Source organism: Erpetoichthys calabaricus, chromosome 15, assembly GCF_900747795.2.
Source record: "Erpetoichthys calabaricus chromosome 15, fErpCal1.3, whole genome shotgun sequence".
In the NCBI taxonomy this organism is placed as follows: Eukaryota; Metazoa; Chordata; class Cladistia; order Polypteriformes; family Polypteridae; genus Erpetoichthys; species Erpetoichthys calabaricus.
Window position 1 is genome coordinate 7,539,370 of NC_041408.2, and position 66,626 is coordinate 7,605,995.

Consider the following 66,626-nt stretch of genomic DNA (forward strand, 5'->3'; position numbering starts at 1 on the left):
TGGTACAATCGCACACAACCATAATGGAAGTGTTTAGGAGTCTCCCATTGAGCTAAAGAACCTCCAAGATCAGCCACCAATAATAATAATAATGGAGACAAGTAGGAGGACAGAAGGTTGTGGAGGTCTTTGTCTTACTGTGCAAGGAGAACCACCTGCAATTCAACATCAACACAACAAAAGAGATGGCGGTGGGCTTCTGGCATGCCTCAGTATTACCATCCAGGGGGAGGACGGGGAAGTGGTGCAGAGCTACAGGTACTGGGGTGGGGTCCACATAAACAGCCAACTAGACTGGTCAAACAAAACAATTGTGCCGGACTAGAAGGGTCGGATCAGACTGGACTTGCTGCACACATCAAGAGAGCCGAGTCTGCTTAGCAAGCTGCTGGAAATATTCTACCAGTCCATAGTAGCCACTGTGGCATTCTACGCGGTGGTCTCTCCTGGGAGTTCAAATGATGCACAATGCCTGAGCCAACTTATCAGTCCATCACAGGACTAACCTTGGACTCAATGGAAGCTGTTGGCGGGGGGGAATTGGAGGCCATCAAGAAAACTCCCCTCCAGGAGGCGCTGTCTCAATGCACCTTCAAGCACAGGCTCTTCCCAGCACGGTGCGCCAAGGAGAACCTCTGGCATGGGGGTCTCTTGTGTCTACTGCCATCAGGCAAGTCAACGCATCCTCCTGATTTGCCAAACTAACTGCTGAATATCGAGGATCACGTTGCAGTTTCCACATCTATTGAATGATTGATGTCCTTTGATGTCCTGCGAGTCTGGGATCTTTCTTTTAGGTTTCTTCTACTGCATTTTCCTTTGGGATTTATTCAATTTATCTAACGTAACCTAATCTAGAAGCATAATAATGCAAAGTTTTGGCCTCAGAGAGCGAAAAACGGGAATGCATCCGACAGACAAACTCTCGAAACATTGACATGCAATCTGACCAAACCTTTCATTTATGGCATTCAGAAGGTGAGATTTATGTATTTATTTTTTTTTTAATTCTAGTTAAATGTTTCATTGCTCCTCCCTGCTACACCCAAAAGATCAGTTGGCATTTGTTCCCACCTTTAATTATACGTCTGATCTCCAAAGAGGAACCCATGAAACACAACAGGATTGCAAAGGAGATATTAGTTCTGTCACGACTACCACTCCATATGCAACCTGATCACACGTAAAGGAACGCGAGAAATACGAAAAAGCAGCAGCAGCAGCAACCACCATCTGGCCAAAGGCGTTCATGAGGAGCCGTTCTTAGTGCCATTTATTTGTAAATCCCCGACTTTTAACATGTTTGAAAACAACGATAAATTAGCTGCCAAACGATAATGAGATACAAAATGAGCCAAAACATGACCTGCAAACTGTGACCATCATACAATATCTGAAAATAAGGAGTGCTGATCCGCTCAGGTCCCAAAAACTTTTGAACAGAAAAAGAGAAAAACAACAATTACGGAAATGTCTGCAATTGCACCATGAGAGCAGCAGCAAGCCATGGAATTAAAGAACGGGTTTAATGAACAACGAGATTCGGCGCCTCATTAAGCAACTGGTTGAAGTTGGAGGCCCTGACTCGGTTGCTCTTCTGTTGGCTCACTCGCTTCACACGTCATTTCTGTTTAGGTGCCCAATTAAGGAAAGAAGCAATTCAGAGGAACGGTGCAGATAAAAAGAAAAGGAAAAAGGAGTTAATTAGCAGCAAAAACAGGTCACTAATTAAGAAAAAGGTGAGAATGAAAACCTCCAGCCACCGCGGCCCTCCAGGACCAGAGTTGGGGACCCCCTGCTATAAAGTGTCAGGGCTGATGTTTGAACTTAACAAAAAGACCATCATGTACACATACACACACACACACAAATATATATATATATATATATATACACACACAATGTGGCAAGCGGCTGGGGGTGGCACCCAGCTGGGATGCCCAGAAGAGATTACACCTCCTTCAGACCACGAGGGGGCGACCGCTGTGGTGGCTTTGGGGAGCACGGGAATTGAGCTTGGAAGCTCAACCCTATAGGGCCCTGTGGTCACTGCCAGGGAGGCACCCCGATGCCTGGAGAGCCCAGGTCCTCAGCCACACCCAGAAGTGCTTTTGGGGGTGTGGGGGGGTTGGAGAGACTACCAGGGACACCCGGAGTGCTTCTGGGTGTGCAGCCGATACTTCCGATTGGCTTCCGCTGGCACTCCCCAGTGTGGCAGGAGGCACCTGGAGCACATCCGGGTGTGTATAAAAGGGGCCTCCTCCCTCCATTCGATGGCTGGAGTCGGAAGTGGAGAAGGATAGAGCTCGGAGGAGAGGAGGCGGACCCGAGAGGAAGGCATTGGAGAAAGTTCTGGACTTTGGGGGAGTTTTGGGGTTGTATGTTCACTGTAAATATGTATAATAAACGTGTGTTGGGTGAACCATCGATGTGGACACTGGACCAGAAACACAGGCGGACAACATATATACATACATACACACACACCCACCCACAATATATACACACACATACTATATATCCATCCATCCATTTTCCAACCCGCTGAATCCGAACACAGGGTCACGGGGGTCTGCTGGAGCCAATCCCAGCCAACACAGGGCACAAGGCAGGGAACCAATCCCGGGCAGGGTGCCAACCCACCGCAGCATACTATATATTTATTTATTTATTTATTTTATTTACACACACACATATACATATATATATATATTTACACACACACACACACGAACGATAGGGTGCGCGGGTATGACATTAATAGCACTTAGAGGGATGAATTTATCTTACAACTGATTCATATATATTCAAAACGAATCATAAGCACATAAAAGTACTACGTTTTATTAAGCATGAGCACTGTAAGAAACTGGAAAGTCTTAGGCCCGTTATTTTTTATGTATCTGAATAAGATCGAGACCACCATAAATAGGAGCTAAAATTAGAAAATGGGATTTATCAGAAAATGAAACATACCTTCACAAAACTGATCATGTCATTCATTTCTCATTGTGGTCTCCACCCTTCTCAATGCACTTGTGCCACCCACCTGGCAGTGCCAGCAGAATAAGAGGTTTGGTCTTGTCCTCCCCACCACTCGTGCACCGTTTTCTTCACGTTGTCTTGAATCAACGACCATCCAGGTGTTTTTTTTTTTGTTTTTTTTTTAGCAGTCCAAAAAGGTAGAAATGACCCGGTGCCAAATCTGGCGAATAAGGAGGATGTGGCGATACCTCAAACTTCAGTTTCCCCAGACAAGCCTCAGTGTTCTTAGCAGTGTGTGTGTCAGTGCCATGTCCTTGAGATGGCAGTCCCCACTGCTTGGATCGAATATCAGGCTTCACAGTGGCCTCCAGCAAGTCACAGTAATTTGCACAGGTGACTGGAGTACCCCCTCAGCATGGAGTGTTTGACAATAACTCGGGGGCAAGAGTGGTGGTGAGGACAAGACAAAACCTTTTATTCTGCTGGCACTTCTAGGCAGGGTGGCACAAATGCATTGAGAAATAATAGCTTCAGTTTAGTTAGGGTTTGTTTCATTTTCTAACTGTAGCTTGACACCTCGTATCATAGACTGAAGGTCAAGTGTGCACTGAAGGGTGTGGAGAGTGAATTCCACTACTCCAGATAAGAGATATGAACTTGAGGTTGTAAATATTGGTGGAGACATCTGGACCAGTACTAGGCCCTGTCAAGCAGATGTGACGTTCAGGAAAGATGCTATGCCCAGTGAACTGGGAAATATTGGTGGAACCAGTTGGAGGCAGGATGATGGGGAATGGAATGATAAGGAGTCGGATGACAAAGACAGATGTGTTGGGTGATAAGAAGTGTAATAAAAAAGTATGGTTTGCCCATCCTTGGGTGCTCATTTCATTCTATTTGAGTCCGTGTGCCTTCTTGAGAAAAGATGGGCTGCCAGGACCTCCGCCATGACACACTGAATGGGTTGCACTAGACAGACAGACAGAGGGTGCGACTCTCATCACTCGACTAAACCACACAACAAAACCGTCCATTTGTTTGGTTTCCACCACAGCCAAACTTCCTACTGCCAAGTTAACAGCCCAGTCTTTCTTTGTCACATATGAGAATGTGGCGGACCTCCGAGTGTAATCAGATTTTTTCACGTCACCGTATGTCCCGATGTGGCCGTAACCGCGAACAAACCAAATTAGTTTATCCCAGAAATGAAACTGAATCAAGAAAGCTGGACTGAACGGTCGATACCAGAGCTGTGGATACCTTCAGTTCTGTGCTCACGTAATCACATAATCCCTCCGCTGTCTACACTATGCATACGAGTCTGGTTTAGAACTGGCATCAGAGACCCCCCAATATCTCACTGTAAAACTCCCAGGAGATGAGCTTTTGGATTCTTGTGAACAAAAAAAAAAAAATTACAAAATTATGGACTGTGACTTGCTTACTTGGCTGACAGCTTTATCCAAAGGGACTTACAATCGGTTTCCGTTTCTTTAGTTTTTTCCAGTTGGAGAAGAGGTAGGTGAAGTGACTTGCTCAGGGTCACACTGTGTCATTAGTGGCATCTGAACCCTCAACCTCAGGGTTTGAAGTCCAAACTCTTAACCACTGCGCCACACCGAATGCCCCTTTTTGATTTAGGCGTCAGCCGAAGGGTGGACTGGTTGCTCCGAGGCTAGGGATCTGTGTCGGCAACTGGAAGGTGGCCAGTTCAAATCCCATAAACGCCAGAAGTGATTCAACCCCACTGGGCCCTTCAGCAAGGCCCTTAACCTGCATTTGGTCCATCCTGGCTAGGATGTCAACCTGACACCAGGCCTGCAAGCAGGTCCCCTAAGTTGCAGGGGGAAACTTGGGGGCCGATGGCAGGAATTGGCACCCCAGCCACTGTAATAAAAAAAGAACACACACACTATTCCTATTCCTCTCCATTTGAACTAGTGTGGTGCTGAGGGGGGTCACCCATTGCATGGCTGTGCTGGGGTCTTAATTTGGGATCCTGAGGTGGTTCATCGTGTGGTGGGTGCGGCAGACTCCCAACATCTCATCTCGAAGTCATGATGGTTAGTAAAAAATTCAGAAAGTTGCAGGCAGGCAGGCGTAAAAGTCAAGACCTTGGGCCTCAGAACCAGAGGTTGTGGGTTCCTATCTCGCTACTGACACGGTGTGACCCTGAGCGAGTCACTTCACCCGTCTGTGCACCGACTGAAACAAACGACAAAAATATCTCAAATGCTGTACGCCACCTCAGACTGAAACACCTGCCAAATAATAATAATAATAATAATATTGATAATAGAAGGTTTAAGAGCAGCACCATGTGGTGTAGTGGTTACGACTTAGAACTTCAAACCCTGACACTGAGTGATCAAAGTGTGACCACGAGCGAGTAATTCACCTGCCTGCACTTGATTTTTTGTTTTTAAAAATAGAAACAAGAATCGTAGTCAACTGTAACACAAATATTGTAAGCTGCCCTTGATAAGGGTGCCAGCCAAATAATAATATAGTCCGAAAGATTAGGCAAGCAGTGCAGTGTAATAGTTAGGGTTTGAGGTCCAAGGCCTTGAGGCTGCAGGTTCAAATGTCACCACTGGCATGATGGGACCCTGAGCGAGTCACTTCACCTGTCTGTGCTTCAACTAGAGAAAATAATAATAATAAAAAACTACAAAAATGTCACCAGGGCCAACTCAACAGCATCGTAGGCCTCCAGGGGGCAGAGTAGTGCACTGGGGTCCCTGTTTTGATAGCAAGGCAGAAACTTACTTAGGCATTAGAAACATCATGCCCCCCCCCAGCCAGGACCTTTATGTTAAGACGACCTTGAATGTCACCAACTATCTCAAATGCTGTAAGCTGCCTCAGATACACACTTTAAGCGAGTCACTTCACCTGTCTGCGCACCAACTGAAAAAAAAATGACAAAAATGTAATTGGCTGCATGTCGAATGTTGTAAGCCACCTCAAATAAAAGCATCAGCCGAATAAATAAATAATAATGATAATACTGATAATAGAAAGTTTAAGAGCGGCACAGTGGTAAAGACTTAGGACTTCAAACCATGAGACTGTGGGATCACTGTGTGTGTGTGTGTGTCCCCGAGCGAGTCACTTCACCGGCCTGCACTCGATTTTGAAAAAACACAAAGAATTGTAGCCAACTGTAACGCAAATGTTGTACGCCACCCTGGATGAAGATGTCAGCCAAATAATAAAGTTAAAAAGATTAGGAAGGCCGTGTGGCATAATAGTTAAGGCCCTGGATCTCAAACCCTGAGGCTGCAGGTTCAAATGTCACTACTGGCATGGTGGGACTCTGAGCGAGTAACTTCACCTGCCTGAGCACCAACTGAAATGAACTACAAAAAATGTCACCAACTGTATCTCAAATGCTGTAAGCCACCTCAGATAAAAGCACCAGCCAAATAAATAAATAATAATAATAATAATACTGATAATAGAAAGTTTACTGGCACAGTGTGGTATAGTGGTTACGACTTGGGAGTTGAAACCCCGGAAACTGTAGGGTCACGGTGCGACAACGAGAGAGTCCATTCACCTTGATTTAGTTAAAAATAAATAATAATAATAACCCTAGCCAACTATAACACAAATGTTTTAAGCCACCCTTGATAAACTATAATAACAAGGTTAGAAAGATTAGGCAAACAGTGCGAGGTACAAAGTTAAAGCCCTGGACCTCGAACCCTGAGGCTGCAGGTTCAAATCTCACTGCTGACACGGTGTGTTCCTGAGCGAGTCGCTTCACCTGTCTGAGCACCGACTGAAACGAACTACAAAAAATGTCACCAACTGTGTATCTCAAATGCTGTAAGCCACCTCAGATAAATAAATAATAATAATAATACTGATAATAGAAAGTTTAAGACCGGCACAGTATGGTGTAGTGGTTACAAATTAGGACTTCACCTGGACAAAAGTGTCAGCCGAATAACAAAGTTAGAAAGATTAGGCAGGCAGTGCGGCATAACAGTTAAGGCCCTGGACCTCAAACCCTGAGGCTGCAGGTTCAAATGTCACTACTGGCATAGTGGGACCCTGGGCGGATCACTTCACCTGCCTGTGCTTCAACTTGAAAAAACTAAAAGGAACGTCACCAATATCATCTCAGATGTCATACGTTGTCTTGGATAAAGGTGTCGGCCAAATAGCAAAATAGTGAGACATACAGAAAGCAGCACCTTCTAACTGACTTGCAACTGGTCTTCTGTTGGTTTTACGCATGCGCAATAAATCCGCTAACAAACTGAATTTTGTCGTCCCAAGAATGAAATTTAAATGGAACCAAGAGAAAGGTGGAGGGAACCGTCGTCACTCGAGCCTTGGCATCGCCATTATACACGATTTGCTTCCTCACTTCTGTACTTCACAGATTATGATGCATGCTTTAGTAACCCTAAATAATAAACTGAATCATTCTGTCCCAAGAATTAAAATTACAAATGACAAAGATGGAGCGAACCGAGCCTTGGCATCGCCATTATTCAGGTTTACTGCTACATTACAGGTTTGCCATTAACCGTGGCACAGGTACAAAGGTTTGTAGCCCCAACAAAAAAAACTCTTTCCAGGTTATCTTAAACTGTTAATGATGAATTTCAACTTCTGCTTACAAGTCGCAGTCCATAGCAGTTTTTATTTTTTTAAAAGCGTTACATTTCCAAGAGTTAACAGTTTTAACTTGGGGTGCGTAACTAGAAAAGTTAATACTTCTGAAACATGTTTTTTTTTTGTCATGCATGTATAAGGGTCGGGGGTCTTGAGAACAGGATTAAAAGGGTTTAATTAAAAAAAAATAAATAAATAAATTCCACACTTACTGGTTTAGGCATCTTGCTTGATTTGTTCTTTCCCTCGTCCAATAATGAAATCTCTCCAACTCCTCGTCTTAGTCCGCTTAGTTCACCTTTGCTGCCTTCTTATCAGCCCCTCTTATCCTGAATACAAAGACACAAGCGTCCGGAGATGGGAGAATTAGTCACTCGCCTCCGTCGGCAGCCCCTGAAATGAGCGCAGGGCTTGTGAAGTAACACCTTTATGAATCACCGTTGACGGCAAAGTGCAGATTACAGATTGGCCACGCCCTTCGCAGAAAAGGGTAACACGCGAAAAAAAAAAAGACCAGCGGGACCCCGCCCACTGCAGTAAACGCTAACATCGGCGGTTTTCTTTCTTTCTTTCTTTTTATTTCTGAATTCGCGACCCTTGGACTGAGCGCAACTGCTCCTGCGCTTCCGACGGAGGGGAACGCGATCTCGCCCCCACTTCTAAGAGCTGCAAAAAGTTTCTAAGAGCGGCACCTGCAACGGATAGGCAAATTAAACGTCCTAAGGAACCTTAACTTTACCTATTTTTGGAGGCGTAAACGACACCTTCTCCAGAACTGGTTTTGCTTTGGAGAACAAAATAAAGGAGGAAACTGAGAGAGGGGGGGGCGGCTTCCCCTAACACGAATACATTTATAACGCACTTGAGTCGGCCGCCCTTTTATTGAAAGGCAACTCTTTTTTAAGGATAAACTTCGAACCAGCGACCTGCTGGCAATGTGTTAGTGCGCATTTACCCAGACGGGCTGATTTTAACACACCTGCTATCTTTACACATTTACAAATGAATACCCAGAAGGAATTAAACAACGTAATATAGTCAGATCGGCAAATAACCGACCGAAACTTGAACTTGGTAGACATCTAAACAACCAGCTGCGAGCCTGGCCAAGTATCAAACATGAAAAGAAAAAAAATATATTTCGCCTTTAAATCGTTGCTCATTTACAATGGAACTGAAAATAATTTGATTGTTTTTGCTACATCATCTCGGAACTAGACATGCTTGGTTTAGGAACATCGATCACTAAATCAAGTTCGAAAACTGATCATTATTTCATCAATTTGACTTCACTTACTGGAAACTAATGCGCCATGCTTGCCAACAGCTAATAAAAATCGGTTTAGCTAACCCTCCCAAGTCCCAGCCCTCAATAATCCCCGCAACACCTGTTGAGCGATTTGCTTCTCCGATCTGTCTAACAAGTGCAAGACAAAGTGATCATTGTCAGTCACACTCGTGCTTTAACTCATTCAAAGTGCTATCATTTCTGCGATCTTTGTTAAAGCCAAAAATGAATCTTACCACCGTACCGTGATTTACGAGCGTCAGCGCAGCTCCGCGTCCCCGTTTCCCCACCCTCAGCAGTGTGTGGCGCCGCAATATGGCTGACCCTCTAACTCCCCGGCAAAGCTCTATTCATTTTTTTTTTCTCTGCTTTATCTCTATTAGTTCCCCTTGTTCCTGTTTGTCACCGCCAACAATGTGACTGCGAGATTCCCACAGCGACTCCTACCTCCTGTCCTAACTTAGCGCAGCAGACGAGAGAAAGAGAGAGAGAGGAGCGCTCGGAATCCGCTGCGGCTGAGCGCAAAGAAAAGCACAAGAAAGACCCAAAGTGTAACGCGTGGCTGCAGCCGAACAAAACCTGAGATTCAATTTGACAATTTTTTGTTTTTTTTACTCTTATTTCCTAATTTCCGATGCATTATATATATATATATATATATATATATATATATATATATATAGGCTATAAATGACAAATTGATGATGGTATAACTAGCAAGCCAGCTAATTATATCCATATTCTTTTCCAGCCTCATTGTCTTTTAATTTCAATGGAATAAATACAATGCCTGAATGCTAAAAAAAGTGCATGGCTGGTTAATTCAAACTGGCCGAGACTAAGTGTGTGCCACACTGTGCCCTGCAATGGGCAGGCATCCCTCCTTAGGCATACTTTCAGTTTTAGATTGGACACCACACTCTTAAAGTAAAGGATCCAAAGTGGTTCTTAAAAGTGATGCCATGAGGGAATCGTTTTTGGTAGCCAAAATAACCACCCACATGGAGGTTCCAGAATCATCTTTAATTTGTTTTGCTCTGCAACATACTCCATAAATGACCATGATGAGACGATAACAGTTTTGTGACATATAAATGGGATCATGATTTGAAACGGAATTTTGCTGCAAGCAGTTACTCGGGCTAAGTTTAAATTTTCTTGATCGGCAGTATCCTGCTAGCTACTCTACACCATTGAATCATTTTACTTCATCCTCGTACTAAGAACTTTTTCCAAAGCCAAAGAACCAATTTCATTTGCAAGGAACCCTTCCCTGAATTAAAAATTGTATTTTGTTTTGGTCAAGTAGTGGATCTATGAGGAACTGTTAAACCCAGTAAACTGCTATTGTGAAACCATTGCTGTTAAGAGTGTAGGCAAACTTAAAAAAAAAATATGGACATATAATCCCACAAAATGTCATTAGCATACTGTAACTGGGGCTATGCCTGCAGTTTCAGGACGGAAGTGACGTCACCTCACGTCTATCATAAACGCCAGCCACACTATAACACCTAACCTTAAGTTACCCCTGAGCTTTAAGACACTATATAATAGATAGATATATAGATAGAACTTTATTTGTCCAGAGGAAAAAAAAAAGTCCTATCTATCTATCTATCTATCTATCTATCTATCTATCTATCTATCTATCTATCTATCTATCTATCTCCGTTTTTGATCCTGCTTACTATACCAAATTAAAAACTATCTATCTATCTATCTATCTATCTATCTATCTATCTATCTATCTATCTATCTATCTATCTATCTATCTATCTATCTATCTATATCCATTTTGATCCTGCTTACTATACCAAATTAAAATCTATCTATCTATCTATCTATCTATCTATCTATCTATCTATCTATCTATCTATCTCCGTTTTTGATCCTGCTTACTATACCAAATTAAAAACTATCTATCTATCTATCTATCTATCTATCTATCTATCTATCTATCTATCTATCTATCTATATCCATTTTGATCCTGCTTACTATACCAAATTAAAATCTATCTATCTATCTATCTATCTATCTATCTATCTATCTATCTATCTATCTATCTATCTATCTATCTATCTCCGTTTTGATCCTGCTTACTATACCAAATTAAAAACTATCTATCTATCTATCTATCTATCTATCTATCTATCTATCTATCTATCTATCTATCTATCTATCTATCTATATCCATTTTGATCCTGCTTACTATACCAAATTAAAATCTATCTATCTATCTATCTATCTATCTATCTATCTATCTATCTATCTATCTATCTATCTATATCCATTTTGATCCTGCTTACTATACCAAATTAAAATCTATCTATCTATCTATCTATCTATCTATCTATCTATCTATCTATCTATCTATCTATCTATCTATCTATCTATCTCCGTTTTGATCCTGCTTACTATACCAAATTAAAATCTATCTATCTATCTATCTATCTATCTATCTATCTATCTATCTATCTATCTATCTATCTATCTATCTATCTCCATTTTGATCCTGCTTACTATACCAAATTAAAATCTATCTATCTATCTATCTATCTATCTATCTATCTATCTATCTATCTATCTATCTATCTATCTATCTATCTATCTATCTATCTATCTATCTCCTGAGTGTCTGACCTTGAAGAAGACGTTGCTCCAGTCACAGGTGAAGTTACTCCTGCACTGCATCTCATAATTGTATCTGAAGTGGAGGAATTTCTTATGAGAACGCCACCGTGTATTGTGTTGATAAGTCTCATGCCATGGTTAGTGCCATGCTGCCCTGTCTACGGCCCAAAACCCCCACAATGACATTTGTTTTTTTTGCTTCCAGTCGGATACCCTAATGGGATAACACTTGGCAGTGCAGCCAAAATGGCATTTGAAAAGGTTACACTTGTCATCATATCAGTTTCTTTCCATCTTATTGGATATCCTTGAGAAGACGACAGTAGCAGTGAGCAGTATGAGATGCCATGTGATACACCTTGATTTTACATACTGAATGGTTTTTAAGGTCTGTACAGTATGGTAATTAAATAATTAAATCATTCATTCAATATAAGAGAAAGCTGAGTGTACTGTTTGCATGTATTTGCTCAACTATTGTATCTCTCCTAACTCATTAGTGTAAAACAATTCATATACAAGTTAACACAAGATTACAATTAACAATTAAAAATGAACAGTCTTTATTTGTTTTCATTTATATTTTTCCCCAACATTTTCTGCTGTGAGTGTTTGCCTTTGTCCGTGGATTCTCCCTGCCTTTGCCTGATGGCATCCCCACTTTTCACATCTCTGGGCTGTGTCATTCCCCCACTAGACGACATATTATTATTAATATTTATAACAGAAAGAGATAACAACAATAAAGAGTTGGGGTGCCAAGCCAACCACCCCATTATAACTGCTTGCAGCAAGATTCAAAACAACAGGCAATTATTGCGGACTTGCCTCTGTGGACTCGCATTCAAAACAGAAGTGTGCCAAGATGGCGGAGCTTCCAGTTTTGCACCCTTCTGACCTTCGTTCTTTTGCTGATATCAGGAGCGCCACACACCCTTTTCCAGAGACCTCATGATCCTCCATGCTCTCCCAATCCGTCTACTGACTTCATAGGAAGAGTCACTAGAGATATGAATGTCACTGCCAAGGTAAGTAAACCTCTTGACGAGGTCGACACTCTCTCCACAGATGGACACACTGCTGATGGCCGTGCCCAAGAGGTCATTACAGGCCTGGCTGTTGGTTTTTATTAGGACACTCGCAAGCCCAGACCCTCAGACTCCTCGCTCAGTCTCTCTACAGCCTTGACTCCACGAAGATCATGGCATCGTCTGCAAAGTCAAGATCTGTGAATCTTTCTTCGCCAACAGATGCCCCACAGCCGCTGGACCCCATGACCCTGCCCAACACCAAGTCCATAAGCAATGTCTGAGTTCGTATTTGAACTCTCCTTTTATCTCTGGAGATGTGACACATTGGTGCTACTACTGTGTTGCTCTGTCACTCCTGTACCCCTATAAGCGTGAAAAATAAATAAATAATTGGATATTAGTCAGACACATCACATCAGAATAAACAAACCATGAAAATGAAACACAAAAGAGGAATGCAGGACGAATGCTTCAAATAACAAAATAAGAGATGAGGGGTATTACAATAATCACAATGCCTGACTCTTATGGGTCCTACCTCACTATAATTGTGTTTACTTTGGAAGGGCCTCAGAAGGGTGGATGCCATGAAAGGTGCTCTAAAAACTAAGGAGGGAATAATTGAGAGGCTGACGGAGTGACGGGAACATAGCTGCCATTTGTTACAGTAGGTGACTAACTTGTGACCTAACATGTGCCTGCATAATACGGCGTGAACTGAACGGTGAGTCAGTCGGCACCAGATAACTTTTGTTTGCACACTTGCCTCTGTGATAAAGCAATCAATTTTCATTTTATATGCTGCTATTCCAAGTGAACACCCTGACAACACATTCCACAGAACAGTAGAAATACATTGGTTGCACCCGTTGGTTGAAGTAAACCATAAATCTGAACCTCTCGGGAAGGATAGAAAGCTGGCAAAGTAACAGAAACAGAACGTCTTATCATGTCGGCCATCTGTGGAGGTAAAAGTTGTAATGATTCGTAAGCATCGCAGTTCCCATTATATAGGAGTGTAGTTGAAAAATGGAAAGGCGACAGGATAGGATGGAATACCAGCGGAAGTGGGGAAGAGTTTAGGAGAAGAGGGAGAAGACGGTAGTTGTGGGATCTCATGAAGAACGTCAATGAACTCCAGTGGAGTGGAGGACCATTCACAACGAGAACTTTGATATTCAGGAGTGGGATAAAGCTAATGTTACACACGACGGAAATTTGGGAAAGAAGGAGAGAAGGTTTAGGGGAAGAAACCACCATAGAGGAGGAGCAGTTTGGTTTTTAAACCATGCAGAGGAGCAATCGACTCAGTCTTTGCACTGGGAGAGGTCAAAGCGAAGTTCTGAGAAAAAAAAACGGCAAGGGCTGCATATGTGGGTCATTGATTTGAAGAAGGGTTGTGATCAGTAGCTATATCAAGAAAGGTCTGGAGGTGCATGAGATAGAGAAAAATTCTAAACCTAACTCAGAGAAGTGTGTGAGGATTGTCCAGGAAATGTATGAGGGAGTGAACACTTGGGTTGGGGTAACAGATAAGATCTCAGGTTACAGGAGTTCCTTCTTGAAGTCCCTACCTCTTTGATCTGATTATGGACATGTTGAATCATTGGATAAAAGATCAATCCACCTGCTGCAGGATGACATTGTGTTGTGTAACACCAGAAAAGAAGGAGTAGAGAGGATGCTGGAGGAATGGAGAAGGGCTTTGGAAGATGGAGGATTGGAGGTGCATGAGAGGGACAAAATCCTAAACCTAATTCAGAGAAGCCTGTGAGGATTGTCCAAGAAATATATGAGGGAGTAACAGACAAGATCTCAGGTTAGAGGAGGTCCTTCTTGAAGTCCTTACCTGCTTGATCTGGTTATGGACATGTTAAATCATGGGATAAAAGATCAATCCATCTGGTGCAGGATGACATTGTGTTGTGTAGCACCAGAAAAGCAGAAGTATAGAGGAAGTTGGAGGAATGGAGAAGGGCTTTGGAAGATGGAGGTTTGGAGGAGCATGAGAGGGACAAAATCTTAACCCTAACTCAGAGAAGTGTGTGAGGATTGTCCAAGAAATGTATGAGGGAGTAACAGATAAGATCTCAAGTTAGAGGAGGTCCTTCTTGAAGTCCTTACCTGTTTGATCTGGTTATTGACATGTTGAATCATGGGATAAAAGATCAATCCATCTGGTGCAGGATGACATTGTGTTGTGTAGCACCAGAAGGGAAGAACTAGAGAGGAAGTTGGGGGAATGGAGAAGGGCTTTAGAAGATGGAGGATTGAAGACAAATAGGAAGAAGAAGAAGAAAGAATATGTGAGGTTTAATGATGATCAGGAAATTGCAGGTATCCTGCAGGGGGTGCTATTGAAAAGAGTTGATAAGTTTAAGTATCTAGGATCAGTAGTAGCCAATGATGAATCATTAGATGCAGAAATAACCCATAGAGCGTAGTGTGGATGGAACAATTGGAAGAAGGTATCAGGAGTGAATTGTGTAATCAAAGAATTAAAGGTTTAAACATAGCAGTAAGACCAGCTCAGGTTGGACGGTTGGGAGACAACGTCAGAGAGGCGAGATTGCGTTGGTTTGGACATGTGCAGAGGAGAGATGAGGGGTATATCAGGAGAAAGGTGCTAAGGATAGAGCAGCCAGGGAAGAGGAGAAGAGGAAGGCCTAAGAGAAGGTTTATGGATGTGCTGAGCGAGGACAAGCAGGTGATGGGTGTGACAGAGCAAGATGGACAGGACAGGAAGATATGGAAGATGATGTGGCAACCCCTAACAGGAGCAGCCGAAAGAAGAAGATAGTGGTTAGACCAATAATGATGTATTGAGCTGAGACACGGGCAGTAAAAAGAGCGCAGGAATAGCAGAAATCAGAATGTGGAGATGGACGTGTGGAATTACAAAGAATGACAGAATAAGAAATGAGTCAACCTGAAGTACAACAAAAGTGGGAGAGATGTCTTAGAAAGGACAGGAAAGGAGGTTGAAGTGGTATGGGCCTGTGATGAGGACAGACCATGAAGATGTGGGCAAAAGAGTGATGGAAGTGGAAGTCCAGGGGAAGAGAAAGCGAGGGAGGCTGAAGCGGAGGTGGATGGATAAAGTAACAGAAGATCTGAAGGAGAAGAGTCTGACAGGGGAGGAGGTGCAGGACCGAGCTGATCATGCACATCGACCCCCCATGTAAAAGTGGGAAAAGATGATGAGGAATATGACTACCTGTTTTACCCCATCTTTGCCTGGAAGAGTGATAAAATGCAATAAATGCTGGGTCAAAATGAAGCCGAATATGCAGATATTTAAAAAATGAACATGTGAATGTATCACCTTAACTTATGAAACTTCATTTTATCCTTCTAATGACAGCAAATAGCAATAAATCATCAACGCAGTCAGTGGTGTTAGCTATTAATAAAACTGAAGCTGATTGAAGTTAATCTTAGCTCATCACAATTTTTCTACATCCGAGTTGCTTGCCTGGTGCTTTTCCAGATTTCCACCAATAACTGATTATTAAGCACGGCAGCCTGTGTGTGTGTGCGTCTGACATTTACAAACGTGTCCTCAATACGACAACACCCAGAGCATTTCATACGTCGACTGACATTAGCAGCCTTTAACAACATGTGGGGGTCCTGAGCTCGGTATGCCGGTAATAAATAATCCACAACCACGTGTCATCCAGGTACGGTAACATAAGGTAATGTCTGTTACACACTTGATATCAAAACTATGACACATAATGCTATTGTCACTCCATTGTTACTCCAGCAAACCCGTAAAAGTTAGACAAATTTCTCACAATTTTTATATTTAAAAATCCATCGGAGTCTCGGATTGGAACTGCATTGCACTCAAGGCTGCCTGCATGACATCGGCTTGTTATGATCCTGAAAGGTTTAAGCACATTAGAAAGGAGTGGGTGGAGGGATATTCACTGTGGGGCATTTTTACTTTCTCGTATACCAAGTACAGGGAAAGAATTGGAATCGTCCAAAAATCCGATGTTCGAGATTTTGATGATTCTTGATGTTTTAGACCTCCCTGACTTTCTCGTATATATGAAGTATAGGGAAAGAATTGGAATCGTCCAAAAATCCGATGTTCGAGATTTTGATAAATCTTGACGTTTTAGACCTCCCTGACTTTCTCGTATATATGAAGTATAGGGAAAGAATTGGAATCGTCCAAAAATCAGATGTTCGAGATTTTGATGATTCTTGACGTTTTAGACCTCCCTGACTTTCTCGTATATAAGAAGTATAGGGAAAGAATTGGAATCGTCCAAAAATAAGATGTTCGAGATTTTGATGATTCTTGATGTTTTAGACCTCCCTAACTTTCTCGTATATATGAAGTATAGGGAAAGAATTGGAATCGTCCAAAAATCCGATGTTCGAGATTTTGATGAATCTTGACGTTTTAGACCTCCCTGACTTTCTCGTATATAAGACGTATAGGGAAAGAATTGGAATCGTCCAAAAATCCGATGTTCGAGATTTTGATGAATCTTGACGTTTTAGACCTCCCTGACTTTCTTGTATATAAGACGTATAGGGAAAGAATTGGAATCGTCCAAAAATCAGATGTTCGAGATTTTGATGATTCTTGATGTTTTAGACCTCCCTGACTTTCTCGTATATATGAAGTATAGGGAAAGAATTGGAATCGTCCAAAAATCCGATGTTCGAGATTTTGATGAATCTTGACGTTTTAGACCTCCCTGACTTTCTCGTATATAAGAAGTATAGGGAAAGAATTGGAATCATCCAAAAATCAGATGTTCGAGATTTTGATGATTCTTGATGTTTTAGACCTCCATGAGTTTCTCGTATATATGAAGTATAGGGAAAGAATTGGAATTGTCCAAAAATCAGATGTTCGAGATTTTGATGATTCTTGATGTTTTAGACCTCCCTAACTTTCTCGTATATATGAAGTATAGGGAAAGAATTGGAATCGTCCAAAAATCAGATGTTCGAGATTTTGATGATTCTTGATGTTTTAGACCTCCCTGACTTTCTCGTATATATGAAGTATAGGGAAAGAATTGGAATCGTCCAAAAATCAGATGTTCGAGATTTTGATGATTCTTGATGTTTTAGACCTCCCTGACTTTCTCGTATATATGAAGTATAGGGAAAGAATTGGAATCGTCCAAAAATCCGATGTTCGAGATTTTGATGATTCTTGATGTTTTAGACCTCCCTGACTTTCTCGTATATATGAAGTATAGGGAAAGAATTGGAATCGTCCAAAAATCAGATGTTCGAGATTTTGATGATTCTTGATGTTTTAGACCTCCCTGACTTTCTCGTATATATGAAGTATAGGGAAAGAATTGGAATCGTCCAAAAATCCGATGTTCGAGATTTTGATGATTCTTGATGTTTTAGACCTCCCTGACTTTCTCGTATATATGAAGTATAGGGAAAGAATTGGAATCGTCCAAAAATCCGATGTTCGAGATTTTGATGAATCTTGACGTTTTAGACATCCCTGACTTTCTCGTATATAAGAAGTATAGGGAAAGAATTGGAATCGTCCAAAAATTCGATGTCAAGATTTTGATGCATCTCGACATTTTAGACCTCCATGAGTCCGAAAATACTATTTTTGGAATTATATCTGTGTGTGTGTGTGTGTGCGTGTGTGTGTGTGTGTGTGTGTAAACACGATAACTTGAGTACGCTTCCACTTAGGTCAACCAAATTTGGCATACAAGTATTAGGTACAAAATTTCTCTCAACTTTTGGGCTCTTTCCGCTAACTGGAAGTGGTACTTTACCTTTTATTCATGCTGCTGCAGAGTCCGATTTATTCAACTTTACTATTATAATAATTGTTCAATAGATTATTCATTTGATTTGATTTGTTGTTGATGGTTCTTTAATGTATATAATATAAAAATATAATCATTGTCTTACGGTTTGCTCTTCAAATATCCATTCCCATATGTGAGTATATGAGAAAGTTGAGGGGAGAGCATTTCCGATTTTTATTACAAATGCTCATCCTAAGCGCCACGAGCATGGGAAAGGTGCTATATAAATAAAATGTATTATTATTATTATTATTAATTATTATTATTATTATTATTACATGAAGAGCTTTGTGGTTTTCAATATAGCCACCTTTACTTTCAATTACCATTAATCACCTACGTATAAAGCAGAGGTGGGCAAAGTCGTTCCTGGAGGTCCGTAGTGGCTGCAGGTTTTTGTTCCAACCCAGTTGCTTAATTAAAAACCAATCCTTGTCAATAATTCAATTCCACGGCATGTCAGTGCTGTAACTCTGCCATGTCGGCTCATTCTCATATCCTAGATTATTATATTTTTTTCCTTTGTAAGGATATCGTCCAAATAATTTCAAGTCGAAAACGCAGGAGTAATTCTCAGTCCTTCACTTTTTTCTCTTCACTTTCCTTCCAAGTATTTCATTAAACAGTGCATGATAAATACACACGGGTGTAAATTGAAGAATGGAGAAATGCTGGTTTCTTTTGCATCTTATTGCTAATAAGGAGCCATTAAAAACCAAGACTACAGCTGTTTAAGGCTGAAATAAGCAATAAGGGTTCAAAATCTTAACGAGCGAGACCACTAAAATGAAGCAGAAGTGTTACTTGAGCAATAAGTGCTTCTTATTAAGCAACTGGCTCGGCTACTGCGGCCCTCCAGGAATGACTTTGCCCACCCGTGCTATAAAGGATCCCTCTCAGAACATACAGTGCCCTCCGTACTGTCTGGATACATTTTTCCTCAATTTCCCCCAACGCTCTACATTTCAAAATTACAAATCAAACAGCTCAGACATTGTGATTAAAGTACACATTGCATACTTCCATTGAAGGGGATTTGTAGACGTTTCACTTTGTCTACATGGTTGTCCTATTTCAGGACACCATAATGTTTAGGAGAGTGGCGCGGTGACGCAGTGGGTAGAGCTGCTGCCTCGCAGTTAGGAGACTTGGATTCACTTTCCAGGTCCTCCCTGCGTGGAGTTTGCATGTTCTCCCCGTGTCTGCGTGGGTTTCCTCCCACAGTCCAAAGACATGCAGGTTAGGTGCATTGGCGATTCTAAAATTGTCCTTGGTGTGTGTGTGCGCCCTGCGGTGGGCTGGTGCCCTGCCCAGGGTTTGTTTCATGCCTTGTGTCCTGTGTTGGCTGGGATTGGCTCCGGCAGACCCCCGTGACCCTGTAGTTCGGATATAGCAGATTGTGTAATGGATAGATGGACAATGTTTAGGACAATTGGTGTCCCGGGTGTTTGTGATTCCTCAGGTGGGTTTCATGGCTTCATAAGAGACCTCGGCCTGCTTCTACCCTTTGGAGTCTGTAGCTGCCATTGTTCAACAAGAGGACAAGAGCTGTGCCAATGAAAGTCAAAGAAGCCATTAGGAGGTTGAAATATAAGAATCAAACCATTAGGGACATCGGTAACACCTTAGGAGGACCGAAATTAACTGTCTGGAATATCATGAAGAAGAAAGAACAGACTGGTGGGCTCAGTAATCACAAAGGGACTGGCAGGCCAAGGAAGACCTCCAACTGCATCCCTGTTTTTTATTGGTGCCTTGGCTTGTCAGTCATCACAATTCATTTGTTTCATAAACTGTGAGATGACTGCCTGTGTCGTGAGGAATATTTATCATATTTTCACACCATAAAAGCTCTCCATGATGCGTCAGCGGGACTGCATAAATAGAGGGCGATATATCACTCGAGTCAGGATTCACACTGGGATGAACTACTGATTTTGCTACATAGTCATCTGGTGACCCAAGGCTGGATTAACTACCCAGACCACCCCTGGGTGACTTAGCGCCTTAACAGATTGCTGATCTTACTTTAAACAATGCAGCACGCGGACAATGGGTCACTTACGGCAGCTCACTTTTGTTTTGCGGCGTGAGACTTGATGGGCCCCACCTTGATCATTTCGATTTGGTGCCATATACCACAGAAAACCATCAGAAACCTTGTGGAGTCCATGCCTTACCATATCACACAACTTTTAGGTTCTAATGTTGTGTCTGATTGGTGCCTATCAAGGAGTAAAACAACAAGAATTGTACATAATTATGAAACTATCATGTCATACCATGCTCTTGGTATGGTCTTTCACAGCTTCGCCTAGGGCAGCAAAAATGCTAGTCAGCCCTGCACAGAAATGAATATGGGAACCCTGAAATAAGGCACACCCTGCATTAGCAACTTTATACTTGTACTTGTGTGTCAGGGCATCACAGTTTGCTGCATATGGGGTTGGGTAGCCATAGACTGGCCAGAGTGCCCATGCTGAGCCCTGTCTACCAATGAAAGCGCAAGCATAAGAACTGGACCATGGAGCAATAATAGAAGGTGGCCTGGGCTGACGAATCATGCTTTCTTTTGGATCATGTGGATGTCCGGGTGCATTTGTGTCTTTTCCACTTGTAATTAAATTGACACTTGAAATGTACAAACCAACATATTGAAAGCACAAATACAGATGAAACATGTATATACTTATAGACATTTTACAATAAAGGGAACTTTCTGAAATCAGCCAGTACCTGTGTTTAGGCCTGTCTGGGACTCGGCCAAACAGGTGGGGCCCCCGTGCACAAAGAACACAATGCAAAACGAATAAAAGAGTGTGTGCCATGAAACTGGAAACATTTTTTTTATCTTGTTGCCAGCCCAGCTCGTTACGCATTTAATCATTATTCTACTGTTCTCCGGCTGGCAAGGGCGTCTCGCTAATGCACATTTAATAACTATTGCCATAACAAACACAATGCTCATGGCAACCGCGAGGTCACACGCCGCCACCGAGCATGTGATTCACTGGGGCGACCTGCTCACTCGCCTCCTTCCTGGGCCTCCTTACGATTATTCACCGGTCGCACCGCTCTAAAACACGCCCATAAATCTGGGTGTGGAGGTGGCGCAGGCGACAAGGTGCTCCAATCAGTGGGCCCGATTAAAATAGTGCCGTATATATACCCGTCAATCCGGCCGTGGGACCGCAGCCGAGCGGCGAGACAGGTGTCTGTGAGGTGGATTGAATGCGTGCTCGCGCACGTGTCGGAGGCGAGCGCGAGCGCGAGCGCGAGGATGACGTGAACTAAGCAGAACGCGCGAGCGCGAGCGCGAGGATGACGTGAACTAAGCAGAACGCGCGAGACGCTTCCGTGTTTATAATGAGCGTAGCGGGCGATGCGGCATTTAAAGACAGTTGAGAATATGTCAAACGATTATTTTAACCCCCAAACTGGCAAACTGGAAGGGGACTGATGGGTTTACAGGTATATAAAAAGCTACATTTACAGAAGTACGCGTGTGACAAAGAGATCGATTTCCGTGCAGTAAGCAGGAGATTATTCTTGTCACTTGCTCCTTATATTACGGAATCGTCCAGTATTTGAAATTGATATGTTGCGTTCCTTAACAAATCAGTACCTAACGATATTTGTTCCTTATTTTGCACATATAATACAATCAAAAACTATGTATTTTTTCCTTAAATAAACATATAAAGGTGTGTTGGCTAAATAAATAAACCAAAGAGGAATACGATCCCCTCTCCGTCTTTCAGGCCTGCGTCGTGTTTGTTGCCAGATACACAGATGCCTTTATTATTATTATTATTATTATTATTATTATTATTATTATTATTATTATTATTATTATTATTATTTTTATTTTTATTTTTATTATTACCACGCTTATTTTAACTTCACCTGTTTGTTCTCTGGTACAAATCTTGTAATCGATATTTAACCCACTTCCTATTGTCCGAATGATTTGAAATTTTGCACATTCACTCATTTCCGATGACAATACATGAGTCAATAATCAGTTTCATTAATCGATCAATTAATCCAGGTTAAGAAATTACATTTTCATATGAAGAATAGTTCAAGATTTCACCAATAGATGGTGCTAGTAACGGATAGAACTATTAAAGGAGGTGTTAGAATATTGTTTACAAAATTATACTAAAACAAACCCAAGACTAAAAAATTGAAAATAATAACCGCGCTTATATTAAGTTAAAAAGTGTACTACAAAGTAAAAACTAAGTCTCTCATACATCACTCGTAAAATAAAAGCGTGGGCGCTTTTCACCAATCAACGTTCAAAAACACTTCTTAAAATCTTAGCAAAAGGATCGCGCCCACGCTTTTATTTTACGAGTGATGTATGAGAGACTTATTTTGTACTTTTTAGTACACTTTTTAACTTAATATAAGCGTGGTTTTTAAAAAGTATTTATATATATATTATTTAAAAATAATGGTTTCGTTTTACCGCGGTGGGTTGGCACCCTGCCCGGGATTGGTTCCTGCCTTGTGCCCTGTGTTGGCCGGGATTGGCTCCAGCAGACCCCCGTGACCCTGTGTTCGGATTCAGCGGGTTGGAAAATGGATGGATGGATGGATGGATGGGTTTCGTTTTATTCACAATTATTTATGTACAAAACTACAAATGCAATAATGAAAACTAGCAACCAGTTATTGAAAATGTCTACTGAACTCAGAGTGGGGATACGTATGTATACATTAAAAGTACGTTTAAATTAATAATTAACAATGCTTTTTAGTAATGAATATGTGTTAGCAGCATCGATCGATCAGTCAACTAAGCACTGTACTGTCATTGTTTAACAACAACGCAATTACTTTTGTAACAACCCCCAAAGGTGCAATTAAAATCCGAAAGACAAAATGGTTCAAATAGATAAACGGTGTGTTACTCATTACCCGCATAGCTTATTATAAGTGTTCACTGAAAAATGATCTCAGACCGAGGAGATGTCAGAGTTCAACAGGTTTATGGCAGATGGGAAAAACGGTCTTTTTTAGTCAGATTGAACTGAAGTGCCTGCCCGGCTACAGGAGCTCAAACAAGTTCTGTCCAGGATGAGCGATGTCCTTGATGGTGTCACACACACAGAGTCTTGTCCTTCATGATGTCGCACACACACAGACTGGTCCTTAATGATGTCGCACGTTGGCGCACACACACACAGTCTTATCTTTGATGATGTCGCTCGCGCACACACACACAGTCTTGTCCTTCATGATGTCGCACACACACACAGTCTTGTGCTTAATGTTGTTGTACACATACAGTCTTGTATTGAAGTTCAAGTGATGACAGTTGAGCGCCAGCAATGTCCTGCGCTGTTTTTACTTCTCACTGCAGGGCAATTTTTGTCGGCTTTGGTGCAGCTGTTGTCCCAGGCTGTCATGCAATTTAGTCAAGATGCTCTCTATGGTGCATCTACCTACAGCTTCTGGTGGAGCTGAGCTCTCCTAGATCTTCTCAGAAAGTGGAGATGTTGTTGTGCTTTGCCTATACTGCCACTGAGGTGCTGCTGTCATCCCGGGAGAGGTCCTCTGTGATGGTGACTCCCAGAAACTTGAAGCTCTGCTGTTTTATGGTCTTGCCCTTCTTGCTATAGACATTAAGAGGGATTCTACATCACGAGAGGACAATCTAAAGTTAGGCTTTGAGTTTATGGTTCTACACAGACCCCCAATTGCGTGACCCACTTAGTTGGCGCTGGTATGGCTGCTGCTTCTTCTAATGGAGACGTTTACCGTATTATCACCTCTGATGTGAATGTCTGTCTGTGGCTTGAATCCATGACGAGAGATGCCTACACAATGTCAGGTGTGCCATGGAGTATCTTCTGTCATAAACGGTGATTCCAAGCAGTATACCCTGAGTACTGCACAATTCCTCGTGCCCCACTCGAACCAGACATGGCAACGATGCATCATTGATATTTAGAATTTAGTAATTTAATTAATAATAAATACGTAAAATTCAGGCAGAGCTACCAAAAACCATGGATAGCACATTGTGCCATGTAATAAGCATAGCTAATAGGAGAAATAGCCATTTCATGTCAAATAATTTAAAGTCGGTCAATCAGTCATTTTATGTCCCAGTCAGTTCTGAACAGGGTCATGGAGGGTGCTGGAGCCTATCCCAGCTAGCATAGGGTGCAAGGCAGGAACAAACCCTGGACAGGGCATCAGTCCATCACAGGGCAAACACACACACACCCTAACCACACACAATAGGGACAATTTAGGATCACCAATTGGGAAGGTCTACAGGATCGTAGTGAGACCAGCTATGTTATATGGGCTGGAGACGGTGGCACAGGAGACAGAGCTGGAGGTGGCAGAGTTAAAGATGCTAAGATTTGCATTGGGTGTGACGAGGATGGACAGGATTAGAAATGAGGACATTAGAGGGTCAGGTCAAGTGGGACAGTTGGGAGACAAAGTCAGAGAGGCGAGATTGTGTTGGTTTGGACATGTGCAGAGGAGAGATGAGGGGTATAATGAGTGAAGGGTGCTAAGGATAGAGCTGCCAGGGAAGAGGAGAAGAGGAAGGCCTAAGAGAAGGTTTATGGATGTGGTGAGAGAGGACATGCAGGTGATAGGGGTGACAGAGCAAGATGATGAGGACAGGAAGATATGGAAGAAGATGATCCACTGTGGTAACCCCTAACGGGAGCAGCCGAAAGAAGAAGAAGAATTCACCTAACATGTTACTACTTACGAATATCTTTATTATACAGTGTCATATAAGGCTGTGGGTCAGACCCAGCCGGGACGCCTGGAAGGACCGGGAGGTGGTCTATACATCCCCTGGACCACGAGGGGGTAACTTCCCTGGATGATGAGGGGACCACGGGGATGAAGCAAGGAGGCTCAAACCCACTGGGGCCTGTGGCCACCACCAGGGGGGCGCCCCAAGCGTTGTGGAGCCCAGGAGATCGACACTTCCGCCATACCGGGAAGTGCCACCAGAAGAACGTCATCAAGCACCTGGAGCACATCTGAGTGGAAATAAAAGGGGCCGCCTTCCTACAGTCGGGGAGCTAGAGTCGGGAGCGGGAGCAGGACGAAGCTCCAGTGAGGAGAGGAAAGGCGGCCCATGGACAGGTGAAGGCCCAAGTAAAGGTGTTTGGTACGGGAAGCACTGTGAGTGTGCGGGACTTGTGTTTGGGGACACTTGTTTAATAAAGCATGTGTTTTATGAACTGTCGGTGTCCGTTTGGTTGTGTCCGGGCTGAACATCTCACAACAGACATGGACAAATTTGTTGGTTCCCCTTACATCCATCATCCAACCCACTATATCCTAACTACAGGGTCAGGGGGGTCTGCTGGAGTCAATCCCAGCCAACATAGGGCACAAGGCAGGAAACAAACCCCAGGCAGGGTGCCAGCCCACCGCAGGACACACACACACACCAAGCACACACTAGGGACAACTTAGGAGGTTCCCCTTACAGCGCATTGAAAAAGTGCTGTATGCCTCCCGAAAAGGGACAACATGAAAAGCAATTCTCTCTTGTGTACCTGCATGCCTTTCCTATAGTGTTTGGGACAGAGTCACGATTTTCCCCCTCTGCTCCACAGTTCACAATTTCAAATCAAACAATTCGGACATCGTGATTAGAGTGCACAGTGCAGAATTTCATTGAAGGGGATTTGCGATCATTTCAGTCACACGACTCGTTTTCTATGTTGTCCTCCCTTGGAGGGCACCACAATCTTTGAGACACAAAAACACATTTTCCCTTGATTCCCCTCCCAAGAAAGTTTAAAATTACAAATCAAGCAATTCAGACGTGATTACTTGAAGGGCTTTTGCATTCATTTCAGTCATACCATGTGGAAATGACACTTTTTCTACATGACCCCCCACCCCCATTTTAGGAGAGGCAGTAGTATTAACCAGTGATAGATAGATAGATAGATAGATAGATAGATAGATAGATAGATAGATAGATAGATAGATAGATAGATAGATAGATAGATAGATAGCGTAGTTGGCAGGATTAGATAGATAGATAGATAGATAGATAGATAGATAGATAGATAGATAGATAGATAGATAGATAGATAGATAGATAGATAGATAGATAGATAGATAGATAGCGTAGTTGGCAGGATTAGATAGATAGATAGATAGATAGATAGATAGATAGATAGATAGATAGATAGATAGATAGATAGATAGATAGATAGATAGATAGATAGATAGATAGCGTAGTTGGCAGGATTAGATAGATAGATAGATAGATAGATAGATAGATAGATAGATAGATAGATAGATAGATAGATAGATAGATAGATAGATAGATAGATAGATACTTTATTAATCCCAAGGGGAAATTCCCATACTCCAGCAGCAGCATACTGATGATAACAACATTAAATTAAAGAGTGATAACAATGCAGGTATACAGACAGTAACTTTGAATAATGTTAACGTTTACCCCCCCAGGTGGAATTGAAGAGTTTCATAGTGTGATGGAGGAGCGATCTCCTCAGTCTGTCAGTGGAGCAGGATGGTGACAGCAGTCTGTCGCTGAAGCTGCTCCTCTGTCTGGAGATGATCCTGTTTAGTGGATGCATTGGATTCTCCATAATTGATAGAAGCCTTTTGAGCACCCATTGCTCTGCCACGGATGTCAAACTGTTCAGCTCCGTGCCTACAATAGAGCCTGCCTTCCTCACCAGTTTGTTCAGGCGTGAGGTGTCCATCTTCTTTATGCTGTCTCCCCAGCACACCACCGCATAAGAGGGCGCTCGCCACAACTGTCTGATAGAACATCTGCAGCATCTTATTGCAGATGTTGAAGGACGCCAGTCTTCTAAGGAAGTATAGTCGGCTCTGTCCTCTCTTACACAGAGCATCAGTATTGGCAGTCCAGTCCAATTTATCATCCTGCTGCACTCCCAGGTATTTATAGGTCTGCACCCTCTGCACACAGTCACCTCTGATGATCACGGGGTCCGTGAGGGGCCTGGGCCTCCTAAAATCCACCACCAGCTTTTTGGTTTTGCTGGTGTTCAGTTGAAGGTGGTTTGAGTCGCACCATTTAACAAAGTCCTTGATTAGGTCCCTATACTCCTCCTGATGCAGCCCACGATAGCAGTGTCGTCAGTGAACTTTTGCACATGGCAGGACTCCGAGTTGTATTGGAAGTCCGACCAGTGTGCTACCAGGTTTCCCCTTCAGAAGCTCCTGAAAAAAATTAAAAGAAAAACTGAATTAAATGTAACAGAGAAGTAAAGTCCGCTAACTGAACGTGTACAACAATCAGGAACGTGTAATCAGTAAACGTCTTCCAATTTTATGTGTAATCAGTAAAAAATTTTCCAATTTCCTAATAAAGAGAATGCACAGATCTGAGGTCAGACACGGAAACAAGTGCGACGTACAGTATACAATAAGTGAAGATTTTTATTACATTCACGGGCATGGACTCTAATTAGGAAATGGGCTGGAATTTAAACCATCAGCCTCAGTGGCTGCTAGTCGCCATAACATTAGCCCCGTGTGTGTGTGTGTGCAAACTGAACGGTCATTATTTTTGCTTGACCATTCATTTTATTTGTGCATTAGACAAGAAATGATGTTGATCACTTTGCATTTGTTCATGTAAAGCCGAATAGTCTTCTTAAAATTAAAATACTTAACAGTTAAATTACGCTGATTGCATTGTATTTATTCATGTAAAGCTGAATAGTCTTGTTGTAATTAAAATATTTCACATTTTTCTTCACATAAAGTACATTCATGAATGTTTTCTCTTGCCCCGCAGTAGTCCTTTGTGAAAGGAGTGCTCGCTTTCAAAGCATTCCTCGCGTCTGCCTGTCACAAGTAAGCGACCAGCTGTATCGTCGCCACTTCTGTCTCGTCGGCTCTCCTATTCAAACCCAAGTGTGGTGAGCCCATTGGCACAAAATGGCTGCTGTCGCATCATCCAGGTGAGAGCTGCAAATGAGTGGTGCTTGAGGTGGCTCCCCACCCATCGAAGCGCTTTGAGTCGTGAGAAAAAGTGCTACATAAATGTAATGAATTATTATTATTATTATTATTATTATTATTTGATAATCATTTGGATGGGTGTCCACATGCTTTTGGACTTACAGTGCATGTCAGTGATCACGTTTCTAAAGTGGCTTTTCCATGTGGCCTATAAATCGTGAGGTTATTTCAATGGTAAACTTTCACAATGTAAACACAGCGGCTCAGTGGGCAGCACATCGGCTCAGCCTGGAGACAATCCGTGTGGGGTCTCAGTGCTCTCTTCCTGTCCTTGTTTTGTAAAATGGGTGGATGGATGGAACAAGTACAACAGCAATAAAAGCATCAATGTACAGTGTAGCGTACGGCACTGTATAATAACACGGGGGATGTTCCAAAAGTTTCCGCACTTTTTTTTGTTAACTCTGTTTATTAAGAATTCCATAAACAAATTCCATCCCTTTTCTACACGGTCACCTACCCTTTGCGATGCAATTTTCCCAGCGTTGTACCAACTTTTTACAGATGACACTGCAGTTGTGACCTGCTGGGCTGGCTACTTTGAGCAGTTGTTTAAAGCTGATCCTCCGGCGAGGACGTTGGATATCTTGGGGTCCACGGTTATTGGGGCTGATCCTCCAATTAGCTTTGAACCCCCCAGTCTCACAGAGATGGCACAGGTGGTGAACCAGCTGAGAGTAGGGAAGGCTGCAGGGATCTGTGGTATCCAGGGTGAACTTCTCCAGGCTGGTGGTAAGGCTGTCCTACTGGCATTGCAAGCAATCTTTGCTTCCATGTGGGAGACTGGCATCATCCCAACTGACTGGAAAATGGGACTTGTCGTCCCTATCTGGAAAGGGAAGGGGGATCGCCTGGATTGCAGCAACTGCAGGGGGATAATTGCTTGGAATTGCTTTTGGCAAACTCCAGGTAGGCTGCCATGTGGCTTTTACTAAGGAGTGGCTTCCGTCTGGCCACTCTACCATTCAGGCCTGATTGGTGGATTGCTGCAGAGATGGTTGTCCTCCTGGAAGGTTCTCCTCTCTCCACAGAGGACCTCTGCAGCTCTGACAGAGTGACCATCGGGTTCTTGGTCACCTCCCTGACTAAGGCCCTTCTCCACCGATCGCTCAGTTTAGATGGCCGGCCAGCTCTAGGAAGAGTCCTGGTGGTTTCAAACATCTTCCACTTATGGATGATGGAGGCCACTGTGCTCATTGGGACCTTCAAAGCAGCAGAAATGTTTCTGTAACCTTCCCAAGATTTGTGCCTCGAGACAATCCTGTCTCAGAGGTCTACAGACAATTCCTTTGACTTCATGCTGGTTTGTGCTCCGACATGAACTGTCAACTGTGGGACCTTCTATAGACAGGTGTGTGCCTTTCCAAATCAGGTCCAGTCAACTGAATTTACCACAGGTGGACTCCAATGAAGCTGCAGAAACATCTCAAGGATGATCAGGGGAAACAGGAGGCACCTGAGCTCAATTTTGAGCTTCATGGCAAAGGCTGTGAATACTTATGTACATGGGATTTCTCAGTTTTTTTATTTTTAATAAATTTGAAAAAATCTCAAGTAAACTTTTTTCACGTTGTCATTATGGGGTGTTGTGTGTAGAATTCTGAGGAAAAAATTGAATTTAATCCATTTTGGAATAAGGCTGTAACATAACAAAATGTGGAAAAAGTGATGCACGGTGAATACTTTCTGGATGCACTGTATGTATGTATATATATATATATATATATATATATATATATATATATATATATATATATATATATATATATATATACACTAGTCATTTAGCCCGTTACAATAACGGGTGCTAGAACAGTAGTGCATAAACATTAGTATGAACAGTCGATATTAAATGGCAAAGGACTTTGACCTCATTCTTTTTGTTGGTCGTATTTTTCTTTCTTTCAGCCTTTCTTTTGTTGATGTTTACTTGCTGAGCTGACCGTTCTTCGTGGGCTGCCGCCGTGTATTGTGTGTCTTTAATTTTCTGTGACAGTAATACTGTCTTGTACGTCTGCTTGCTTGTACGTCCGTAATATACCTTTAATTTTCTCTGGCGGTAATACAGGCGTGCGCTTCAGTAATATGCCTTTAATCTCCCCTGACAGTAATACTGGCTGTAATATGCGTCACTGTATTGTGTACCTTTAATTTCCTCTTGCAGTAATACTGGTTTGTATTTCCGTAAAACGCCTCTAACTTTCTCTGACAGTAATATCGCGCATCGCACCGTGCCCCGCGCATGCGCACTTCACCAGAAGCCCCGCACATGCGCACTTCACCAGAAGACACACACACACAGACACCTGAACGCACGAAGGGATTTTATTAAAGAGGATATATATATATATATATATATATATATATATACTAGCCGCCTGCATAGTAGTGAAACAGGACAAACTTTAAAAAATGAATAAACAAAAAAGCATCGCTCTAGCTAAGCGGAGACAAGTTACGCTCCAAAACACAGAGGTAGACCGACTCCCCACTCCTGACGTCACGCTTCCCCCTCCCCTCGGCCTCAGCATGAATATATTGCTCCTACAAGTGGACTGTGATTCTTAGCGCGATGAGAGAAGTCGCAAAATCACCTGGAATGTTCAAGCAAATAATAGGAAAAACCCCGATCTAAATCCATGAAGTAGTTCTCTCGTTCGCTAGCTAAGCGGATGTACGATACACCCCGAAGCTGGAGCGTGAGTGAAGTAGTTCCCACCGCTTCTCTCTCGAATTCGCACAAATAAATTGCTGCTGCAAGCGAACTATGGTACTTAGCGAGATGAGAGAAGTCGCAAAATCACCCGGAATGTTCAAGCAAATAATAGGAAAAACCCCGATCTAAATCCGTGAAGTAGTTCTCTCGTTCGCTAGCTAAGCGGATGTACGATACACCCCGAAGCTGGAGCGTGAGTGAAGTAGTTCCCACTGCTTCTCTCTCGAATTCGCACAAATAAATTGCTGCTGCAAGCGAACTATGGTACTTAGCGAGATGAGAGAAGTCGCAAAATCACCCGGAATGTTCAAGCAAATAATAGGAAAAACCCCGATCTAAATCCGTGAAGTAGTTCTCTCGTTCGCTAGCTAAGCGGATGTAGGATACGCCCCGAGGCTGGAGCGTGAGTGAGGAAGTTCCCACTGCTTCTCTCTCGGATTTGCACAAATCAATTGGTACCACAAGCGAACTCTGATTCTTAGCGCGATTAGAGAAGTCGCAAAATCAACCGGAATGTTCAAGCAAATTATAGAAAAAATCCCGATCTAAATCCGTGAAGTAGTTCTCTCATTTGCTAGCTAAGCGGATGTAGGATACGCCCCGAGGCTGGAGCGTGAGTGAGGAAGTTTCCACCGCTTCTCTCTCGAATACGCACAAATAAATTGCTGCTGCAAGCGAACTCTGATTCTTAGCGCGATTAGAGAAGTCGCAAAATCAACCGGAATGTTCAAGCAATCTATAGGAAAAACCCCAATCTAAATCTGTTAAGTAGTGCTCGCGTGAAAAGCGGACAGACACACAGACAGACAGACGTTAGATTTTATATGTATTTATATGGACAACAAGAAAGACATTCAAATACAGAGCCTTTCACTGAACAGTAAATACATTGCATGTTCATTGTAATCACATGGCCAGAATTCCGCAAGTACAAAATCTAAAGCAGGCTGTGAACTGCATTACATGATCTTCGGTTGTGCGAATTATTGTATTGTCTTGGTTTCTCGCTAATCTGCAAGTCCTAAAAAAAAAAAAAAGAGAAAGATGCCATTAAAAAGTAAAACAGAAATGTTCTGCAGAAATATTACATGTTCAGTAAAAGTTTTTTTCTTTCTGAGGTGTTCCATGCAAATGAACGCTGAATGGCCACAAAGTGTCAATTTCCATATGCAGACCTGCAGATTGCATTAGTCGATAAGATAAGCAGGGCCAGCTTTGAAGGCAGTTGTTAGAGTCGGTTTCATCCAAAACCTCAGCCTTCTTCCTCTTGTCGGCTGCGCCCCTTGGGCTTCCCACGCCCAGTGTTGCTCAGAGGTGCACTCTGACGTGTCCACCAAAAATCTGGAGTGACTCACTTGTGACATGCATGCTATCCTGCGCTCCTTTCTCTACTGTACATTCTGATAGAATTCCACCCTCGGCTATCATCTGGGGAGCACCAACAGTGTGGTCATTTTGTTTGTTTGTTTTGCCTTTAGAGACCAAGCACTTTGAAAAGTTAAAGATGTGAGTCAACTCTTGCAGTAAATGAGGCTTCCTTATATTGGGTACCTTGGACATTCTTTAGATAGTTGGCAAAAGCAATAGGCAGATAAGGAGCTATTAAATAAGTGGTCAATCATTACCAGAGTTATGAATCTGGAGCGGCCAGCGGGCACACGTGTCCTGTTCTAGGCCGAGGCGTTGTGCTGCTGCTGCTGCTCCATCTGTTGGAAGACGTCGAGTCGCTTTTCAACCACTTCACGGATCAACACTGTAGGGGGGGAAAAGAGGAAGGGGACACCACGTCAGCTCTCAGAAATGAAAAGGATATGAATGATCAGAAATAACTTACCAGCAATGAGCTTGAGCAAGTGCTTCGGATTGTGACAAACGATGCTCTATAAAACCGAGCCTCAATAAATTATAACAAATTCAAACAAAAAAAAATCTATTCTTAGCAAAGTATGACAAAGACCAAAGTGCTTTTTCTCACTCAGTTAATGTAATCTGCGAGTCCCATTATGGCAGTAAGAGAAAAATTGTGAATTCCACACCATGTTTATTATATACTCCTCTTACTTATAAAAAGAACTGATGTGTGAATGTTTAAATACATATATTGGACCAGATAAATATCCATCCATCCATTTTCCAACCCGCTGAATCCGAACATAGGGTCACGGGGGTCTGCTGGCCAATCCCAGCCAACACAGGGCACAAGGCAGGAACCAATCCCAGGCAGGGTGCCAACCCACCACAGTCGGATAAATATATTGATTCAAATGAATAATAATAATACATTTTATTCATATAGCACCTTTCTCGAGAGACTGAGCGAAGAGTCTGAGTGTCTGGGCTTGCGAGTGTCCCGATAAAAACCAAGATGGAGGCCTTTAATGATCTCTTGGGCCATCAGCAGTGTGTCTGTCTGCGGAGAGAGTGTCGACCTCATCGTTGAGAGGTTTACTTACCTTGACAGTGACATTCATGTGACTCTGGTTACTCTTCCTATGAAGTCAGTAGACGGATTGGTAGAGCATGGGGTGTCATGAGGTCAATGGAAAGGGGTGTGTGGCACTCCTGATATCAGCATAAGGACGAAGGTCCAAGTCTTTAGAGGCCTGGTGCTTCCTGTCTTGCTATATGGTTGCGAGGCAAGGACGCTATCCAGTGACCTGAGATGAAGACTGGACTCCTTTGTGTCTCTCAGGAAAATCCTTGGGTACCGTTGGTTTGACTTTGTGTTGCTCACGGAGTCCCGAATGAGGCACATGACCTGTATTGTGAGGGAGCGTCAGTTGCGGCACTACGGCCATGTGGCGTGTTTCCCAGAGGGTGATCAGCTCATAAGATTCTCATTGTTGGGGACCCGATTGGCTGGACCAGGCCAAGGGTTCACCCACGTAACGCCTGGCTGCGGAAGATAGTGGGTCATTTCCGGAGGGTGGGACTGGACGACGTGTCTGCCTGGGGGGGTTGCCAACCGGGATCCCGAGTTGTTTCGTCGTGTAGTGGGTGTGGCAACGCACTGTACCAGTGCATACTCCCCAACTTGACTTGACTTGACTTGACTTTCCCATGCTCAGGCATTGCTTTAAATAGTCTGTATCTGTCCAGTGATTTTATGCTTACAGCATTATACATCCACCTTAATAAAAAGGTAAGTGTCTGTGTGTCAACGCAGTTGGTATGTTTCGGTCATTCCAACAGGTGGAGCATCACAAACATTAACACTGCTTTTATAAATCCCATATCAGATGGCATGCAACAGACTGTGGACACCAAGGGGCACTCCAGCTTCCCAAACACCCAACACAAACAGGCTCGGACACAGGCTTTATTCGTGGGAAGCTCTTTCCCTATAAGCGTTTCCCACCAAAGCTACGCAATTACCCTTCTTTTCTTCCTTCTCTCTACCACTGTCACCTCCACTCTTCCTCGCAAGCTTCGTCCTCCTTCCTCCTGACTCTGGCTCATTGATGTGAGGCAGGCAGCTCCTTTTATCTAATCCCCAGGAATGCTTCCGGTGGTATGATGCTCCAGCTCTGAAGCACTGCTGGGTGAGGTTGAAGCCCTACGGAGTAGGGAATCTCAAATCCAGCAGCTTCCCCTTGCAGCTCCCACTGGACTCAAAAAGGTTGTCCCCTCTGAGGGACTACAATACCCAGCATGCCTTGTTGGGCACCCATTTGAGGACGCCATCTAGCGTCCTCGGGGAGACAAAACCCTGTGTAAGCCGTCTCCTTCTATCCTTATACAATGAGGGCATCCCAGCTGGGTAAGGACGTTAGCCACCCCTCACAAAACATATGTCTTGCATTTGTCATTCCAACAGATGGTGCATCACAAACATTTCTAGTAATGCATTTTCACCAATTGTGGTCACTGGTGTAAAAGTGTATTAGGTGACTTGGAAGTGACTTGGGCCAAAGTTTCAAGGAAAAAAATGTCAGATGTTGGCTTCACAAAATTAAAAATGCTGTATCACTGCAGCCAAAATACTGAATTTCTTATCAGTCCTATTTCTTTCATGTTTTTCTTCTCATTCCGATCGGAGCACAGGGCCTGTAGAATAAGTCTCCACCGTTGTCTGTCTTGGTCTGCCCGTCTTGCTTCTCCTCAGGACCTTCTGATGGTTTTTAAGATTCTTCTCCACATCAGGGCTTATCTTCCTGTCTTTCACCTTCCTTCAGGGTTCCAATCCAAGGTGTGATGTGTAATGTTGGCCTGCGGCCCGATCCACCTCCAGCTTTGATTCTGAATTGTGCTTATGGTGGATTGCTGCTTGGGGCTTTAAAAACCATTCTGGCCACCAAAGGCATAGGATCTGGTGAGGACAGGTCTTGGTTTACAGCTTACGGCTCAGGTTCTCATACCATCTCCACTTCTTACTCTCATACACATTATGGCTAACGTTCTTAGCCACACAATGTGCACTTCAGAAGAGGTCATCCACCTGAAGAGAAGTCTTGTTTGGGCCCGGCCAATACTTGGATGGAAGACCATTTGGGGAAAAAGCTTGGGTTGCTGCTGGAAAAGGTATTGGTGATGCCAGCAGGGGGTGCTAACCCTGTGGCCTGAAAGTGGATCCCAATGCAGTGATTGGGTAAAAATGGTGCTGTACTTTTTGGATGAGACATCAAACTGAGGTCCTGACTCTCTGTGGTCACTAAAGATCTCCGGGCATCCTTTGTAAAGCCGATGTCCTGGCTACATTCCCCTCCATGGCTTGGTCACTCTGGCCTCCTAGTCATCCCCTGTCTCTAATTGACTATCGCTGTCACTGCTTCGCCATTTCAGCAGCTGATGTGTAGTGAGTCTACTGGCGCAAAAATGGCTGCCGTCCCATCATCCAGGTGGATGCTGGACATTAGTGGTGGGTGAAGTGGCTCCCCACTCACTATGAAAGCACTTTCAGTAGTTAGAAAAGTGCTCTATAAATGAAAAGAATTAATTATTATTATTATTATTATTATTATTATTATCTCCATTTCTTACTTCCATACAGCTTATGGCCCAGGTTCTTGGTCAATATAAATGGAAATGATTATTATTATTGCCTCGAGAGGAGTTGTGGTACTGTATGAGGAAGTCGGGAGTGGCAGAGAAGTACATAAGAGTTGTACAGGATATGTACGAGGGAAGTATGACAGTGGTGAGGTCTGCAGTAGGAGTGACGGAGGTGGGATTACATCAGGGATCGGCTCTGAGCCCTTTGTTATTTGCGATGGTGATGGACAGGATGACAGACGAGATTAGACAGGAGTCCCCATGAACTACGATGTTTGCTGATGACTTTGTGATCTGTAGCGATAGTAGGGAGCAGGTTGAGGAGACCCTGGAGAGGTGGAGATATGAGAGGAGAGGAATGAAGGTCAGTAGGACCACCAAGACAGAATACCTGTGTGTGAATGAGAGGGAGATCAGTGGAATGGTGAGGATGCAGGGAGGAGAGTTGGCGAAGGTGAATGAGTTTAAATACTTGGGATCAACAGTACAGAATAATGGGGATTGTGGAAGAGAAGTGAAGAAGAGAGTGCAGGCAGGGTGGAGTGGGTGGAGAAGAGTGTCAGGAGTGATTTGTGACAGACAGGGAAGGTCTACAGGATGGTGGTGAGACCAGCTGTGTTATATGGGCTGGAAAGAGTGGCACAGGAGACAGAGCTGGAGGTGGCAGGGTTAAAGATGCTAAGATTTTCATTGAGTGTGACGAGGATGGACAGGATTAGAAATGAGGACATTAGAGGGTCAGCTCAGGTGGGACGATGGGAGACAAAGTCAGAGAGGTGAGATTGCGTTGGTTTGGACATGTGCAGAGGAGAGATGAGGGGTATAATGAGAGAAGGGTGCTAAGGATAGAGCTACCAGGGAAGAGGAGAAGAGGAAGGCCTAAGAGAAGGTTTATGGATGTGGTGAGAGAGGACATGCAGGTGATGGGTGTAACAGAACAAGATGACGAGGACAGGAAGAGATGGTGGCTGTGGCAACCCCTAACGGTAGCAGCCAGAAGAAGAAAAATAAGAATTAACCTAAACTGCTACTACTTACGAATATCTTTATTATACAGACATGGACAAATTTGTTGGTCCCCCTTACAGTTCATTGAAAAATCGCTGTATGCCTCCCGAAAAGGGACAACATGAAAAGCAATTGTCCCTTGTTATTATTATTATTATTATTATCTCCATTTCTTCCTTCCTTACTATTTGGGAGTGAGTGGTCATAATTAAAAAGTATAGAAAACAGAGTGATGAGCATCTTGGTATTTTTAAAAGTGTAGACATGAAAAAGTCTAAATGAAAATCTGCTTTAACCCATTCGTCTAAACTGAATATAACAAAAATGCCATCCATCCATCCATTATCCATCCTGCTATATCCTAACTACAGGGTCACGGGGATCTGCTGGAGCCAAACCCAGTCAACACAGGGCGCAAGGCAGGAAACAAACACCGGGCAGGGCGCCAGCCCACCACAGCCATTTATAAAATGATGATTAAAATTATTTTAGTCCTGGCAATCACATTAGAAAGAACAAAAAAGCATGCATAACAGCACAAGAAGCTGACCAGAGAACCCCGATGGCTAAAGTGCCCGCCCGGCTTTGACTGACTAACTCGGCTTGAACCCCTTTAGTCTTGAACAGTGATGAGGCCCTAAAGCAGATCTTCAGAGGGTTTGAAGAAATTTGATCCCACAAAAGTCCTTTTGTTCCGTTCTGAATCCAGGACTGTAGGACGCCTAGTGGAAGTGATGAGGAAGTGCACTGTTAGGGCTACATGGTAACCCAATCCTGTCTTTAAAATGCTTTGAATCAAAGGGGCTCTTTCACTTTTAATGTAATTCACATATGAAGGGACACTTAATGGAAACTCAGAGTACTGTATGTGCATGTAGATTGTGGAACAGAGAAATCTGCACGTGGACCCGATTCTGATGTTAACAATTCTCAAAAACGTTGAAAAAACTTGATCTGACAGTCTGAGGTTTCAGTTAAAGAGTGACTCATGACCTTGAGGACATCTAGTGGAAATGAAGGAGAACTGCACTTCTACTTGTGAAGAGAGAAGGGCACACGGGGATCTGCAGTGCAATTAAGGCTTACGGCTTCATTTGGGTTACCTAAGCCAGTGCAAGCAAGAAGAGCTGAACGGACTTTCACAACATTTTATACAGTGCAACTGGAAAGTATTCACAGCACATCACTTTTTCCACATTTTGTTGTGTTACAGCCTTATTCCAAAATGGATTAAATTCACTTCTTTCCTCAGAATTCTACACACAACACCCCATAATGACAACGTGAAAAAAGTTTACTTGAGGTTTTTGCAAATTTATTAAAAATAAAAAAATTAAGAAAGCACATGTACATAAGTATTCACAGCCTTTGCCATGAAACTCAAAATTGAGCTCAGGTGCCTCCTGTTTCCCCTGATCATCCTTGAGATGTTTCTGCAGCTTCATTGGAGTCCACCTGTGGTAAATTCAGTTGACTGGACGTGATTTGGAAAGGCACACACCTGTCTATAGAAGGTCCTACAGTTGACAGTTCATGTCAGAGCACAAACCAAGCATGAAGTCAGAGGAATTGTCTGTAGACCTCCAAGACAGGATTGTCTTGAGGCATAAATCTGGGGAAGGTTACAGAAAAATTTCTGCTGCTTTGAAGGTCCCAATGAGCACAGTGGCCTCCACCATCCGTAAGTGGAAGAAGTTCGAAACCACCAGGACTCTTCCTAGAGCTGGCCGGCCATCTAAACTGAGCGATTGGGGGAGAAGGGCCTTAGTCAGGGAGGTGACCAAGAACCCGATGGTCACTCTGTCAGAGCTCCAGAGGTCCTCTGTGGAGAGAGGAGAACCTTCCAGAAGGACAACCATCTCTGCAGCAATCCACCAATCAGGCCTGTATGGTAGAGTGGCCAGACGGAAGCCACTCCTTAGTAAAAGGCACATGGCAGCCCACCTGGAGTTTGCCAAAAGGCACCTGAAGGACTCTCAGACCATGAGAAAGAAAATTCTCTGGTCTGATGAGACAAAGATTGAACTCTCTGGTGTGAATGCCAGGCGTCACGTTTGGAGGAAACCAGGCACCGCTCATCACCAGGCCAATACCATCCCTACAGTGAAGCATGGTGGTGGCAGCATCATGCTGTGGGGACTGGGAGACTAGTCAGGATAAAGGGAAAGATGACTGCAGCAATGTACAGAGACATCCTGGATGAAAACCTGCTCCAGAGCGCTCTTGACCTCAGACTGGGGCGACGGTTCATCTTTCAGCAGGACAACGACCCTAAGCACACAGCCAAGATATCAAAGGAGTGGCTTCAGGACAACTCTGTGAATGTCCTTGAGTGGCCCAGCCAGAGCCCAGACTTGAATCCGATTGAACATCTCTGGAGAGATCTTAAAATGGCTGTGCACCGACGCTTCCCATCCAACCTGATGGAGCTTGAGAGGTGCTGCAAAGAGGAATGGGCGAAACTGGCCAAGGATAGGTGTGCCAAGCTTGTGGCATCATATTCAAAAAGACTTGAGGTTGGAATTGCTGCCAAAGGGGCATCGACAAAGTATTGAGCAAAGGCTGTGAATACTTATGGACATGGGATTTCTCAGTTTTTTTATTTTTAATAAATTTGCAAAAACCTCAAGTAAACTTTTTTCACGTTGTCATTATGGGGTGTTATGTGTAGAATTCTGAGGAAAAAAATGAATTTAATCCAATCGAATAAGGCTGTAACATAACAAAAGGTGGAGAAAGTGACGCGCTGTGAATACTTTCTGGATGCACTGTATGCTGGCGTCATATCTCAGGCAGGGTTCCTCCTCATGTTTTGATCATTTTTGATTCGTTAAGGTTATTCTTTATTTTTGGTTTTGTCTGTGTTCCTGTGTAGCCCGAGTTATGCCCTTAGTGTTTCAGGGGTGTTTCCACAGTAGGCGGGGCCTCCTGCCAATCACCACAAGGTACCGCCCTCCACCCTATAAATTGGAGGGCCTCCCACAGTTCCTGGCAGTTCATTTTAAACGCGTTAGGGAGTGGAGTGTTCACTTGTCCTTTGCTTTGTGCTTACTGTGATTTCCTGGATTTTTGAACCTGTGCTCTGTTTTTGACTTCGCCTGGGGGTTGTGTATTGGGACCGTGTTTGCTGTGGATTGCCTCGCCTTCTCCGCCAATTCCTTTAATGCTCCAAGGAGCTTCTGGTGCTACCAACCGTTTTTGTTCACAGAAGTCTTTATTTTATCACACGTCTTCAAGGCCCCTTTTGTTTCTAGTCAGATTTTTTTGATGGTAAACCCCCCCCCTTACAGAGCAATTTTCTGGAAGAATGTATGTGCTTTTGGGACTCCCAGTTTACTGCCAGTAGATTTACCACTCATCCAACTCAAAATGCAGGCTAAGGTGGCATTCCAGAGATTTCATCGGGGAGACGGACTGTGATGAGCAGCATCCCAAAAACTGCCCACAAGGATGTCAAGTGAGGTAGATGTCTTTAGTACTTACTGTCTAAGACTTTTCGTCCAAGGACATGATCATCCAGTGTGTTCTCCACGTCCTTCACGAGCCAGTTCAGGAAATTAGTCTCAATGTCTAGTGACGGGGAAGGAAAAGAAGCAAACACAATTAGTAGATAAAACACTGCATGTTCTCCATCCATCCATCCATCCATCATTCCATTCATGGCCGCCTACCACAGGAGCTGCAGACACAAGGCAGGAGTCAGTCCTGGAAGTGATGCCATCCCACCACAGGGCACACTCTGTTATGCCAGGTCAGGAATATCTTTGGCATTCAGAGATGCCTTGTCAGCAGTCTCCAGGCCAAACAGGAGATTAAGATGGTTTGGCATATCAGTGGCTTTCTGTTGCTTTTCAAGTTAGTGATGGGATGGTGTGACCGAAGGACTGTGACTTTACCAAAGGAAGTTGAAAGACACAAAGTTTAGAATTTTTAGCCTTCATCACACTTGGACATCATCTCTCTCCTAGAGTCTCTAACTTTACCTATTTTGGAATACAGGGGCACTCCAGCCGCCCTAACACCGACACAGACAGGTGGAGACACAAATGTTGCACAGCATACGTTTATTTATTTTCTCCATGTGGGAAACGCTTATTGTTTCCCACTCGTATGGCTCCAAAGCACAGTCCTTTCGCCTCCAGTCCTCCTCAGTAGCTTCGCCCTTCTTCCTCCCGACTCTGGCCCCTTTTATAGGACACTCAGAAGGACTCCAGATGTCTAGTGACCAGCATTTGCTGGTGTAGCAGAAGTGCTGCCAAACAGGGCCCGGTAAACTTTCAGGCGCCCCCTAGTGGAGGGCATGGGCCACAGCAGGGTTGAGCTTTCATGCTCCAAAGCCGTGGCCCTGCTGCAAGGCAAGGGGGCTGTGCTCTATCGGTCCAGGGGAGAAATTGTCCTGAAAAAGGTCTCTCCCCCTGTCCTTCCATTGTCAGGGCATCCCAGGTGGGTAGGGGTCCTGACCGTCTGCTACACTATACATATATTTGACTTATATAATGTTTAAGAGTCCGTTTGATTATCAGCTGAGGTGCTTTGCATGGAGTTTGTTTGCATCATCCCTCTATGTCTATCCAAGTGTTCTCTTGAAATTCCTTCATCCTCTTTCAGGTCAGTGAGGAAGATTGGAGTGCCCAAAATTACCTTGTTTCAATAAGTGGGGAAAAATGAACTGGCATCTCTTCCAGGGCTGGCTTTTACCTGATGCGCATAGCACTGGACACTGGACTGAATAGATGGCTTCAGATTTAGCACACGTACCTCTTTCCACAGGGTCGTAGAAGTAGCCATTATCCCGAAGGTTACTGTAGATCGACGGTATCAGATCAGCCAGATAGTGTTTCGCAAATACGCGGGCAGCAATTTTTTCAGCAGTCTCCTTTTCCAGTCGAAGAACTTCCCTCTGTTCCCTCATACGACGTTCCTTTGTAGAAAGCAATAGGCAAATTATAATTGTTTAATAAAGCAATAATATAATTATGACTAAAATGTACTGGAGGGATTTTGCTCAAAATCAAGAGGCACTTTACAGTGCTATGAACTGCACCAAGTTTCATTCAGACGGAGTGATTCTTTTTTAGTTGCATTCACATCTGCCTATAAAATCCATTTATAATATCCATATTTATCCATAACAAAAGAATAAGTGTCAGTGTGTCTGTATTTCTATGTTTCCATCTGGTTACTATGTCTCGGTCATTCCAACAGACAGCACATCACAGACATTTGTAGTAATAAGAAAATTGTATATCATTCCAACAGATGCCACTTCACAAATATTTCCATTAATAAAATGGCTTGCATTTGTCATTCCAACAGATGGAACATCACAAACATTTCTAGAAAAAAAAATGCATTGAATCTGTCATTCTAACAGATGGCGCATTACAAACATTTATAGAAAAAAAATGCCTTGCATTTGGCATTCCAACAGATGGTGCATCACAAACATTTTCCGGTAATAAAATGAATTGCATTTGTCATTCCAACAGATGGCGCATCACAAACATTTCTAGAAAAAAATGTCTTGCATTTGGCATTCCAACAGATGCCACTTCACAAATATTTCCAGTAATAAAATGCATTTCATTTGTTATTCCAACAGATGGCACATCACAAACATTTCTAGAAAAAAAAATCCTTGCATTTGTCATTCCAACAGATGGTGCATCACAAACATTTCTAGAAACAAAATGCCTTGCATTTGTCATTCCAACAGATGGCGCATCACAAACATTTCTAGAAAAAAATGCCTTGCATTTGTCATTCTAACAGATGGTGCATCACAAACATTTCTAGAAACAAAATGCCTTGCATTTGTCATTCCAACAGATGAAACATCACAAACATTTCTACAAAAAAAAAATCCTTGCATTTGTCATTCCAACAGATGGTGCATCACAAATATTTCTAGAAACAAAATGCCTTGCATTTGTCATTCCAACAGATGGCTCATCACAAATATTTCTAGAAAAAAAATGTCTTGCATTTGTCTTTCTAACAGATGGCGCATCACAAACATTTCTAGAAAAAAATGCCTTGCGTTTGGCATTCCAACAGCTGGTGCATCACAAACATTTTCCAGCAATTAAATGAATTGCATTTTTCATTCCAACAGATGGCGCATCACAAACATTTCTAGAAACAAAAATGCCTTGCATTTGTCATTCCAACAGATGGTGCATCACAGACATTTGTAGTAATACATTTTATTAGCATGGTGTCTGACTGTGTGTCTGTGTACATGTGTGAGAGTTGGGGACTTCCCTATGGCATTGTTTAGGTAAGAATACAATGGTTGCTAAGAGACTCCCTTCATTCCCTCTCAGCCTGAAGGATGCAACACACTGACATCATGTCTGCTTTGATCCCAGAGGTCTAACCTCCTCTGCCCCATGGGATATTTAAAGAGCGGGATTCCCAGAAGCCAGCATTCTGATCAAATCTGAAACCGACAAGTTTGGAGCTCCGCTACGAATCGATGAGCCCAAGAAGATGTGCAACCTCCTCAATCGCGTATCACTAGAAGTTTTCTTTTTACCAGTTTTTTTTCCTTTTGCATTAAACGTGGTGTTGTTTCTTCCCAATTGTCTATTTACTCTGTGTGTGTGTGTCTGTGGACAATCAAAATTGATATTCACATTGCCACGTGTGTGTGTTTAGGGGATAGCTTAAGGGCTCTGGTGATGGTAATTCCTCTCTGTTCCACAGGTTGGCGCTGTCTGCTAATGCCTTTTGGCTCCCTGCCTCTACAGACCGGAAGATTGATAGCTTTAGCACCAGTGATGTCACTTCCGGTGTCTGTCCACCTAGACCCGCCTCTTCCTGCTAGGAGTCCTTAAAGACAGACGATCCGCCATCTTGGGCATCTTGAATTTGTGTCTGAAAAGACGAATTTTTTCTCAATGCTGTTTGTAAACTGTGTTTATTTTTAATTACAATTATACGGGGTCTGCCTTTGGGTGCCCCACATCTTTATGTGTCTCTGCTTATGATGGAAAATTATTCATTTTTGGATGACTGGATGACTACGTCCTGGCAAATGTTTTGTATATGAAGGACCCTGACACTTTATGTATATCCTGTAAACACTTACAGTATCTTTACAAATATGTACAGAACATAATGCATGAGTAATAAACCTAACTGATGGAACAAAAAGAGAACAACCCAAGATTTTTCAGATTTGCAGTTTTCTGTAAGAAAAGGTTTCATAGCAGATATTGATCATAACACAGTAACTTGGGGATCAGGGGGTCCAGGGCTACCTGCCACACAGTGGCCATGGACGTAACGAATGCCATTGGTTTCTGCCGTACCTTCTCTTCTCGATGTCTCCGCTCTTGTTCCTCGAGTCTCTGCACTTCTGCCAGCTCTGCATTGCGCAGTTCTTCAAATGCCCGCTGTTGGCCACGGAGATTGGCAAGCTCTTCTTCCTCCATAACTTCCAGAAGGGCTTGTTCAATTGTTTTCCCAATGAACACTTCCAGAACGGGCTTAACTTCAATATCAAAGTCAAAGAGCTAAGAACAAGAAACAATGGCGACATGTTAGAGATTTGGTCATGTGAAAGCTGCAAGTTCTGTACCCATAGGTGAGCGGCAAAATAGGCTAGAAAAGGCGTAGACTTCACTGCCAAATGAAAATGGAGGCTTTGTAGCGGACACAATTAAATACAGTCAAACTTGGTTTTAACGAGCTTGGTTATAACAATTTCTCGGTTATAATGAAAAAAAATTATTTTTGAAAGATATACCAGCGATTCGCATGTAAATTTGCCAGGTTATAACAAGCGAAATCTTGGTTATTCTGAACAACATTTGACCACATCCTGGACTTTTGCGAGCCACCAGCGGAATAAATTTGAATATGCAATAAATTTATCTATTGCCTGGAACAATGTGACGACTGCTACCATACAGAATTGCTTCAGGAAATCAACATCTGATATTTTTGAAGAAGAGGATGAATTGGCGTTATCTACATGGGTTCGCCAAAACAATATTGAAATTAATAAAGTAAATTATTACAACACGTGGATGACGAATTCTTTACTAGCAGAATTCCTACTGAAAATGAAATCATAAACGCGTTGCTTCAAAAATGAGACGACGATGAAGATGACAAGGAGGAAGACGCTGGTGGCATATCGGATTTACCAGAACGCAGTTTACCAACATTGTTTGATGCCGAAAATGCCTGCAATAGATTGATGCCATTTTTTCAAGCGTTGGATGCATTAAGTGTTTCATGAGGCAAACTGCGTGACTGTAGATTACAAAGATTAAAACAAAAAAGTATTTTGGACTTTCTTAGAAAATAGTATATTGTACCTAATGTATGTTTTCATACGGAAGCCAAGAGAGGACGTGCAATATCGTTGTTTTTTAATTGTTTCCTTGAGATAATGGGCTAATTTTATCGAGATCCTGATAAAACAAAAGATCTTGTTTTCTCAAAATTATGAAATAATTGTATCTAAACGTTTAAATGTTTAGCTTATTGAAGCCACGTCCTGTTTGAAATGGCAGAAGAGCAGAACTGTATCGATCAGCGCATCACATTTATGTTCAATCAAGGGCTGACGCAGGCTGAAATATGTTTATGCTTTAGTTTAGAAAATAATAACGTCAGTGTCCGTCATTTAAGAAGACGGTTAGCGAGGCTTCAGCTGTATAGGCGTCACAATCTAAACGAGCCTGATGCCAGGAGCAAAAGTTAAGTTTCGTTTTCTCGAGATTGGGATAAAATGATTCAGTTATCTCAAGAAAACAAATTTTCGTTTTCTTGATATCTCGATAAAATTATTCCGTTATCTCGAGAAAACAAAGTTCGTTTTCTCAAGATCTCGATAAAATGAGTCTGTTATCTCGAAGCGACAATTTAAAAAAACAACGATACTGCATGTCCTCTCTCTGCTTCCGTATTTTCATTATGAGCTAAATGTATATTTTTTTTCAATAAATCACTATTACTTTAATAGACTGAGTTAGTTTTTGTCAAATTCGTGTTTCCCGGGTACAGCTAATACCGCTTATAACGAGCAAATAGTGTCGGTCCCGTCAAACTCACTATAACCGAGTTTGACTGTATTTATTTGAAGATTATACTAAATCACTAATACCATAAAAATATAGCAGTTCTTAATGATTCGGTTTTTTTTTTGGCATACAAGCAGGTGCTGTGCTTGACCATGAAGATTCACAAAGATTTGATGTCGATACCTGGAGAAAAGTTGTAGTCGAAAACAAACTGACGGTCAGATCTGAGAGATCGGCTGCGCCAATTATCAAGATGAGAGTCAGAAATCGAACTCAAAAATACTGGCACAAGTCAAAAACCCAGAATGGACTTTTAAGAACGAGAACACTGTTTGGAAAGAGATGAACAGGGAAAGGGTTTTGAATCCGTAAACTCGGATAGGGGATGACCTTGCAAACCGGTGGTATAGTTAGACAAACTTCAACACCTCTGAGCGTCTCACCCCTTTAATCACCTTCAGATTGCCCTCCCTGAGATGTAATCCATTGGTCCCAGTGCTTCTCCCATTCCTGGAAAGATTTCCTGTCCTCGTCTTTTGTTACGGTATCCAGAGCCTCCCGCGTGATTTGCTGGATTTTATCCATGGTAGTAAATCACCTTCCCTTCAGTTTCGGTTTTAATTTTGGGAATTCAAAAAAAATGAAGTCACAGAGTAGTGAGATCAGGTGAATACAACGGGGTGGGAAGCATTAACTGTACGTTTTTTGGTCCAAAAGCTCTTTGAATGACAGTGCGGTGTGTCGATGTGCGTTGTCATGTTGTACGTTTTGGGTGTGCCACTACTCATCAGTTTTTTCCCCTGATGCTTTAATAATAATAATAATTCCTAATATTATTTACATTCATAGAGCACTTTTCTCGCTATTCATATGCTATAATAATAACAATTGTTTACTTTTATATAGTCCTTTTCTTGCTGGTGCAACCACCACTAATGTGTCGCATCCACCTGGATGATGCGATGGCAGCCATTTTATGCCAGTATGCTCATCACACACTAGCTGTTTTGGTGGTAAAATGGTGGTTAACTTATAAAAAAACTGTCTTGACAGTAAACAACAAAAATGATTAATATTACAGATACCGAAGACACCCAGACAAAACACTGAGCAAAAGAATCGATTAAAACTCACAACATAATCCAGTTTCGCCGATGCAGATGATGGTGGTGTAGTTATGGAATGAAATCCCACTGTGAAAAGTTATGTAAAGTTTCTTCCCACCATGATGCTGATGTATGCGAAGATTTATAAAAGTTGGGAGCAATCCCCAGACAAAGACGTTTTACAACCCTGGCGAAATCCCATAAACAAGCAGACACGGGACAAAGCAACTCCACAGAAAACTGTAATTCGATGGGCCTAATTGTATTCCAGTTATTCAGTGAAGCATTGAAACAAAAAAATACACCACCAATGGTGATTCAGCCTGCTTGTTATGGCTTTCTTTTAAAGCTAGCGCCCTCAACTTGTTTATCCCAGTAGCCCTCGTGGTAACTGGCAAAGCTGCCCAATGAAACAGAACTCACAGGGTTGCTGGGATTCGTAGTCCATTTCAGTTGCACTGCTCTTTCATTGTCTACATGTTTCTGCAATAGGTCACAAATCTCGTAAAATAATTTCCATATAATTATCGATGTCAATTTCAAACCCACGAATAGGCAAATCCATGAATCGTAAACCAACCTGTACTTTGTTCTTGTAGCTTACAATGGGAATGAAGGGTACACAAGTCTGTGGGTGATAGAAAAAGCCTTAAAACTTATTGAATATGTCCAGTTTGAAGCAGCAAAGGTTTCTATTTAAGTAAACCTGACATATGCATTTATGAGACATTCTTGTAACAATAAAAGGAAATTAGAAATAATCATTTATAATATACTGTATATCTCAAAATGCAAATTAATATCTGGTAACTTTCTTGCCGTAAACCTTGAACGTATTTGGTAAGTTTAGGCCTTTTCTGCTTTGCGCCCTCCCCGACCGTAAACTAGCGTCTATGGGGGAGGATCAAAAGCTTTAGATTTGTCAAAAATTTCGATCTATGGTTTTCGACGGATCTCAACGTTTTAGGGTCCCCTAATACCGAAAACATTGATATCTCGATGATGGGTGTGTGTGTGTGTGTCATAGTGTCTTGAGGACGGTGTAGAGCTAAAACGGCTGGACGGAAAAATACCAAACTCGAAACTTAAGCCTGTTATGAGATGACGATGTGCTGATTAGTTTTTGAGCCAAATTGTACAAGAGAAAGCAGCACTCTAGAGGAACCCTTAAATACTGTAATTCTGCAATCAATTATGAAATCTTCTCATCAATTGCTATCGTAATGACCTATTATATGATCAGAAAAATCAGCATCAGAGCGGTAAATAATTACTGAAATGTTAGAGAATAGTTCGGGCAACTTAGTTCCTAGGGTGTTAATCCTACCAATGCTCACATATGAATTTTTTTTTCGTATTTGGACCCGTGTATCCTTCAGTCCCATCGAAAGCTACAAGAACAGACAAGGCATTTTGAATATATACAGTGATAGTAAAGAAATCATTTTTGACTAGAAAAAGACCAAACTTAGTCCACTACTCGTTTCTTCTCTGCTTTCACAAAATAATAAATACCTCTCCCTCCTCAATCTGCGTGACTGCATCCCTCCCCGTCTTTGCTGGAACGAAGAGAGGTGTAGGGGGCTTATCCAAAAATGCATCTGTCTGGCACTCCACGTCAGTCTCCACAATGCGGTCACTCAGTTCCTCGAGGTATAACTCTGAAAGAAAGAAACTCGAGTCACGTCGATTATAACTTTACGCGTTTTCGTTCGGAGCTAAGTAAAGACTATGCTGCACCAAATCGTTTTTATGAAGGCAACGCCACAACTGTTCGTGTAGTCATTCAGAAAATGATAATGACAGAAACTTGCCAAATGATTTGGTTAGCTAAATTCACCATAGTAGATGACAATAATGACAAAATGGCTGCCATATGGGTTATATCTCAACATGGGTTCCTCCAGCTGGCTGGGACTCAAAGTCTTGTTTCACGTCCTTTTTGTTCTTCATTGAGCCCTTTATTTATGTTAATGTTAATTACCTGTTGTATTTATTTTCCCTGTGTTGTGTGGGTGCCCCGTTAAGGGGTGGGGCCAAATGCCAAGGAACTGCCCTCTACCCTCAATATACTGAGGTTCTCCCACAGTTCCTGGTGGTTCTTTTCAAATCCACTTAGGAGTTTTGGTGAGTTTCCGTAATTTTTTTTCTGCTCTTGAACCTGTGCTCTGACTTCATTTTTGGATTACTGTATTGGGACTTTGTTCACCTGGGATTGCCTTTGCAAGCAACTCCTTTACGCCTTTGTGCTCTTCAGAGCTTGACAGTGTGACGGAGCATTTTGTGAAAAAAGACTGTATTTTATGAAGTCCTTGTGTTCGTCACTACATCTCTCAATGTTTGATTGTAAACTCCCCTCTAGTGGGCAATTTTAAAAAGTGTTGCTTATGTGCTTTGGGTCTCGTTGTTCATAACAAAATGAAATCTTCAGCTATAGCCTTCTCATGGAGTCTTGTGGCACATGTTGTTTTACCTCGTGGAAACTGTCGGTTCTTGCCTTGCTGCGGTGTTTCATCACTACTGTGGCTCCTTAAGTGTTAATTATTCTTGCAGGGTTTGCGATCTTTTTCAATAACTTCTCAAGCACACTTTTCCTCATTTTGTTTTTATCTTCCTTGTTTCTGTCTGATCTCTGAACCAACCTTAGTCCAACTACCCATGAGGCGAGTGCCTCCTTTCTGGCCAAATCACATTCTAAAATGCATCATTCAATATTGGTGTCTCCACATGCTGGCATGAATCCTCTGTGCTCACCTACACCTGAAAGACCAACTGAAAGGACAAAGCAAGTGTCTGAGGAAAGGTAAGGAACCAGTGAGTAGTCACAAGTGATCCTTCTAACCAGACAGCTAACTGGAGGAAAACCAAACGGTACTGTTGACTTTAATCAACTGAAATCCTGCAAGAAGAATTATTCTAAATTGTGTTTCAGTATATTTACCTGTTTGGACATCGATATGCTTTCTACCTTCCACCGGTTCAGGCGTTCGTGGTCGAAGTTGATCTTTTGCTCTTTTTTTCGCTGCAGCTCTCCTCCTCACTTCCTGCTGCCTCTGAATTTCAATGGGGTCTGGTTGGGCAGACTTTGAAAATGAACACAACAATATTAGAAATATACCACAGCAAGAAGTTGAAACACTAACAGTAGGACTCTGAAGGAATCACTGCATCGACCTCGGCTCCATTCATAGAAATAATGCATTTCTGTAAAACAATGTTAGGTCAGGTCGGGGAGCATGCAGTGGCACAGTGCATTGCTGCTCCCACCAAATGATGAAACAGCTTGGGATCCCAATTGGCAACCCCCCAGGCAGACACACGGTCCAGTCCCACCCCCCGGAAATGACAGTCTGGTGCTACATGGGCGTCCCCTTGACCTGGTCCAGCAGCTCGGGTCTTCAACAATGAGGATCCTGCGAGCCAGCTCACTGTAGTGCCGTAACTGACGCTCCCTCACAATGTAGGTAATGTGCCTCATTCGGGATTCCATGAGCAACACAAGTCATATCAGCGGTACCCAAGGATGCTCTGAAGAAACCCAGTACCGAAGGAGTCCAGTCTCAATAAGACAATGTGTTATACTCTAATTTTTGAGACAGTCTAGGAGTGATAGTAGACCCATCATTATCTAAATTCATATTTGGTGTACAGAAACAACCAAGAAGGCTGTGGAGGCTACTTAACTATGAAAGGTACCATGAAGTACTTTTCAAATTATAACAATGGAGTAGGAGTCATAGTAGACTCGTCATTATCTAAATTCAGACAGAGTACAGAAGCTATCAAGAAGGCTTTGAAGACCATAAAACTATGAAAGGTACTATGAGGTACTCCTCAGCTTAAGTGAAAGGTCTAGGAGTCATAGTGAACCATCATCATCTAAATTCAGAGAGTGTACAAAGGCAATCAAGAAGGCCACAAAGGCTACAAAACCAGGAAAGGTACTATAAGGTACTTCTTAAATTATGAGAAAGGCCTAGGAGACATAGTGGACCCATCATTATCTAAATTCAGACTATGTACGAAAGCAATCAAGAAGGCTATGAAAGGTACTATGGGGTACTTCTCAACTTTTGATAAGGGCCCAGGAGTCATAGTGAAGACGTCATTATCTAAAATTCAGATTCAGGGTACACAAACAACCAAGAAGGCAGTGGAGGCTACTTAAACATGAAAGGTACCGTGAAGTACTTCTCAAATTATAACAATGGCCTAAGAGTCATAGTAGACTCGTCATTATCTAAATTCAGACAGAGTGTAAACTATCAAGAAGGCTTTGAAGACCACAAAAGTATTAAAGGCAGTATGAGGTACTCCTCAGCTTAAGTGAAAGGTCTAGGAGTCATAGTGAACCGTCATTATCTAAATTCAAAGAGCGTACAAAGGCAATCAAGAAGGCCACAAAGGCTTTAAAACCAGGAAATCTACTATGAGGTACTTCGTAAATTATGAGAAAGGCCTAGGAGTCATAAAGGACTTCTCATTATGTAACAAATTCAGCAATCGATAAGGCTATTAAGGCATGAAAGGTACTAAGACGTACTTCTCAACTTGTGACAGGGGCCTAAGAATCATAGTAGACTTCTCATTATCTAAATTCAGACTACTTTCAGAAGCAATCAAGAAGGATATGAAGGCCACAAATCTATGAAAGGTACTATGAGGTACTTCTTGGCTTAAGTGAAAGGTTTATGAGTCATAGTGTACCAATTATTATCTAAATTGAGTGTGTGTACAAAAATCAATCAAGAAGGCTACAAAACCAGGAAAGGTACTACGAGGTACTTCTTAAATTATGAGACGGGCCCAGGAGTCATAGTGGATCCATCATTATCTAAATTCAGACAATCTACAGAAGCAATCAAGAAGGCTATGAAACCCACAAAGCTATAACAGGTACTATATGATACATCTTGGCTGATAAGGGCCCAGGGGTCATAGTAGACCCATCATTATCTAAATTACAGTGCACAGAAGCAATTAAGAAGACTATGAAGGCTACTTAATCGTGAAAGGGACTAAGAGGTACTTCTCAACTGGTGCCAAGGGCCTAGGACTTATATTAGACTTCTCATTATCTAAATTCAGACTACTTACAGAAGCAATCAGGAAGGCTATGAAGGCCACAAAGTGATGAAAGGTACTATGAGATACTTCTCAAATTACAAGATGGGCCTATGAGTCACATTGAACTTCTCATTATTGAAATTCTGAGAGTTACAAAAGCAATCAAAACCTCTATGAAAGCTATTGTTGATAACCTACCTGTGAGGGATCATCTGAAGTACAGTGTACAGGCTTGGCCTCCATAGTGCAAAAATGACATAGTAACACTAGAGAGAGTCCAGGGAAGAGCGACTAAGCTGAATTTTGGAACTGAGAGGTCTGGAGTTGAACCTTTTCAGTTTAAGCAAAAGGAGATTAAGAGGTGACATGATTTTAGGGTCTAAATGTATGAAGAGCAATTAGTACAGTGGATCCCAGCTGTTACTCTAAAATAAATTCTTCAATTAGATCATGGAAACACAGTTGGAAATTTTGTGCATATGTTACAAAAACATTCACACAATTACATAGCAGTATAACAGAAGGCAGAACTTTAGCGGCCTTCAAGTCTCATTTTGGAGATTCTAAGTGAATATGATTAGAGAACTCGTTGGTCTGAATGGCCTCTTCACACAAAAGATGTTCGAATGTAAAACAGCGTAAGAAGAAATTATGACCTAAACTACGGGAGGAAAAATGATTTCCCAGAGGGGAGTCATAAAAAAACGAGGAGAATATGAAAACCGCTCACCAGAACGTTCGTGTTTTATAAGGCAATCGCATGACTGATGTCCTGGCTCTGCAGAAAACAGATAGCAATTTTTTGAGTCGAACTGGGAGATGCGTGCAAAAGGCAAAACAAAACAAATAAAATCTAAACAAAGTGACCGAAACCCGAACGAGAGGGCAAGAATCAAATTCAGAATTCAGGCAAGACGTCAAAACCAAGCAAAACACGAATATGAAGAACAAAATGAGAGTTTGTTTAAAAGTATTTAAGGATTTATCCACAGATCGTATAAAGCTTGGTGCAAATGCTGACCTTTCATCCCGTCATGCTGATAAACTCGAGGTCACGACCCCAGAGACCACACCCCTAGAAACGTGGGATGAGACCCTAACGACGGTAATCAAAATGGCGTCTAATAGAGCAAAAGACCTCAAGACCCAAAAATTCAGCCCTGATTATGACATTTGAATGGTGTTGTTTATCATAACCTTCTGAGACCCCCTTAACCACAGACCGTGGATACGGGAGGCCCAGGACCAGACTACTCTTTTGACTGGTGGCATTTTATGTTGTTATAATTTTAATAACATTTAGAGCGAGATTTGCGCCAGTGGAGAAAGGGCAACATGTTGCATGCTGATCAAACATGTATAGTCATGTGAAAAAGTAAGTACACCCCATGGAAATTGTTCATTTTTTTCAACATACAGTACTGTGCAAAAGTTTTAGGCAGGTGTGAAAAATAATGCTGTAAACAAAGAATGCTTTCAGAAATATAAATAATGATTGTTTATTGTTATCAATTTACAAAATGCAAAGTGAGCGAACAAAAGAAAAATCGAAATCAAATCAATATTTGGTGTTCCTACCTTTAGCCTTCAAACCAGCATCAATTCTCATAGGTCCACTTGCACAAAGTCAGGGATTTTGTAGGATTCTAGTCGGGTGTCTGATCAACCAATTCTACCAAACAGGTGCTAATGATCATCAATGTCACACGTAGGTTGAAACACAGTCATTAACTGAAACAGAAACAGCTGTGTAGGAGGCTTCAAACTGGGTGAGGAACAGCCAAACTCTGCTACCAAGGTGAGGTTGTGGAAGACAGTTTCATGTCATGGCAAGATTGAGCACAGCAACAAGACACAAGGTAGTTCTACTGCATCAGCAAGGTCTCTCCCAGACAAAGATTTCAAAGCAGACTGGGGTTTCAAGATGTGCTGTTCAAGCTCTTTTGAAGAAGCACAAAGAAACGGGCAACGTTGAGGATCGTAGACGCAGTGGTCAGCCAAGGAAACTTAGTGCAGCAGATGAAAGACACATCAAGCTTATTACCCTTCGAAATCGGAGGATGTCCAGCAGTGCCATCAGCTCAGAACTGGCAGAAACCAGTGGGACCCAGGTACACCCATCTACTGTCCGGAGAAGTCTGGCCAGAAGTGGTCTTCATGGAAGAGTTGCAGCCAAAAAGCCATACCTCCGACGTGGAAACAAGGCCAAGTGGCTCAAGTATGCATGAAAACATAGGAACTGGGGTGCAGAAAAATGGCAGCAGGTGCTCTGGACTGATGAGTCAAAATTTGAAATATTTGGCTTTAGCAGAAGGCAGTTTGTTCGTCGAAGGGCTGGAGAGCAGTACAATAATGAGTGTCTGCAGGCAACAGTGAAGCATGGTGGAGGTTCCTTGAACGTTTGGGGCTGCATTTCTGCAAATGGAGTTGGAGATTTGGTCAGGATTAATGGTGTTCTCAATGCTGAGAAATACAGGCAGATACTTATCCATCATGCAATACCATCAGTATGATTGGCCCCAAATTTATTCTGCAGCAGGACAACGACCCCAAACATACAGCCAAAGTCATTAAGAACTATCTTCAGCGTAAAGAAGAACAAGAAGTCCTGGTATGAAGTGATGGTATGGCCCCCACAGAGCCCTGATCTCAACATCATCGAGTGTGTCTGGGATTACATGAAGAGACAGAAGGATGTGAGGAAGCCTACATCCACAGAAGATCTGGGGTTAGTGCTCCAAGATATTTGGAACAACCTACCAGCCGAGTTCCTTCAAAAACTCTGTGCAAGTGTACCTAGAAGAATTGATGGTGTTTTGAAGGCAAAGGGTGGTCACACCAAATATTGATTTGATTTAGATTTCTCTTTTGTTCATTCACTGCACTTTGTTGATTGATGAAAATAAATGATTAACACTTCCATTTTGGAAAGCATTCTTTGTTTACAGCATTTTTTCACACCTGCCTAAAACTTTTGCACAGTACTGTACATGGACAGGAAAACAGTAGATCTTCATGAAGACAGTGCCTGCAGATAAAGGTGACCTACATGAATAACAACACAAGGACGATTTCCCTTTTCAACCATTTATTCATCAAAACTGTCAACCTATGCAATGGTCTACTGGCGAAAAAGTAAGCCCACCCTTGGTATTACCCACTTTAGCGGAAATGACTTTTTGGAGTTGTTTCTTAATTAAAAGCATGCATTTTAAGTCTAAAGAGCGAAATATTTTTCATAGAAATAAAGAAGTACTTACGACTGGTAGGATGTGCTGTGCGTAGGTGTTTCCCCGGATCACCCGCCGGTCATACATGATGTTCCCATATTGGGTTGGTTCTTCTTGCCTGCATCCAAAGACACATGGAAACACATTTATACATATGCAGAACATGGTGATCTGTATGTCTCAGCAGAACCGTGCAGCAGATTGATCAATATTAATTCGATATAGCGCCTTTCACAGAGCACACCAGCCTACAATTCCAGGCATCACTTGAGATTACGTGCCTTTCGTTTTCAGCTCACTCTTTGTCAAAGGGTTCTTGTCTCAAAAGCTGTTTCTAAATGGCCATTGCAGTAGTAGCCAGTAGTGCCTTCTTTCTGCCTGGTGGGCACCCACGCAGGAAGCCAAGCCTGGGCTCACTGCCATCTAGCATTTTGGGGGAGACAAAGCCGTATATAAGCTGTATAAGACACCTCAAGAATCCTGGGTGTCCCTCACACTATCTATCTAGTGCCTTTCAGGTCTTTTTTGTGTCTGTCTATGTTTCTATCTATTAGGAAGAACCTTTCATATCTCTCTATCCATCCATCTATCTATCTGTAGTGTCTTTCATATTTATTTATTACTCCTGTTAGACAAGAACAGAAAGCTGAGGCTGCAGTGGGCACAGGCTCACCAAAACTGGAAATACGAATCTCCACTTCTGCCGAGACACAGAGACAGTAGAGTTATAACTTAAAAATGAAAGAATGAATCCAGGCACCCAACCCGTCTTGTGTCTACAAATCCAGGTTGTTGGTGGTGTTGTAATGATGTGGGGAATGTTTTCTTGGTACACTTTGAGCCCATTGGTACCAATCAATCATCTCACGACTGCCGCGGCCCATGCGAGTGTTGTTCCTGACCACGTGCGTCCTCTTCATGGCCACAATTCAGACTATCTTCTACTGGCTCCTTCCAGCATGACAATGGACCATGTCACACCTCTTGCTGGTTCCGTGAACATGACAAGGAGACCGGTGCTCTCCAGTGGCCTTCCCAGTTACAAGATCTGAATCCAAAATAGGATCTTTGGGATGTGGTGGAACGCAGAATGAAGGTGCAGCTGACAAATCTGCAGAAGTTGTGTGACGCAGGTCATGTCAGCATGGACCAGAATCTCAAAGGAATGAGTGCAACGTCATGCGACAAAACACTGAGGCTGTTTTGAGCGGGGAAAGGAGGCCCAGCCTAGTTTTAGCATGGTGGTCCTAAGAATTTGCTCAGTGAGTATATTATGTTTAACTGGAGTCGCACATACGCACTGCAACACTTGTAGTAATTCTGAGGTTTAACAATATTTAAAAATAAACGGATATATTTCTATGCAGGGGCGGCACGGTGGCGCAGTGGGTAGTACTGCTGCCTCGCAGTTGGGAGATCTGGGGACCTGGGTTTGATTCCCGGGTCCTCCCTGCGTGGAGTTTGCATGTTCTCCCCGTGTCTGCGTGGGTTTCCTCCGGGCGCTCCGGTTTCCTCCCACAGTCCAAAGACATGCAGGTTAGGTGGATTGGTGATTCTAAATTGGCCCTAGTGTGTGCTTGGTGTGAGGGTGTGTTTGTGTGTGTCCTGCGGTGGGTTGGCACCCTGCCCAGGATTGGTTCCTGCCTTGTGCCCTGTGTTGGCTGGGATTGGCTCCAGCAGACCCCCGTGACCCTGTGTTCAGATTCAGCGGGTTGGAAAATGGATGGATGGATGGATTTCTATGCAGGATGCTGTGTATTTTAGAGGGAAGGAAGTACTGAATCTTTCTTTCTTTCTTTTCTCTAGTCATAGTAGCTTTTTAAAGCAAACAGGAAAACGACAGATGTTTAGCTTCACAGCAGAAAATATCCCGCGGCGTGTAAGGCACCCACCCAATCCTGCCACTTTCATATCCTATAATCTAGTGAATTTCCCATCGGGATTAATAAAGTATCTATCTATCTATCTATCTATCTATCTATCTATCTATCTATCTATCTATCTATCTATCTATCTAATTAAGGTGAATGAAACAGGGGGTCGCATGCACTAAAGATCCTGGCCAGTCCCTCCCAAGACACGTTCACTCACAGTTACACACAAAACAATTAATTATCGCAAACTCGTCATATTGTCACTCCATTGTTTTTTTTACTTTAACACTATTTTCAAATCAGATATTTGAATCTCTAGTTAGATTACTTTTAAAAGGCGTTTCTGCGTTTTTAATGCAAAATAAATTGTATTGCGTATTTGTCAAGAATTCTGACGATCATTCGTGTTAATAACCCCAGATCCAATGCTCTCCAGAATGTACTTACAGTTCAGCCACAGGGTCTCTGTATTTGCTACGGTTTGGGAGCGCTCTGGGCCGGCTGGAGAACGTGTAGGTGCCGCTCGTCGACTCCTTCTGCGGTGGTAAGACGGACGTCATTATTTTATACTTTTTATGAAAATGCCTTTTTTAATCAGAAGAAAGAGACACGCAAAAAAAAAAACACAAGGGAGGTGATGGAGCGAATGCCGCTTTTTAGCTGCTCCCAAGTTCGAGGTACTTTGTTCCCTGGCAACTGTATCCAATATAAACTAAAGCCGCACTTCTAACGTCACATCCGTTTACACGCGTGCTCTAGTGCGCGTTACCTGAGCGAAACAGCAGGAACGATTTCAATAAACGGGAATGCGATGTATAAGGCTGTCTAAAGCCAGAAAACAATCTTTGACATGAAACACGCAAAGGTTCACTAGAATCTATTAACATTATTCTGAAATGAAGCCTGCCGGAAACCTGCTTCTGCTCTGCGCTCTTTTTAATAAGCACTTTCAGCTACAGTTTGGTTTGAAAATATGCAACAACAAATACATGTTGTTGCTGTTGTTTTAAAATATGTGAGGTTCTATTTAATAATGGGTCTTAAATAGTACTCAGATCGGGAAGGGGGTGGCGCTATAAATTGTGATGATGATTTAGCGCACCTTAAGTTTCTTTTAGAATGTTCCATTGATTGTCTTTTTGGATTAATTTTATAGCGTCTTTAAGCTCAAAGAAACAATTCCAGCAAATTGAAAAGCAGGTATATATTGATTACAATAGGCACTAAATTGATGCCGAGATCTACTAAAATAAATAAATAAGTAAAAGATCTACCTAATTGGAAATACTCGCGCGCATGGGTGACTCAGATTTTTGTTCTATTGGGAATCTCCTTAAAAGCGTCGGACGAGCGCATGAGCACAAGTCGGCGCTGTTTGCTCACACGTGAATGGCTACCAGACTCAGGAAAGAAAGTCTATCTATCTATCTATCTATCTATCTATCTATCTATCTATCTATCTATCTATCTATCATAATAATAATAATAATAATAATAATAATAATAATAATATAGGTGTATATCTATTAACCCAACCACAGGGGATGCACAAACCAGTGTGTTTCTTCGTGCCGGTTCCAAGCCCGGATAAATGGGGAGGGTTACGTCAGATCGGGCATACGGTGTGAAATTTTTCCAAATCAATACAAAACGATGATCCTCTGTGGCAAACCCTAACAGGAGCAGCAGAAAGAAGAAGAAAATACGTGTATATCTACTGTATCTTGTCGTAATTTTTTTTAACATAAAACAATATCACATTTAAAAAATAATTATGAGTTTCGTTGCATTGAAATAAAAATATACACAAGTAAATATAGCTTATTAAAAATACATTATGCACCATTTCGTGTCTGATTAATATATATTTTTCAAGAGTGACTATAAACTAAATGGATCTCGAGACCTGCGATGGTACATAAATAAATATAAATAAATAAATAAATAAGCCACGTAATTGGAGATACACACATACGCGCCTGTAATGGATGACTGGGATTTTTTGTTCTATCGTGAATCCTTTGGCGCTGTTTGCTTACATATGAATGGCTACCACGGCCAAGAAAGGTCATAGTACTTGGAACAATTTACGCTATCGATAGTGCTTTTCACATCTATCTATCTATCTATCTATCTATCTATCTATCTATCTATCTATCTATCTATCTATCTATCTATCTATCTATTGAACACACATTACTTGTTAGGTGGTGAAGTGGTAAGAGAGAGATAGACAGTTAGAGACGGGGGGTAATTAGGTGGCCACGACTGGGTATAATTTAGCCTGATCGGGTTACACCCTACTCTTTACGAAGGACGCCCAGGGATCTTTAATGACCACAGAGAGTCAGGACCTTAGTTTTATGTCTCATCCAAAAGGCGGGGCCATTTTTACAGCACGGTGTCTGCATCACTGTTACTTGGAGACTACTGAGATTTTTGTTCTATCATTAATCTCCTTGAATAAACGCACGGTGGCGCTGTTTGTTTACGTTTTCGTTGCTACCAAAGCCAATAAATGCAAATCGCAGTTAGAACGACTTAATATACACACAAGTATGATTTTCGTTTAATTGTAAACCTAATAATAATTAATAATTAATAATGAACAATATCAACAACATGTTCGCTACTATTCCATAGGAAAGATGCTCTCGGTTGTAGGTACTGTATCGCACAGCTTCGCCCTCCTTGCCTGTTTTTGTTTCATTTGCTTCGAGCACCGAGGTTGCCTCACCTCAATTTACCATCAAAAGTGGGAGTGTTAATTCACCACCCACCCTTAATGAGTATTCAAAAAGAAAGGCAGTGGGCGCACCCCCAGTAGCCCACCTTCGATGCCGCCCCTATTTCTCTCCCCGACTGCTACTCAGAGCAGGGTGGGAAAGCAACAAAGAACAGTGAGTGATGATGCATCGCTATCGATCGTCTTTCTGTTTATTATCATTATTGTTTTATTGTTTTGTCTAAAAGTTCACTAAATATACAAAAACAAATATTTAAAAACTCCGTTAAAAAAAAACAACTTTGGCCTACAAAGCTGTCAAAGGCGCTTTCAGCGGGCGCCCCACGATGTAGCTACGCCAGCAGGTGGTGCGTCGTCTCTGCTCCGTTTTGTGTGGGAGTATCATCGAACATTACTAGCGAATATTTTTTCTCCTTTATGCGCCATTTTCCCATAAATACGAGTTTCTCCCACGTAAACGATGAAGATGTTTCTTATGTTCGCAGTTTGCGTGGAGCCGCTGATTACCCGACAGCACTGAAGACCCCGACCTGGATGGGACGCCAGCCAATCACAGAGCGCCAATGTGGTGTATGGACGATTGAGTAAGAAACAAAACCACAACAATAAAAGAGGAAAACTGCTGGAATGAATTTAATAAAGCAATAAAAGAAGGCCAAGGAGCACAAGTGCACGAGTTCATGCAATTAACCACAATATTTACCAAGACTGATTCTAAATTATGTAAGATGATCCGCCACAGCAATGTGAACTGGTGCTGTGTCTTTAAATTAGAAATTAATAGTGTGGCTAAACAATTGGTCATTATGTTCAATAACAGAATTAGTCTCAATTAATCAATGGATTGGTTCATTGATTCCTTAGTATCTAGTCTTGGAGTAAGAGTGACATTTCATGGGTGCGTCTTTTGTTAATATTGTATTTTTGAAGACGTGAAAGTATGATTTTCATTGCGCTGAGTACACATGGCCATAAACTTGACTTGACTTGAATGTCCCATCAGGGCCGTCTTAATGCTTGGGCATGCTGGGCAGTTGCCAGGGGTCCCCCACGAGCATAGGGGCCTCATATGTTGCGTTTTGCTTAGAGGTTGTGTAGGTAGGGGGTCCCACTGCACTGCTTTGCCCGGGGGTCTATAGTGCTGTTAAGACATCCCTGTGTCCCATTTATGTTTTATCCCTTATAACATATCATCACGTCCGACTTTCTTATTCTTTGTCTCTGATGCTAAAATTCTCTCTCATACTTTGGATTGTTTCCGTTTATCTGAATGTTTCCCAACTACTGACACATCAAGAATTGAAGATCTGTAAAATCCTAAATTTAACTGCACTACTTGCTCAATTTTCCTGCACCATTCATCTGTCTCTGAATAATTTCTCGGTCACATCCACTGCCCTGCTTTTTAAAAAACAATGGATTTGGAAGTAACTGGCAACATCCAGCCGTGTTACTAGTTATGGTCGCTGAAATTCCCCAAATCATTTTCTTGCATTCAGTTTGTTGGGCTCGCTGGAATGTCATTCACTAAATTTTTTCCCTAAAGATTTGCTGTGCTGTTTGCTTATTCTGGGGAGCAGGGACTTCCGAATTCCTAGTCAGAAATTTTCAACCGGTATGCACCCTAAGGTTGGATTTCTAATTCGGAAACTCAGCACTGGTTTGTCTGACTTCAGATCATCAAATCAATCCAAAATGGCGCAAACCACAAACCTTAGTGAACGCCGTATTGTACCGTTTATTAGCACTTCCATCTATTTGTGTCTCATTAAATCAGCAGTACTGTCCAACTGCTATCTGTCGACATGTTGGATATACAAAATACCGAATTATGTGTTGTTATTCCGATGGAGCAAGCACAACAAATGTTTTCCCGGAAGCATCCATATTGGTTTTCCGAAAGTTTTACTGGATCACGGATAACTTGGATGTGACATCATTCACAGCTCTGACATCCGATTTTCAAGGTAGATTCAGAGTTAGGCTAATCTTTTTTTCCCAGTGCCCCATGATGCTTTCCTGTCACGGAACTGTAGCAGCCCTATTGGATGGGGATGTCACTACCCTGATCTGTGTGACCTGCCCGACTTGTGTCACAAATGTGCAAAAACTTTCACTCGTGTGTACTGTAAGTCTACTCCACTTTACACTTTACAGCGCTGTCCGATCTTTTCTACTTACATCATATACAGCCATCCATCATGTCACTACCTGACTGGTATTCCACCTGGATTTGCACCCAGAATTTGCAGCATTTTCTTTAATGGGGTGCGCTTTTTCAGTGTTTCTCGACCACTTGGGCAATGAGTTGCTATTGTTTATTATGTTAGTGGCTCAGGGTGGGTTGCAGTGGGTTGTTGTGGGTTGCATTTCTGCCAATCGCGCAGAAATCCTCTATTATCACAGGTAGCGAAGACACTCACATGGTTAAAGGTGGGTCACGACACCAAAAGGCTGAGAAACACTGCATTAGCAGACCATAATGAGAATATCATGAAAAGATGTCATTGTTCTGCATAGTTTCATTGTCTGTGGTGGGCTGGCACCCTGCCCAGGGTTTGTTTCCTGCCTTGCGCCCCCTGTTGGCTGGGATTGGCTCCAGCAGACCGCCGTGACCCTGTAGTTAGGATATAGCGGGTTGGATAAAGGATGGATGGATGGATAGTTACATTGTATGCTGTGACTTCACTGCCAGATTAAGCACATTATGCTCTTCGCCATGTAGCACAGGTTGGGTAGTGACAGGTGACAGATACATGATGCCAGTCCTTTCCATCACAGGCTCTGTGATTTTAGTTTGTCGTAGTGATAGAACCTCAAGAGGTGCAGAGAAAGGTAAAGGACTTGAAGTACTGTTTACTCGTTGTTGTACGGGGGGCATGGTGGCACAGTGGTTAGCACTGCTGCCTAACAATTCAAGTCACATTTTTGGCCACAATAATCGGTCCTGCATAGGTTGGCAGACGCTTACAGAGCCCTCATTGGCACTTTAAACACCATTGTGCCATTATAATCCACTCAAAGTTAATTCCGTGTCTCCTTCCCCATTGACCTCAATGCATTTCAGCAAATTGCTGAAATTCCCAAACCTTTCCGTATTTTCGCCGCAGTTGAGGCAAAGCAAATTTTGAAGGATTCACTCGTCACTATTCAGTATCCTTTTTATTTTGTTTTTAGATAGATAGATAGATAGGGCCCGGGAGCAATTCCCGGTAAGGTCTTGAGCCCCATGAAGTAGGGCTCCCCAGTCCCCACAGCACAGCCTGGTAGCCAAAAGGGCTGAGTTAAAAAAAACTCCAATTCCCATGATGCCTTGTGGGAAACCATGGCATTGCTGTAACCCAGGGGGGATGCCATCTGGTGTTCTGGGGGATGCTGCTTTCCCCAAGTGTTCCACCTCATGGGCATCCCAGCCCAGTAAGTCTATTGGCTGTTCCTTATGATAGATAGATAGATAGATAGATAGATAGATAGATAGATAGATAGATAGATAGATAGATAGATAGATAGATAGAAGAAAGGCACTATACAATAGATAGATAGATAGATAGATAGATAGATAGATAGATAGATAGATAGATAGATAGATAGATAGATAGATAGATAGATAGATAGATAGATAGATAGATAGATAGAAGAAAGGCACTATACAATAGATAGATAGATAGATAGATAGATAGATAGATAGATAGATAGATAGATAGATAGATAGATAGATAGATAGATAGATAGATAGATAGATAGATAGATAGATAGATAGATAGATAGATAGATAGATAGATTTTAATAAACCATTCTGTATTATATATGCATTATTTGGGTTCAGCTCAAGAGCGCCACCTGTTGTCCACGTGATCCATCATTGGACTGGCAGAGAAGATTTCTGCAGAGTGGAGTCTCTATGTGAATTTATAATCCCTTCATATTTAGGACTTTTGTAACTTTTTACTGCGTTATTAATAAATGCAGTGATCAGCTTTGTGGTTGGTGGAATAACAAAGTGACTTTGATAAAGGATGCACATTTGATAGGAACGACCACTGGTGGGTGCTTTCAGGGCAGATTTCTTTTATAAATGTAAATAGGGAAGAGGAAAAAAGAAACTAGCTCGAGGGTTGCCACACAAAAACAGAAGTTGTACCACAGCAGACTTCCTTTTGCCGTTATTCTTCTATGATTTAATTTCCCCTGAGTTTGAAATTCTAACAGCCATCTGTCCCAAATGCATAATAAGCAGGTGCTCTACATCAGCTCTTTTTCATGTCGCAGGTAAACGGAGGGATGGAAGTCACAGTTTACTCACTGGCGTTTCTACCAGCGATGGTGACGCCATATTGACCTCTCATTCCTTTCCCTTCTCATTTCTCTTTTTATTCTCCCATCCTCACTTGTGTGTTTGACATTGTAAGGACGGGTCAGCCATACCAACCTGTATGCTGCTGCCACCTGCTGGCTAAGCCCACAAAGTCCTAAAGGCTTAGTGGGTCCCAGAACCTTCCTCCTGGATACCAGTTTAGTGAAGAATACACACGAGCTTCACAACAGGAGTGCTTTCCAAGCAGGTACACGGGTGACCCATGACACACCCTACCCCTGTTATGGTCTGTGGGCAGTTTGCATGTTCTGCACCTGCGCAAGGGAAGATTTCTACCCACATCCCAAAGGCCTGTGGATTAAGGTAACAGGAGTATCTAGATTGGCACAGTAATAAGAAACAGGTGAGCATCCCCTTTAGTGGATTGGCACAGCACCCAAGGATGGCTCCAGCCTTATGCCCAATGCCTTGAGACAAGCGAGAGATGCCACACTGATGGATGGATGGGTAGGAAGAGTTGGGCTGAAGTCACTGATCTTCATCCATGATGATGGCTGCTGAATTTGGGAAGAACAGACAAAACTCTTGGTCAGTTTCTTTAACCCTTTCTTGTGATCCTCATTGTTTGTTCCTGGTGGATCATTCACATGGAAAGATCACAACCTGGACAGTCCATTTTCTGCACCTTCTACTCAGTTTATACTGAACACAATGGTCAGAAATTATAAGGTGTTGCTAGACTGGTATAGCAATAGAGGGCACAGTAGGAAGTTGACAGAGCAGGGTCTATCTTCTTAGGAGACTTCATTCTTTTATTGTGGGTGGTTGACAACCTTCACATGTTCTACAACTCTGTGACAGTCAGTGTGATGTTGTACACTGTGGTGTGTGTGGCCGGTAACAACACTTTAAGAGAAGACCACCAAATCAACAGGCTGATTTAGAAGGCAGGCTCAGTTGTGGGATGCACTGTCGACCCACTGGAGGTTTTAGTGAGGGAGAGAATGAAAATAAAACCGATGGCCATCGTGAACAATGCCGCACATCTTCTCCTCATTAACAGCGAGGACTTTAAGCCAATTAATTATTCAGCCGAAGTGTTTGTCTATCTATCTATCTATCTATCTATCTATCTATCTATCTATCTATCTATCTATCTATCTATCTATCTATCTATCTATCTATCTATCTATCTATCTATCTATCTATCACCAGACCATCTCTGAAAATTAAACCACACCAGGCTAAACTTGTACCTCATGTGGAGAACATGAAAAGTCCACACAGACAGCACTGCAACAGAGACATAATCTTTACTTCTGACTCTGCTTGATGTGTTATTGCTATCTGCCATACTAACATAACACCAAAGCTGCATGATGCACCTGGAGTTGGGGAAATATGACATTTATATATAACAACATTTATACAGTATATATAATAACAAGGCTCAAATATATTCAATCACTGGCCCCACAGCAATCATTAGAAAAAAATGAGAGACCTGCTTTTAGAGCTTTAGAGAATGCCTAATCCCACTGTGTGGGGTTTCTCTCTTACAACAGCACCATCCACCCACCACATTCTCCTCACAGCTTTCCTTTTCCCATTGTTCTCTCAGTACTCCTGCAGTCAGAGCTTACGTCTGACCAGAAATGCTGTCTCTTAATTCTCCTTTTCAGAATTCGAGCTCACTGGGAGGATTCTTTTCTCATACTTATGCTCTTTTGTCTAGTTTGTATTGTCAGCATAATACAGCAGGTTTAGTTGATAGTTCAGGTTGAGAAGCTGTGGTTTATGACTCTGCGGAGTTTTCATGGATTATCTGACTCCACAAAAGCACCTACATTAGTTCTCATGTGAGCTTGCGCTGTGCACAACCCAGAGGCTCTTGGAGGTCTCGAGCTGTGAACTTAAACAACAGTTAAAAAAGGAACATTATTAAACAAAGGTATACAGATGTGAAAGGCACTATATATTAAATAGATAAATAAATAGCGTAGTTGTCAGGAATAGATAGTGTGGAGGATTGCCGGCTTTCCAGTCCGGCCCTCACCCCCAGGCAGCTAGGAGGAGCTCTCCGGACAGCCTATTGGTGCCCCGAGT

The 66,626-nt window shown here is 42.4% G+C and overlaps 2 protein-coding genes across 6 annotated transcripts in view; both read right to left on the reverse strand.

Annotated features, from left to right (window-relative positions):
* The window catches only part of ezrb (ezrin b), a 197,985-nt gene extending 188,676 nt beyond the window's left edge, over positions 1 to 9,309 (reverse strand). For 3 of the 5 annotated variants that reach the window (XM_051919298.1, XM_051919297.1, XM_051919295.1), the window contains exon 1: positions 7,830 to 8,044. In XM_051919298.1, the coding sequence (XP_051775258.1) occupies positions 7,830 to 7,841 (12 nt within the window). In that variant the 5' untranslated portion in view covers positions 7,842 to 8,044. Of the gene's footprint in view, positions 1 to 7,829; positions 8,045 to 9,141 lie in introns of those variants that run through there. The other 2 variants (XM_028820902.2, XM_028820903.2) reach the window with 2 other exon arrangements.
* A 22,684-nt stretch (positions 9,310 to 31,993) lies between these two features.
* Positions 31,994 to 58,050, reverse strand: rsph3 (radial spoke head 3). The gene is made up of 9 exons (XM_028820293.2): positions 57,907 to 58,050; positions 55,616 to 55,703; positions 50,230 to 50,371; positions 48,804 to 48,949; positions 44,461 to 44,664; positions 41,903 to 42,065; positions 40,628 to 40,714; positions 32,770 to 32,897; positions 31,994 to 32,165 (listed from the first exon to the last, which is right to left on the reverse strand). The coding sequence occupies exons 1-8, from the start codon at positions 58,017 to 58,019 to the stop codon at positions 32,815 to 32,817; spliced, it is 1,026 nt and encodes a 341-aa protein (XP_028676126.2). The 5' UTR covers positions 58,020 to 58,050; the 3' UTR covers positions 31,994 to 32,165; positions 32,770 to 32,814.
* Between the last annotated feature and the right edge of the window lie 8,576 nt (positions 58,051 to 66,626).

What these genes read in the sequence shown, in the direction of transcription:
- rsph3 (XM_028820293.2), bottom strand. Translation starts at nt 58,019, where the DNA reads ATGACGTCCGTCTTACCACCGCAGAAGGAGTCGACGAGCGGCACCTAC. An exon ending in AGAGACCCTGTGGCTGAACT is followed by an intron (nt 55,704 to 57,906) that starts GTAAGTACATTC and finishes CTTTGGATGCAG; the next exon opens with GCAAGAAGAACCAACCCAAT. An exon ending in GCATATCGATGTCCAAACAG is followed by an intron (nt 48,950 to 50,229) that starts GTAAATATACTG and finishes TCTTTCTTTCAG; the next exon opens with AGTTATACCTCGAGGAACTG.